The sequence below is a fragment of the Oncorhynchus masou genome, chromosome 19 (assembly GCF_036934945.1).
Source record: "Oncorhynchus masou masou isolate Uvic2021 chromosome 19, UVic_Omas_1.1, whole genome shotgun sequence".
Classification (NCBI taxonomy): Eukaryota; Metazoa; Chordata; class Actinopteri; order Salmoniformes; family Salmonidae; genus Oncorhynchus; species Oncorhynchus masou.
The window spans coordinates 5,225,090-5,280,925 of record NC_088230.1 but is presented as its reverse complement, the minus strand read 5'-3'; the positions used below and the strand labels follow the sequence as shown (position 1 = coordinate 5,280,925).

Genomic DNA, 55,836 nt, shown 5'->3' with positions numbered 1-55,836 from the left:
ATCGGCAGTTCCAGAGGCTACCGGAGACCTGGAACTCCACGTGGGTCGTGCGCGCTGGGACCACCAGATTAGGGTGGCCGCGGCCACGCGGTGTGGAGCGTTTGTATGGTCTGTGCAGAGAGGAGAGAACAGGGATAGATAGACACATAGTTGACAGGCTACAGAAGAGGCTACGCTAATGCAAAGGAGATTGGAATGACAAGTGGACTACACGTCTCGAATGTTCAGAAAGTTAAGCTTACGTAGCAAGAATCTTATTGACTAAAATGATTGAAATGATACAGCACCACCGCTCCGGTACCTATGGAGCTGTGAGGTGCTGTGCAAAGGGATACCGGAGGAGGGGCTTTCACGTGTACCATCTGTTGCCGCAGAGGTCACACTGCTGGTCGGTGCCGTGTTGGGTCCTCTAGGGTTCGAGGCAGCAGGCAGGGCACTCTGGTGTCACACCAGGTGAGAAAGCACCATTCTCACCCAGAGCCCTCTGTTGCACATGTTTTTGTTTGTTACTTTTCCTGAGTTTTCCCCACATTCCCAGCATAAGGCGCTCGTCGATTCAGGCGTGGTTGGGAGTTTCATTGACAGATCATTTGCCCATAGTTTAGGGATCCCCATCGTTCCCGTGGATGTGCCCTTCCCCGTTCACGCCTTAGATAGTCAACCATTTGGGTCAGTGTTGATAAGGGAGATCACTGCTCCTTTGGGCGTTCACGAGGAGAGAATTAGTCTCTTCCTCATTGACTCTCCTGCATTTCCCGTGGTGCTAAGCCTTCCCTGGTTAGCTCATCATGACCCCACCATTTCATGACAACAGAGGGCTCTAACGGGGTGGTCGCGAGAATGCTCAGGTAGGTGTTTAGGGGTTTCCGTTGATGCTGCTACGGTGGAAAGTCCAGACCAGGTGTCCACCATGCGCATTCCCCCCGAATATGCCGATTTGGCTCTCGCCTTCTCCAAAAAGAAGGCGAATCAATTACCACCCCGTTGACGGGGGGATTGTATGATAAATCTCCTGGTAGACGCTGCACTTCCCATGAGTCACGTGTATCCCCTGTCACAGGTGGAGATGGTGGCTATGGAAACATATGTCTCCGAATCCCTGCGTCAGGGGTACAATCGGTCCTCCACTTCACCCGCCTCCTTGAGTTTATTTTTTGTGAAGGAGGGAGGTCTGCACCCGTGTATTGACTACCGAGGCCTAAATCAAATCACGGTGAGGTACAGTTACCTGCTACCTCTTATCACCACTGCGATTGAGTCAATGCACGGGGCGTGCTTCTTCACCAAACAAGATCTCAGGAGCGCTTACAACCTGGTGTGTATCAGGGAGGGAGATGAGTGGAAGATGGCGTTAAGTACAACCTCAGTGCATTATGAGTACCTCGTCATGCCGTACGGGTTGATGAATGCTCCATCAGTCTTCCAAACCTTTGTAGATGAGATTTTCAGGGACCTGTACGGGCAGGGTGTAGTGTTTTATGTTGATGACATTCTGATATACTCCGGTATATGCGCATGAGCATGTGTCCGTGGTGCGCAGGGTACTTGGTCGACTGCTGGAGCATGACCTGCACATCAAGGCTGAGAAATGCCTGTTCTTCCGAATGTCCGTCTCCTTCCTAGGGTACCGCATTTCCACCTCGGGGGTGGAGATGGAGAGTGACCGCATTTCAGCCGTGCGTAATTGGTCGACTCCCACCACGGTCAAGGAGGTGCAGCGGTTTCTAGGTTTTGCCAATTACTACTGGGGTTTTGGTCAGGTAGCGGCTCCCATGACCTCACTGCTGAAGGGAGGACCGTTACGTTTGCAGTGGTCGGCTGAGGCGGACAGGCCTTTTCGGTCACCTGTTTACCTCCGCTCCCAGGCTGGCCCATCCGGATGGCCCATTGGCCCTTAGGTCGTACAGTGAACGTCCGGCGCCGACAGAGATAGCCGCCTCGCATCGCGTTCCTAGGAAACTATCCTGTTTTTGTTTTTTTTACGTGTTATTTCTTACATTGGTACCCCGGGTCATCTTAGGTTTCATTACATACAGTCGAGAAGAACTACTGAATATAAGAGCAGCGTCAACTCACCATCAGTACGACCAAGCAACGATTAAAACATTCCCAAACCAGAAACCGTGGATTGATGGCAGCATTCGCATGAAACTGAAAGCGCGAACCACTGCTTTTAATCAGGGCAAGGTGACCGGAAACATGACCGAATACAAACAGTGTAGCTATTCCCTCAGCATGGCAATCAAACAAGCTAAGCGTCAGTATAGAGACAAAGTAGAATTGCAATTCAACGGCTCAGACACAAGAGGTATGTGGCAGGGTCTACAGTCAATCACGGATTACAAAAAGAAAACCAGCTCAGTCACGGACCAGAATGTCTTGCTCCCAGGCAGACTAAATAACTTTTTTTGACCGCTTTGAGGACAATACAGTGCCACTGACACGGCCCGCAACCAAAACATGCGGACTCTCATTCACTGCAGCCAAGGTGAGTAAAAACATTTAAACGTGTTAACCCTCGCAAGGCTGCAGGCCCAGACGGCATCCCCAGCCGCGCCCTCAGAGCATGCGCAGACCAGCTGGCTGGTGTGTTTACGGACATATTCAATCAATCCTTATCCCAGTCTGCTGTTCCCACATGCTTCAAGAGGGCCACCATTGTTCCTGTTCCCAAGAAAGCTAAGGTAACTGAGCTAAACGACTACCGCCCCGTAGCACTCACTTCCGTCATAATGAAGTGCTTTGAGAGACTAGTCAAGGACCATATCACCTCCACCCTACCTGACACCCTAGACCCACTCCCTAGACCCACTACCGCCCAAATAGGTCCACAGACGATGCAATCTCAACCACAATGCGCACTGACCTAACCCATCTGGACAAGAGGAATACCTATGTGTGAATGCTGTTCATCTACTACAGCTCAGCATTTAACATCATAGTACCCTCCAAACTCGTCATCAAGCTCGAGACCCTGGGTCTCGACCCCGCCCTGTGTAACTGGGTACTGGACTTCCTGACTGGCCGCCCCCAGGTGGTGAGGGTAGGTAACAACATCTCCACCCTGCTGATCCCCAACACTGGGGCCCCACAAGGGTGCGTTCTGAGCCCTCTCCTGTACTCCCTGTTCACCCACGACTGCGTGGCCACGCACGCCTCCAACTCAATCATCAAGTTTGCGGACGACACAACAGTGGTAGACTTGATTACCAACAACGACGAGATGGCCTACAGGGAGGAGGTGAGGGCCCTCGGAGTGTGGTGTCAGGAAAATAACCTCACACTCAACGTCAACAAAACTAAGGAGATGATTGTGGACTTCAGGAAACAGCAGAGGGAACACCCCCTATCCACATCGATGGGACAGTAGTGGAGAGGGTAGTACGTTTTAAGTTTTTTGGCATACACATCAGTCAAACTGAATTGGTCCACCCACACAGACAGCCTCGTGAAGAAGGTGCAGCAGCGCCTCTTCAACCTCAGGAGGCTGAAGAAATTTGGCTTGTCACCAAAAGCACTCACAAACTTCTACAGATGCACAATCGAGAGCATCCTGTCGGGCTGTATCACCGCCTGGTACGGTAACTGCTCCGCCCACAACCGTAAGGCTCTCCAGAGGGTAGTGAGGTCTGCACAACGCATCACCGGGGGCAAACTACCTTCCCTCCAGGACACCTACACCACCCGATGTCACAGGAAGGCCATAAAGATCATCAAGGACAACAACCACCCGAGCCACTGCCTGTTCACCCCGCTATCATCTAGAAGGCGAGGTCAGTACAGGTGCATCAAAGCTGGGACCGAGAGACTGAAAAACAGCTTCTATCTCAAGGCCATCAGACTGTTAAACAGCCACCACTAACATTGAGTGGCTGCTGCCAACACACTGACTCAACTCCAGCCACTTTAATAATGGGAATTTATGTAAAATATATCACTAGCCACTTTAAACAATGCTACTTAATATAATGTTTACATACCCTACATAATTCATGCTCATATGTATACGTATATACTGTACTCTATATCATCTACTGCATCTTTATGTAATACATGTATCACTAGCTACTTTAAACTATGCCACTTTGTTTACATACTCATCTCATATGTATATACTGTACTCGATATCATCTGCTGCATCTTGCCTATGCCGCTCTGTACCATCACTCATTCATATATCTCTATGGACATATTCTTTATCGCTTTACACTTGTGTGTATAAGGTAGTAGTTTTGGAATTTTTAGTTAGATTACTGCATTGTCGGAACTAGAAGCACAAGCATTTCCCTACACTCGCATTAACATCTGCGAACCATCTGTATGTGACAAATAAATTTGATTTGATTTTGATTTGGCGTTCATAATGAAGCTGGATGCGTCCGAGGCTGGGATAGGAGCCGTTCTCTCTCAGCGCTCACGTACGCCACCGAAGCTCCGCCCCTGTGGCTTTTTCTCAAGGAAGCTCTAGCCGTCTGCGCGAACCTATGACGTGGGGGACCGGGAGCTGTTGCCTGTCGTCAAGGCTCTGAAGGCGTGGAGACATTGGCTTGAGGGTCAAACACCTTTTTCTCATCTGGACTGACCACTGCAATCTGGAGTACATCCGGGCGGCGTGGAGACTGAACCCTCGCCAGGCAATTTGGTCCATGTTTTTCACCCGTTTTGTTTTCACACTTTCGTACAGACCAGGTTCCCAGAATGTGAAGGCAGACGCACTGTCCCGGCTGTTTGACACAGGAGCGGCCCATGGATCCCACCCCCATACTCCCGGCCACCTGCCTGATGGCACCAGTAGTGTGGGAGCTGGACGAGGAAATTGAGCAGGCGTTACGTGCAGAGCCTGCTCCCCTCCAGTGTCCCGTTGGGTGTCTGTACATTCCGTCTGCTGTCCGTGATCGGCTGATCTATTGGGCCCACACGTCCCCTTCTTCTGGTCATCCAGGCATCGATCGGACAGTGCGTTGTCTGAGTGGGATGTACTGGTGGCCCACTTTAGCCATGAACATGAGGGTTTATGTTTCCTCTTGCTAGGTGTGCGCTCAGTTTAAGGCTCCTAGACACCTGCCCAGAGGTAAGCTACACCCCTTACCTGTTCCACAACGGCCATAGTCGCAATTGTTGATCGATTTCCTGACCGATCTCCCCATCACAGGGAAACACCATGATCCTGGTTGTTGTGGATTGTTTCACTAAGTCCTGTCGTCTCATTTCTCTGCCCGGTCTCCCTACGGCCCTACACACTGTGGAGACCTTGTTTACGCACGTCTTCCGGCACTACGGGGTGCCTGAGGATATCATGTTTGATCGGGGTCCCCAGTTCACTTCGAGGTCAGGAGGGTGTTCATGGAACGTCTGGTGGTCCCAATCAGCCTTACCTTGGGTTTTTACCCCGAGAGTAACCGGCATGTGGAGAGAGTTAACCAGGATGTGGGTATGTTTCTGAGGTCTTATTGCCAGGACCAGCCGGGGGAGTGAGCAGCATTTGTGCCCTGGGTAGAGATGGCCCAGAACTCGCTCTGCCACTCCTCCACTAACCTCTCCCCCTTCCAGTGTGTACTGGGGTATCAGCCGGTTCTGGCTCCTTGGCATCAGAGTCAGACCGAGGCCCCTGCGGAGGAGACATGGGTCGCCACTCATGTTCACCTTAAGCGCGCCGTGCTGTGCCAGAAAGCCAGCGCATACAGTCACCGCAGTGAGGCCGGGTCTGGCTCTCGACCCGAAACCTGCCCCTCCGCCTGCCCTGTCGGACGCTGGGTCCGCGGTTTGTGGGGCATTTAAAGTCCTGAGGAGATTGAACGAGGTGAGTTATAGGTTACAGATTACTCCCGATTACCGTATTAACCCCTCGTTCCATGTGACTCTCCTCATGCCGGAGGTGGCTGGCCCGCTCCAGGAGTCTGAGGTGCGGGAGGTTCCTCCGCCCCCTCTGGACATTGAGGGTGCCCCGGCGTACTCCGTTCGATCCATACTGGATTCGAGGCGTCAGGCAAGGGGCCTTCAATACCTCGAGGACTGGGAGGGGTACGGTCCGGAGGAGAGATGCTGGGTTCCGGTGGACCTGTTGGACACTTCAATGCTGTGGAAGTTCCACTGTCTCCGTCTGGATTGCCCTGCACATCGCCCTCTGGGTCATCCTCGAGGCCGGTGTCGGCGCACTGCTGGAGCCACGCGTCAAGGGTGGAGTACTGTCACGACTTCCATTGAAGTCAGTTCCTCTCCTTGTTCGGGCAGGGTGGTCGGCGTCACTGGTCTTCTAGCCATCGTCGATCCACTTTTCATTTTCCATTTGTTTTGTCTTGTTTTCCTACTCACCTGGTTCTCATTTCCCTCATTAAGTGTTGTGTTTTTAACCCTCTGTTCCCCTCATGTCTTTGTGTGGAATTGTTTGTTGTAAGTGCTTGTGCACATGTTTACTGGTGCGTGTCGGGTTTTGTACCCATGTAGGTTATTTCTTTATGTCGTTGGTTTTGAAATTAAACTGCTCCGGCTATTACCTAGTTCTGCTCTCCTGCGTCTGACTTCACTGCCACCAGCCGATATGACGGCTTGGTAGACAAAGGAAAGGGGTTGTGACTGAGAAGCAGTGGGAAAGATAAAATGGATTCACTACACACAGTTGATAATTGTATAATGCTTTGCACATCCTTTGTACATTCTTAATCCTTTGCAGATGAATGGCCTTTCTTTCGAGAATAATTGCAATGTATATATAAGTGCCCGCATGTCGTTGTTGTCGTCTCTGTTGGAATCGCCTGTACGTCTGCTGGAGATTCAGTTCATCAGAGAGACTCTGGTTAACTTCCCCAGAAGTCACAATGTCCTTTGTGGTTGTAGCTTTCTCCGCAGCTCTGGAAAGTGTCTGTTGTAATGGATGCATCAGGCCTGAAGATGGTCGTTGCATAGAATAGGTGTTTCCGCGGTTGTTGGTATTCTAGTACTAGACTTACGTAATTTCTAGCTGCAAACTAGTAATTATACGTCTCAGATTTGATCTTATTCTGTAGTGGTCGACAGTCTCAGAGTTTAACCCTTTCCAGCCGTGTAGCCAAAACTACAGCTGTATGGTCTCCATGGCCTATAGAATTGTAGCCATTCCAACGTGGGGACTCTGTCCCGGCGTTCTCTGACTTAATGTATATTTTGTAGGAAGTGAGTGTTATACTCTGCGGAAGAAGGGGCGGTTCTATGATGCCTAATGTGATGTCTTTGCTCACGGGGGTGGGGCCACTGACTAGTTAATCTTTATATGAAAATCCATACTCTCATTTAGAAGGTTAACATTACTTCTTTAATCACACATGTTTCACAATATTTAGACATCAATCTGACAGCTGGGAAATGTACACTGTAAGAGATACAGTTGTGTTTTTCCTGTCCTTCATGAGATCAACAAATGAAACATTCATCATGACTGTCTGTTAAGTGTCCACAAACCATTCCCACATTCTCAAAAGTAGGAACATTGTTTAATTATTCAAATGTTTGATGTCCAAGGGTCTCTCTGTGTTCCACAGTTTATATTCTAATCTCGACACAACAGAGAATAGGGGCAGCGTATTTTATGACCGACCATAAAACATGTGACTTCCCGCTCTCCCCCTCTATGAGAGAGAGAGCATGGTGTAGAGCGGACCCCCCTGTAATCTGAGAGTTATGACACCACCTGACACCACTGACTGACCACTATACCAGCTGCACAGCAATGGTAATAACATTTAACATTTAACATTTAAGTCATTTAGCAGACGCTCTTATCCAGAGCGATTTACAAATTGGTGAATTCACCTTCTGACATCCAGTGGAACAGCCACTTTACAATAGTGCATCTAAATCATTAAGGGGGGGTGAGAAGGATTACTTATCCTATCCTAGGTATTCCTTGAAGAGGTGGGGTTTCAGGTGTCTCCGGAAGGTGGTGATTGACTCCGCTGTCCTGGCGTCGTGAGGGAGTTTGTTCCACCATTGGGGGGCCAGAGCAGCGAACAGTTTTGACTGGGCTGAGCGGGAACTGTACTTCCTCAGTGGTAGGGAGGCGAGCAGGCCAGAGGTGGATGAACGCAGTGCCCTTGTTTGGGTGTAGGGCCTGATCAGAGCCTGGAGGTACTGCGGTGCCGTTCCCCTCACAGCTCCGTAGGCAAGCACCATGGTCTTGTAGCGGATGCGAGCTTCAACTGGAAGCCAGTGGAGAGAGCGGAGGAGCGGGGTGACGTGAGAGAACTTGGGAAGGTTGAACACCAGCCGGGCTGCGGCGTTCTGGATGAGTTGTAGGGGTTTAATGGCACAGGCAGGGAGCCCAGCCAACAGCGAGTTGCAGTAATCCAGACGGGAGATGACAAGTGCCTGGATTAGGACCTGCGCCGCTTCCTGTGTGAGGCAGGGTCGTACTCTGCGGATGTTGTAGAGCATGAACCTACAGGAACGGGCCACCGCCATGATGTTGGTTGAGAACGACAGGGTGTTGTCCAGGATCACGCCAAGGTTCTTAGCGCTCTGGGAGGAGGACACAATGGAGTTGTCAACCGTGATGGCGAGATCATGGAACGGGCAGTCCTTCCCCGGGAGGAAGAGCAGCTCCGTCTTGCCGAGGTTCAGCTTGAGGTGGTGATCCGTCATCCACACTGATATGTCTGCCAGACATGCAGAGATGCGATTCGCCACCTGGTCATCAGAAGGGGGAAAGGAGAAGATTAATTGTGTGTCGTCTGCATAGCAATGATAGGAGAGACCATGTGAGGTTATGACAGAGCCAAGTGACTTGGTGTATAGCGAGAATAGGAGAGGGCCTAGAACAGAGCCCTGGGGGACACCAGTGGTGAGAGCGCATGGCGAGGAGACAGATTCTCGCCACGCCACCTGGTAGGAGCGACCTGTCAGGTAGGACACAATCCAAGCGTGGGCCGCGCCGGAGATGCCCAACTCGGAGAGGGTGGAGAGGAGGATCTGATGGTTCACAGTATCGAAGGCAGCCGATAGGTCTAGAAGGATGAGAGCAGAGGAGAGAGAGTTAGCTTTAGCAGTGCGGAGCGCCTCCGTGATACAGAGAAGAGCAGTCTCAGTTGAATGACTAGTCTTGAAACCTGACTGATTTGGATCAAGAAGGTCATTCTGAGAGAGATAGCGGGAGAGCTGGCCAAGGACGGCACGTTCAAGAGTTTTGGAGCGAAAAGAAAGAAGGGATACTGGTCTGTAGTTGTTGACATCGGAGGGATCGAGTGTAGGTTTTTTCAGAAGGGGTGCAACTCTCGCTCTCTTGAAGACGGAAGGGACGTAGCCAGCGGTCAGGGATGAGTTGATGAGCGAGGTGAGGTAAGGGAAAGGTCTCCGGAAATGGTCTGGAGAAGAGAGGAGGGGATGGGGTCAAGCGGGCAGGTTGTTGGGCGGCCGGCCGTCACAAGAAGCGAGATTTCATCTGGAGAGAGAGGGGAGAAAGAGGTCAGAGCACAGGGTAGGGCAGTGTGAGCAGAACCAGCGGTGTCATTTGACTTAGCAAACGAGGATCGGATGTCGTCGACCTTCTTTTCAAAATGGTTGACGAAGTCATCTGCAGAGAGGGAGGAGGGGGGGGAGGGGAGGAGGATTCAGGAGGGAGGAGAAGGTGGCAAAGAGCTTCCTAGGGTTAGAGGCAGATGCTTGGAATTTAGAGTGGTAGAAAGTGGCTTTAGCAGCAGAGACAGAGGAGGAAAATGTAGAGAGGAGGGAGTGAAAGGATGCCAGGTCCGCAGGGAGGCGAGTTTTCCTCCATTTCCGCTCGGCTGCCCGGAGCTCTGTTCTGTGAGCTCGCAATGAGTCGTCGAGCCACGGAGCGGGAGGGGAGGACCGAGCCGGCCTGGAGGATAGGGGACATAGAGAGTCAAAGGATGCAGAAATAACAATCTAAAGTAATTTAGACCTTCCATTGTCCATTTCTATCTGTTACCATGACTGTAATTAAGACATTGAAATTGTATTCCTCAATATAAAAAAACCTAAGTAACAATGTAAAATAGTTGATAAAGTTGTCTGTCAATATTCTGTTTTTCAGTTTATAACTTATCACTGCTGTGTTTACCACAAGTAAGAGCACATCCATTTTCTGGGATTGTTTTATTATATCACTGTGTTTGTTGGTGTCTCAGTGGTAAAACAGTACTGCTTGTCATTTAGTGCTCCAGGTCTAAACCTCTTTCATCTGGTTGTTAATGTCGTTGGGGTATTGATTAACAGAAACGGTATCAATAATTAACTGAAGACAATAAAAATCCCACGTCCTCTGTCACAATGCGAACCATTCAGCCTCATTTACATTCCTTAAAGGATGCTGGGCTGGAAAAGATCCAATGATTTCACTGTGGCTTTCTGTGGAAAAACTGCACATGATAAAGTAGCAGCAGCTTGTTCCACCTTGTTTTAACCTCAGCGTATATGAGTTTATTGTACGATTAATGCTAGTTTCCGCTGGTAAACCAGTGGTTGAATGTCTCTGGTGATTGTGTTTTGCAAGGTGCTATTTACCTTTGACTCTCACTTTTCTTTCACTCCTATCTTTTGAACCTGCTCTGGCACAATTTAGTGCTAATACAATGTGGGTCTGTATTGATCTTTGTTTTTACCGCTTTCTCTCTTCCCCTGTGTCAAAAGGACTGTGTATTCATAGATGTTTTGTTTCTTACAAATGGAGATCAAATAAGAGTACGAGGAGTATTCCATTTCCCTCTCACTCATTCTTCATTCCCCTTCCACGCTCCTCTGCCCTCCCCTTAATTTCCCCCCTCCATCTCTTCTTTTTTTCCTAGCCCCTTCTACTTCAACCTCCCTGAGTTCCTTCACTTTTCCCCCTCCCTCCTTCCCACCCACCCATCCCTCCTACTCAGTTCTACCCTGTCTTCCTCTACCTGGTGTGATAGGAGGTGCCTCTGGGGTCTGGTTAATGATCCAAAATTGGAGCTGCTGAGCAGACAGACAGATAAGGAGAGACAGGGGAGTGGAAGAAAGGGAGAGAGGGAGAAGTAAGAGCACGAGGCATGGGGGGAGCCAGGTGAGATCAGAGAGAGGAGAGTGAGGGAGAAGAAAGATAAAGGATTAGGTGATAGTAGTCAGCGTGTTAGTGCCTGTACAGGTGAGTGGACTCTGAATAGGATTTCCCTTCAAGCTACAGGTGGACAAAGCCTGATACAGGACCAACACAACACTTATCCTTAGCTGGATTTACAGAGTGCTGGAGGAAGGTCTTGAACCTCATTTGAAGATCCATGTGGTCACCCTAGCAGCTACACAGACTCACCCTCCGTCCTACCCTTCCTCTCTTCACAGACTACAGGTGAGTCTAACTTTAGTCTTTTCCCCTGTAGCATCAATGTATTTGTGCCAAAATGAGACCTGTTGGAGCAACATCAGAACCCAGTTTCTACTAAATGCATCTAGTTTTAATGAGCTCAGGTTGTGACTGTAGTGACTGGCTTGGGGGCCAGTATACTTTTTAAACATGACTGACATACACTTCACACCAATGAATTCATATTTTCCATTTAAAAATTAAATAGTTTTGTCTATAATTACAGAGTGGAAAATGTAGTCTCTTTATCTACTTTATTATGGTTAGTTGTTTGCTGGGTGACTTTACAATCACTGTAATACCATGTCTAATCTCTGCCCTGTCCAATGTTCAGGGTGAAGTAAAGGTAATTGGGGTCACGTGAAGAGCGGGCGCTAGGCAGTGCGAGATGGCATCGGAGGAGATGGCTGCCATTTCACGGGCTCTGAACCAATTGTGCTATTCTGTGTGCTTTGTCGCATTATTTGTAACTTATTTTGTACATAATGTTTCTGCTACCGTCTCCTTTGACCGAAAAGAGCTCCTGGATATCAGTACAGCGATTACTCACCTCGTACTGGACGAAGATTGTTTCTTTAATGAGTCGGATGGAAAGGATTTACTCAGACACCCGATAAGGCCCAAATCACCTTCATTCGCATGAGACCGATATATTGGGGATGTAAGTTGGGGTGCCTTGTAAGGATCCGACAGCAAGTGGGTAATCCGCCTCCACCGTCAGTCCTATTTGCCAATGTGCAACCATTGGATAATAAGTGGATGAGCTCCGATCAAGACTATCCTACCAACGGGACATTAAAAAACTGTAATATCTTATGTTTCACTGAGTCATGGCTGAACAATGACATGGATAACATACAGCTGGCTGGGTTTTCGGTGCATCGGGCAAGATAGAACAGCTGCCTCTGGGAAGACAAGGAGTGGAGGTCTGTCTTTGTCAATAACAGCTGGTGCACAAAATCTAATATTAATTAAGGAAGTCTCAAGGTTTTGCTCGCCTGAGGGAACGAATCTTTTAATCCGTTTTAACTCAAGTGTATGAGCATATTACGTGCGCAAGGAAAAATAACTCTAGACCACTAACTCCACACAAGATCTCCCTCGCCCTCCATTTGGCAAATCTGTCAATAACTTTATCCTCCTGATTCCTGCTTACAATCAAAAACTAAATCAAATTGTATTTGTCACACGCGCTGAATACAACAGGTGCAGACCTTACAGTGAAATGCTTACTTACAAGCCCTTAACCAACAATGCAGAAAATACCTAAAAAATGAAGAGATAAGAGTAATAAATTATTAAAGAGCAGCACTAAATAACAATAGCAGTGCTATATACAGGGGGTACCGGTACAGAGTCAATGTGCGGGGGCACCGGTGTTGAGGTAATATGTACATGTAGGGAGAGTTATTAAAGTGACTATCCATAGATAACAGCAAAGAGTAGCACCAGTGTTCCAGAGGGGGCTGGGAGCTGTCTCATCGTTGTCAGTGATCAGGCCTACCACTGTTGTGTCATAAGCAAACGTAATGATGGTGTTGGAGTTCTGCCTGGCCGTGCAGTCATAAGTGAACAGGGAGTACATGAGGGGACTGAGCTTGCACCCCTGAGGGGCTCCCGTGTTGAGGGTCAGTGTGTCAGATGTGTTGTTACCTAGTTTTACCACATGGGGGCGACCCGTCAGGAAATCCAGGATCCAGTTGCAGAGGGAGGTGTTTTGTCCCAGGGTCCTTAGCTTAGTGATGAGCTGTATAGGCACTATGGTGTTGAAATATGAGCTATAGTCAATGAATAGCATTCTCACGTGTTCCTTTCTTCCAGGTGTGAAAATGCAGTGTAGAGTGCAATAGAGATTGCATCATCTGTGGATCTGTTGGTGCAGTACGCACATTGGAGTGGGTCTAGGGTTTCTTTGATAATGGTGTTTGATATGAACCATGTAGAGGAAAAATAAATGCACACCTATTTACGTGAGGTGCTTGCTAGCAGAGTGGAAAACTTGAAAAAAAAGGAGAGGCCTTGGATCTGTTGGGACGGTATGTGGGTCTAGGGTGTCCAAGAGGATGCTGTTGATGTGAGCCATGACCAGCCTTTCAAAGCATTTCATTGCTACAGACGTGAGTGCTACGGGTCGGTAGTCATTTAAGCATGTTTCCTTAGTGTTCTTGAGCACAGGGACTATGGTGGTCTGCTTGAAACATGTTGGTATTACAGACTCAGACAGGGAGAGGTTGAAAATGTCAGTAAAGACACTTGCCAGTTGGTCAGCGCATGCATGGAGCGTACGTCCTGGTAGTCAGTCTGGCTGCAGAGAGCGAGATCCTACAGCCTTCCTAAACAGCTGATGCTCTCATGCATGTTTCAGTGTTACTTGCCTCGAAGCAAGCATAGAAGTAATTTAGCTCATCTAGTAGGCTCGTGTCACTGGGCAGCTTATGGCTGTGCTTCCCTTTGTAGTCTGTTATAGTTTGCAACCCCTGCCACATCCGACTAGCATCGGAGCCGGTGTAGTAAGATTCGACCTTAGTCCTGTATTGGCACTTTGGGGAATGTACGTACAGTCACTGTGGGGGCAACATCCTTGATGCGCTTATTGATAAAGCCAGTGACTGATGTGATGTACTCCTCAAGGCCATCGGAAGAATCCCGGAACATATTCCACTCTGTGCTAGCAAAACAGTCCTATGGTTTAGCATCTGCTTCATCTGACTACTTTCTTATAGACCGAGTCACTGGTGCTTCCTGCTTTAATTTATTCTTGTAAGCAGGAATCAGGAGGATAGAATTATGGTCAGATTTGCCAAATGGAGGGTGAGCGAGAGCTTTGTGTGGAGTAAAGGTGGTCTAGAATTGGTTGTACATTTGGTTTAAATGTACAACCCCCGGTTGTACATTTAACATGCTGAAAGAAATTAGGTCAAATTGATTTAAAGTGCATTAAAGTCCCAGGCCACTAGGATCACCGCCTCTGGATGAACGTTTGCCTGTTTGCTTATGGCGGTATACAGCTCATTGAGTGTGCCAGCATCGGTCTGTGATGGTATGTCCACGGTGACGAAAAATACAGATGAAAACTCTCAAGGAAGATAGTGTGGTCTCCAGCTTATCATAAGATACTCTAACTCAGGCGAGCAAAACCTCAAGACTTAGATACCTTAGATATCGTGCACCAGCTGTTGTTTAAATGCATTGGCCTCCGCCCCATGTCTTACCAGAGGCTGCTGTTCTGTCCTGCCTTAGAGTGTATTACCCTCCAGCTGTATGTTATTTATGTCGTCGTTCAGCCACGACTCTGAAACATAAGATATTACAGTTTGTAATGTTCCGTTGGTAGGATAAATGTGCTTTCAGTTCATCCCATTTATTTGCAAGCGATTGAACATTAGCTAACAGGACGGAAGGTAAGGGCAGATTAGCCACTCGTTACCTTATCCTCACAAGGCACCCTGATCTCTTTCGTGAAATTTCCATTTCCTTCTCCATTGAATAACGGGGATCTGGGCCTGGTCGGATATCTGCATTATTTCCCTCCTGTCCAACTCATTAAAGAACTACTCTTTGTCCAGTTTGAGGTGAGCAATCGCAGTTCTGATGTCCAGAAGCTCTTTTCGGTCATAAGAGACGGTAGCAACAACATTATGTATAAAACAAGTTATGAACAAAGCAAAAAACCCATCAAAGTAGGTTGGTTAAGAGCCGAAAAGACGGCAGCCTTCCCCTCCAGTGCCACCATCAAACAAGAAGTAACCAGTGACTTGCTCAATACGGAAGTGGTCAGTTGACACAGATGCTAAGCTACAGGTCTATTTTGCTAGCACAGACCGGAAAATGTTCCGGGAATCTTCTGATGGCATTGACAAGTACACAACATCTGTCACTGGCTTCATCAATAAGTGCATCGATGATGTCGTCCCCACAGTTACCGTATGTACATAGCACAACCAGACAACATAACATCCGCACTGAGCTAAAAGGTAGAGCTGCCGTTTTTAAGGAGCGGGACTCTAACCCAAATGCTTATAAGAATTCCCACTATGCTCTTCACTATGTCCTCCGACTGCCCTTAAATAGGCAAAGCGCCAATACAGGACTAAGATTGAATCGTACAACACTGGCTCTGATGCTCGTTGGATTTGGTAGGGCTTGCAAGGACTACAATGGGAAGCACAGCCATAAGCTGTGCCATGAGCCTACCAGGCGAGCACAATTACTTCTATGCTCGCTTCGAGGCAAGTAACACTGAAGCCTGCATGAGAACATCAGCTGTTTAGGACGACTGTGTGATCTCGCTCTCCATAGCCGATGGGAGTAAGAGCTTTAAACAGGTCAACATACACAAGGCCGCAGGGCCAGATGGATTAACGGGACATGTACTCCAAGCATGCTCTGACCAACTGGCAATTGTCTTCGCTGACATTTTCAACCTCTCCCTGAACGAGTCTGTAAAAGCCACGTTTCAAGCAGACCACCATAGTTCCTCTGCTCAAGAACACTAAGGTAACCTGCCTAAATTACTACCAACCCGTAGCACTCACGTCTGTAGCATGCTTTGAAAGGCTGGTCATGGCTCAGCGTTCAACATCATAGTGCCCTCAAAGCTCATCACTAAACTAAGGACCCTTGGACTAAACAACACCCTCTGATACTGGATCAGGGTTGTGTGCTTAGTCCCCCCCCTATACTCTCTGTTCACCCATGGCCAAGCACGACTTCAACACCATCATTATTAAGTTTGACAACGATGAGACAGCCTATAGAGAGGAGGTCAGAGACCTGGCCGTGTGGTGCCAGGACAACAACCTCTCCTTCAACGTGATCAAGATAAAGATGATTGTGGACTACAGGAAAAGGATGACCGAGGGTTGTAGTGGAGCAGGTTGAGAGCTTCAAGTTCCTTGGTGTCCACATCACCAAAAACTATCATTGTTCAAACATACCAAGACAGTCGTAAAGACCGCATGACAACGCCTAATACCCATCAGAAGACTGAAAAGATTTGGCAAGGGTCCTCAGATCCTCAAAAGGTTCTACAGCTGCACCATTGACAGCATCCTGACTGGTTACAATACCACTTGGTATGGCAACTGCTCGGCCTCCGTCCGCAAAGCACTACAGAGGGTAGTCCATACGGCTCAGTACATCACTGGGGCCAAGCTTCCTGCCATCCAAGACCTCTACACCAGGCATGTCAGAGGAAAGCCCATAAATTTGTCAGAGACTCTGCTTTTCTCTGCTACCCAACATTAAGTGGTACCGGAGTGCCAAGTCTTGGACCAAAAGGCTCCTCAACAGCTGCTACCCCCAAGCCATAAGACTCCTGAACAGCTGATCAAATGGCTCCCCGGACTATTTTACGCTGCTGCTCATCACTGTTTATTATCTATGCATAGTCACTTTACCTACATGTACATATTACCTCAATTACCTCGACTAACGTGTGCCCCCGCTCATTGACTCTGTACTGGTACCCCCTGTATATAGCCTCGCTACTGTTATTTTATTGTTTCTCTTGAATTATTTGTTATTTTTCTATTTTCATCTTTATATTTAACTTAAAGTAAATACTTTCTTCACACTTATTTTTCTAAAACTGTATTGTTGGTTAAGGGCTTGTAAGTAAGTATTTCACTATAAGGTCTAGACCAGCGGAGATGGGTGAATTGAAACATTGAGGAGGATGGGAGACAACAAAGTGTGTTTCAAAAATCGTCAAAGACCAAGTATTTTAACCTAAAGCATTTAATAAAGACATTTATAGTACAATATTATGGGGAATAGGAATGAGAGGGCTACTTACACAGTGTTGGACAGAGATCACAGCAGGGATTTAATGAGGGTATGATGCATGAATTGAGGTGTTCAGAGGCTTGACCAGTACAGGACAGGATTTGACTGGGAAAACCAAAAACAATAACACACTACAGAGTTAGACAAAAGTCCAAGCAAGGAGTAAAATCATTGATGTTTAATAATGTGATTGTTTTTGTGTATGTGATTGACTCTACATACGATAATGAGCTAAAATTGATAAGGCTACTCAAAGTGCTTGGAGAGGAAACATTCAATGTGCCAGTGGATGACCTGGCACGTGAGACATGGTTTAAATTCAGGTAATCAGAGCATTGACAATGGTAGTGGAGTGGTCATCGCCTCTTATTCAAGGAACTGGAAGGGACTTGGCTGTTAATGAAATAGCGGATACATTCCATTATCGCTATGCCATCATAGGTTTGGACAACAAATTTCTCTATGAAGTCATACACAGCCTGAGCATCTCACCCACTTCAAAGTAGGCCAAGAAACGTTCCTGTATAAAGCCCTGATTATCCACATACCTGACGATAACAGACAACTGCAAGCAGACTGGTGGCACCATAGGTCCCAGAGTGGTGGGGCAATTTTTACCCCCTAGGTCCTGGAGTTGTTCCTTATAAGTTAACCTAACTAGGAAAACACTGAACCCTTTAAGGTATGACAGTGATTAATCAGTTGTAAAAAGGTTTCATATGGGCTGTGATGGGACCAGTTTTTCCTAATCAGGTCACATGGTTTTAAAAAACTCCTGACCTTGGGGCGATGAAAGCCCTGTCAAACTGCAGCTTCCTTATATTTGTTCATATAAATTATATTTCGACCGGATTAGGAGGGGGATTTCCTCTACCCAGACACATAGACAACAGAACTCACAGGGCTGACAGGGCTCACAGGGCTTGCTTAATGCAGAACTCACAGGGCTTGCTTAATGCATGTTTGCATCATGCAGGCCTATGCAACTGTTGGCCTTATAAAACATTTACTCTCATCTGTCATCACGATTATGTTGACTGATTAATTTTCGATTGAAAACATATAGGCAGCCTAGCCACATTTGATCACATTCACATTTTCTCCTGACACAGAAATGGACTATAAATGCTTAACGTTACCAATTAGTTTACCCTGACCTGATGGAACGTTATGCAGATGCTCTTATTAGTAGCCTACTGTTGATCAGACTGAAAAATAGTCTAAATTTCATCCCATACAGCATGTCAGATTTCTGATGTTGAGGTGTAGAGTTTTTGCTTGGGTCTGTCCGGAGTGATTGTGTTATCTTAGCTAAATAAATACTGGAGGAAAGTGGAAAGCCTATTTAATAAGCAAACGTGAAAATATGCGCTGTGTCAACCTCTCGCTTTAATCCACATTTTCATGCATGATGCGATGGACGCTATCAAATCATTCGGAAAAGACAGTCACAAGTTCAATATGTGGGCATTCATACGCTCCCTGCTTTTGTTTTGCCATTTAGCTGAACAAACGATGTTCTTCAGATCACTGTACACACACCTTCCGACCAAGGCTCAGACTTTCCAAAAAGCAGACAAGGCCAGCAATACAGGTGGCTTGATGAAAGGCTCCCTGGTAACCAGCTTTACTGTTGATACCAGTTGATATTGAACACCTTTTCATCCTTCTTCATGAAACTGACATCAGACAGAGGTCTACCCTCCAGTGTTGCCAACTCATTTTCAGGGTAAGTTGCTAGAGGCAGGTTGATTTGTTGCTAAAATACATTGTGATGTCATTGCATGATAACATAAAACTGCGTCATTACATAGAATACACAATAATGTTACTCAAATTGACTGGCCATCTCAGCAAAAAATATGATTTGACATTTGTTCAGGTACAGACTCCCACTCTTTTCTGTACTTCTGGCTGTACACTTTTGATTGAGACATGTTGATTGATGTTGTAAGTTCTGTTCAAGATCAAACATTTGTGACCAACTATATTTATTGGGTTTGGCTCGTCAAACCCATACTACTGCTGCTGCAGTCAGCCAACAATGATTTGCAATTTGCAAAAATTGCTTGCTGCCTGTCGCTGCCTATGCACGAGCTGAGCACCTGCTGCTGTCACTCACAATGCACTTTTGCAGCCAGGCACGTGTGTTGTGACTGAGTGCGTGACAGAAAAAATAGTTTGTGTCATTTAGAGGGAAAATACGTGCGTTTTATTGTTTGAGTCACATTTCAAAAGTTACTAAAAGTTCTAAATAAATTTTTAAAAGTCACTACATTTCTTGCCAGGTGCTGTTTGAAAAAGAAGTTGCCAGGGTAGTTTGAAAAGTTGCTAAATCGGCATCACTGCGGCCCTCACTTTTAATTCGCCCCTTTTCTGTGTAACCCAGAGAATGAAAGTGGTTCTTCAAGCTGTCCTCCGGCTACACCATGATGCTACCCCACATAGTGCTGTTGAAGTTACTGTAGACTTTCAATGCAAAACTGTGTATTTTACTCAATTATTTGGTGACATATGAATATATTTAGTATAGTTGTATCTAAAAATTATAACTTTAATCTTTAATCTTTTTTTTACAAAAAAAAAAAAAAATCTTTCTAATGTTTATATATTTAGGAAATTTCACTGAGGAGAATGGTCCTCCCCTTCTTCCTCTGTGGATTCTCCACTGGTCTACATCTGTTGTATTCGGCGCATGTGACAGATAAAACTAGATTTGATTTGATGGGGATGTATGTGCTAGGCTGATTTGTTTGTTTGCATGGATGCTAAATGTATGCTCTGTCAACAGAGACCAAAGCAGTTCTTTTATTGACTACTAAATTATCCCCCGCAATCAGTGCAATTGTGAACTGATCAGTGTATTTGGGTAGGATTTTTTTTCACAGCTGTGTGTGTCCCTGCTAGCGTGTGCATACATACTCATGCACATGAATGGCCCAGGGAGATGTACTGTATATGCACAGACACATTCAAGAAAACACAAACAATTAGTGCTCCCATGAGTGTGGGTTTGTGTTTAAGACATGCACCAGCCAATTATTCCTACACACACCAAAGGGTTGCTTTGATTTCGTAAACAATTGTCTGATTTATGAGACTGCCAAAAGGTACACAAATATTAGAGTCACAAGTGTTTAAGTGAATATAAACACAACATGACCATATAATTAGGACAGGTCTTTACCTTAGTGATAACAGTGTCTGTATGCGTTGTCTTCCCAGGGTGTGATGGTATTTACAGTACCTCCTGTTGGTAGCCCATCAGTTGTGTGCATTATTCATGATGACAGTGTAGAGACCTCTTGCTGAATGCTGGCTGTGTGCCAGTCTAATGACAGATGAGGCAGTGGTGTGTGTGCGTGCGCATGTGTGGGTGGGTGCATGTTTTATGCAACTTGTATGAGTACATGGGGCGGCAGGGTAGTCTAGTGGTTAGAGTGTTGGACTAGTAACCGGAAGGTTGCAAGTTCAAACCCCCGAGCTGACAAGGTACAAATCTGTCGTTTTGCCCCTGAACAGGCAGTTAACCCACTGTTCCCCAGCCGTCATTGAAAATAAGAGTTTGTTCTTAATTAACTGACTAGTTAAAAAATAATTTTTTTTGCATAAGCACTCACATTTTGTGTGTCAGCCTCCACGTTGATTTGTTTTCCCATCCTGTGACTCCTCACACATCCTCTACCCCTCCCCTCAGCCATGGAGTGCCAGGTGGAGGAGCTGAGGCAGCAGCTGGAGAAACAGACCCTAGTCAACCAGGAGCTGCAGAACCACAACAAGGACCTGGGTACAACCACAATCACGACCCTGACCATGATTATGATCATAACCAAGACTACAGCCATAAAATAAACTATGATCTAAACCACAACTATCACAACCAATGGTCTCCTTTCACCTCTAGAAAGAAGACTGCAGGAGACGGAGAAGTTGCTGCAGGAGCTTCAGAGTCATTACCATGACCTGGGTAAAGGGCTAAATGTGACTATGGCAACCCCCTGTGTGACGAACGGCAGCCATTTGTGTCAGATCACTAACCAAAGTGCAGCATGTATATTAACCCCATGTCCTGTGTGTGGTGTGTATCTATTCCAGACTTCCCTGATCAGAGGATCAGTAATGAAGGGGGACTTGTGGTCAGGAAGAGCAGAGTGGCTGTCATGGCCCCTGAGCCAATCCCAGAGGATCAGCAGGAGATCATAAAGACTAAAGTCAAGAAGAGCGTCAGGTGATTGGCTAGCGCTATGCATGCAGCATCATGATATGTACAGTATCATGTGTTATGTGACGTCAGTAGAGTATGCTGGTGTGAATATATACAGAATGTCTCTTTCCACAGTGAGACGAGTCTGATCATCAAGGCAATCCAGAAGAATGACTTCCTGAGTCGCCTTGACGATGAGCAGATAACCATGATGGTGGAGCTCCTGGTGGCCATCGACTTCAAACCAGGAAATGATGTAATCAAGGAGGGCACTGAGGGAGACAGCATGTACATCGTAGCAGGTATGTGTGAATTTCTCAACCATATACAGAGAAACACAATGAACATTTCACAAATAAGGGTTGCTATGTCTGCTTACTATTTCCAATAAAATGATAACCCTCACCTCTCAATGTCCCCCCTCTATCTCTCCCTTTAGCGGGTGAGCTCCTTGTCAGTCAAGCAGATTGTAACCTTCGAACCCTGACCTGTGGGGATGTTTTTGGAGAGTTGGCTATTCTGTATAACTGCAAACGCACAGCCACAGTCAAAGGTGAGATGCTATAAAATGTGGATATTGAGAAGTACACAATATGGTAACTGTGTACCTTCCTACATTCTGTATTATGCATGTGCTGTACCGAATATTGCTTGTTGTTATGAATGAATTGTCCCCCTCACTCCCATCGTCGTAGCCAAGACAGTGGTGCGTCTGTGGTTTATGGAGAGACAGATGTATAGAACCATTATGACCAACAAGTCCAAGAAGAAACGTGAACAGCTAATGGGCTTCCTAAAAACGTGAGTTAACACACTTAACCTTACAACTTGCACTCTCTTGGTCACACGCACATGCACCCACCCACCCGCACACTCTGCTAATTCTGCTCTGATATGCTTACGTGTCAGGTCTCGGACTCTGAAGGCCCTAAATGACAGTCAGCTCTCTAAGATAATTGACTCCATGGAGGAGGTTTGTACTCAGCCATTTGACACACCTCCCCATACTCAATACATTTTCCAGAGCATTAACATCCAAATCCATATGAAATCTGTTCCTTCTTGTAGGTGAAGTACCAGAACAATGATGTCATTGTGCGTGAGGGGGCGGAGGGCAACACGTTCTACATCATTCTCAAAGGAGAGGTACGTGGGACATGTTTGGTGGTTACAGTGATCCAAAACTAGGACAGTTATGACACATACATGGGCTGCTACACAGTCACTATGGGAGCTCTTTCTAGAGCACCCAGTTAAATTGTGCTGAAGAATTTATTTTAAATCTCTTAATAGTTAAACTAGTGGGAAAGTTTTCTTCATTTACTGTCATCCTAAATTAAGATATTATATTAATTTATATTAAGTTACTTTCCATGATGTGGAAAGTATTTGTTACTACATTACAAAAGCTGACCCCATCGAATTGGGGGGGAATTACACATCCTTTTTACCTCAGATTGGGGATGTGAAAAAAGTATAGTATAGTTTTATTTTATTTTATTTCACTTTATTTAACCAGGTAGGCTAGTTGAGAACAAGTTCTCATTTGCAACTGCGACTTGGCCAAGATTAAGCAAAGCAGTTCGACACATACTGTACAACAACCAGAGTTACACCTGGAATAAACAAATGTACAATCAATAATACAGTAGGAAAGTCTATATACAGGGAGTGCAAATGAGGCAGGCTAAGGGAGGCAAGGCAATAAATAGGCCATGGTGGCGAAGTAACTACAATATAGCAATTAAACACTAGAATGGTAGAATGTGCAGAAGATGAATGTGCAAGTAGAGATACTGGGATGCAAAGGAGCTAAATAAATACAGTATGGAGATGAGGTAGTTGGATGGGCAATTTACAGATGGGCTATGTAGAAACATAATAACAAAATATCAATTGTTTCAAACATCTTCAATTTTGTGCTGTTGATTTTGTCACAAGCGCTGGGGTCGCAGGACTGACATGCTGACCATAACGCTTGCGTTGCCAGGCACTAAAATAGAGTGTCTGCATTGCCAGGCGCTAAAATAGAAGTTGCTTATATTTGCGGCTCAGAATGTGCTGCAATTCCTGCCTCTCCCATCTCCTCATTGATTTATGATAGCAGATACCCACATGCCATCTCCTCATTGGTTATTCTCAAGTGGGTGATTGAAAGACGAACTGAGGTCAGTCATCGTCATGGTAACTATGAAAGTTAAATGCCAATCGCCATATAAATTCCAAAGAAGAAAATGTCTGGAAGCAGGAGAGATGACTAGAAACGATTCGGTTGACTGTTTTATGTGTGGATTAACTGTCGGAGTAGAGGACCTTGTGCATTTCAGGTAAAATAACAACTCAATGTTCATATCTCAAAACAAATTAGCTAGCAAGAGCAAGCTAGCTAAATATGACACATTAGCTAGCAACTGCAAGCTAGCTTGCTAAATTGCCATAAATGTTTAATGCTTTCGACCTTTTTTGCATTTTTCCTATTTTGTTGCCTTACAACCTGGAATTAAAATATATTATTGGGGGGTTTGTATCATTTGATTTACAAAACATGCCTACCACTTTGAAGATGCAAAATATGTTTTATTGTGAAACAAACAAGAAATAAGAGAAAAAAAACACAAAACTTGAGTGTGCATAACACTCCTAAAGCCAATACTTTATAGAGCCAGCAACTACAGCTGCAAGTATCTTGGGGTATGTCTCTATAAGCTTGGCACATCTAGCCACTGGGATTTTTGCCTATTTTTCAAGGCAAAACTGCTCTCACTCCTTCAAGTTGGATGGGTTCCGCTGGTGTACAGCAATCTTTAAGTCAAACCACAGATTCTCAATTGGATTGATGTCTGGGCTTTGACCATTCCAAGACATTTAAATGTTTCCCCTTAAACCACTCGAGTGTTGCTTTAGCCGTATGCTGCTGGAAGTTGAACCTCTGTCCCAGTCTCAAATCTCTGGAAGATTGAAACAGGTTTCCCTCAAATTTCCCTGTATTTAACGCCATCGTTTTCCTTGTTGGTCAAAAAGATCAATTTTAGTCTCATCTGACAAGAGTACCTTCTTCCATTAGTGCTGTGGTGGTGTTATCGGGGTGATGCAAGGTGTTGGGTTTGTGCCAGAGAGTGTTTTTCTAGATGCCAAAAAGTTACATTTTAGTCTCATCTGACCAGAGTAATTTCTTCCATATGTTTGGAGAGTCTCCCTCATGCCTTTTGTTGAACACCAAATGGGTTTGCTTATTTATTTCTTTAAGCAATGGCATTTTTATGGCCACTTCCGTAAAGTCCAGCTCTGTGGAGTGTACGGCTTAGTGGTCCTATGGACAGATACTCCGATCTCCGCTGTGGAGCTTTGCAGCTCCTTTAGGGTTACCTTTGGTCTCTTTGTTGCCTCAGATTAATGCCCTCCTTGCCTGGACTGTGAGTTTTGGTGGGTGGCCCTCTCTTGGCAGGTTTGTTGTGGTGCCATATTCTTTCCATTTTTTAATAATGGATTTAATGGTGCTCTGCGGATGTTCAACGTTTCAGATTTTTTTTATAACCCAAACCTGATTTGTACTTCTCCACAACTTTGTTCCTGACCTGTTTGGAGAGCTCCTTGGTCTTCATGGTGCCGCTTGCTTGATGCTGCCGCTTGCTTTGTGGTGTTGCAGACTCTGGGGCCTTTCAAAACAGGTGTGTGTGTATTTTTGTTTTAGAATTATTTTGAAACATGTTTTTTTTCCATTTCACTTCACCAATTTGGGCTATTTTGTCAATTACAAGAAATCCAATTCAAATTATAGGTTGTAATGCAATAAAATAGGAAAAACTCCAAGGGGATGAATACTTTTGCAAGGCATTATAGATATTCCATGAAAAATCAGCCGTTTCCAGCTACAATAATAATGTCTACACTGTATTTTTGATCAATTTGATGTTATCGTAATAAACCAAAAATTGCTTTTCTTTCAAAAACAAGGATATTTCTAAGTGACCCCAAACTTTTGAACGTTAGTGTTTATCTGACTAAACTATCAAAACAAGAATTGTAGTTTGAATTCCATAGTGAGTGTGGAAGAAGTGCATTTTTTTGCAAGCATAAAACGCTGACACTTACACATCAAAGTATATCTGACCAAATTATGAAAGGCTAACATTGAATTTTTGTTTGTTGTTGTCTATCAACAATGACAAGCCACAACGGTCTGACAACGTAGATGGAAATTTACAGAGGATAATAGAGGATGATATTGCCACTTCCATTTGCCACATCTTCAATTTAAGCCTACTAGAAAGTGTGTACACTCAGGCCTGTAGGGAAGCAAAAGCCATTCCGCTACCTCTCCCTAGGAATAGTAAAGCCCCCTTTACTGGCTCAAATAGCCAACCAATCAGCCTGTTAACAATCCTTAGTAAAGTTTTTGAAAAAATTGTGTCTGACCAGATACAATGCTATTTTACAGTAAAGAAATTGACAACAGACTTTCAGGATGCTTATAGGGAAGGATATTCAACAAACACAGCACTTACAGAAATGACTGATGGTTGATATTGATGATAAAATGATTGTGGGGGCTGTTTCGTTAGACTTCAGTGTGGCTTTTGACATTATCGATCATAGTCTGCTGCTGGAAAAATGCATGTGATTTAGCTTACACAATACAAATGTATTAATCAATACAAATGTATTATAATTATCCACTTAAATGTTTTCCTCAACAACATTAAAAATTGATGCGAACTGGGCTCGAACCTGAGATTAAAAAACACTATCAATTATAAGTCAATCGCTTTAGCAGTATGTGGCACCGAGAAGTGATACTGATAGCTCTAGCCTACATAACTGTTGTTTGAAAAATCCATAAGGCTCTTTGTTTTTTCAAACAATGGACAACAAACTTTCTAAGGACCTCATTTATATTTTTTCTAAAAGAGCACACGGGGGTGTTTGAAACAGATACACAAACATGTGGATTTTGTCATATATGCAAACATTTTTAAATGTTGCCCAATGTTAGTGGTAGCTATTTGTATAGTCAAGGATTCACCAGTGCAATATTCCACGTCACATTTTGTTACAGACCAACAGAACAAGTAAACCTTGAGTTTGTAAATTTAAAAAATCTCTCTGGTGGCTAAGGATGACCTATTTCTTGAAAATCTAAGATCTTTGATGGGCTGGAAGCAGAAGTTGTACCAGGATGTAATCACTGCCACCTGGTGAGGTTAGCATAGAGCTAACTTGTACCGTATCATGTTTTCTGATGGGAACAGCTTCAATATAACGTTTGGTCACATGCAAGTACATCAACTATATTAATTGGGTTATACACATGTCCAGCGTGAGAAGCTGTTTAACTTTAACTGTGTGCTTACACCCTTTGTTTGATGATCATAGTGAACAACGACTTACTACACTAGTGGAGGATTGGAAACTACAATACTCCTACCTGTGCTTACCAACCCATGTGTTTACTAATGACAAAAGTGTATGTGTGCGTGCCTAATAATGCCTGCCTATGTGTGTGTGCGGATGTGTGTACGTGCATGGGGGCACGTGTGTGTGTCTGCCCTCAGGTCAAGGTGACTAAGAAGTTGAATGGGCAGGAGAAACAGATTCGCAAGATGGGCAAAGGGGAGCATTTCGGGGAATTGGCCCTGATACGGTAACCATGGATACAGTAGTAGCTAAGGCTATAAATAAACTTCATGTTGTTCATTAAAATGACCCCGGTGTGCAGTAGCCATTAGTTAATGTGGCTGCTCATAAGTGTGGATGTAACCCGCAGTGAAATCCTGAGGACTGCAACATGTACTGCTGTTGGCCCTGTGACCTGCTTCTCCATCGATAAGGAGTGAGTCTGAACAAGTAACATTACATTTCTTAATCGATTGGTTGAATGACTAATGGTCTGTCACATTACACTTCCAGGGTGTTTGAGGAGACGATCCCCATTGAACACCTGGAGCTCCATGATGAGTGAGTACAAAGACACACTTGCCCCTTTTATCAGTGCCCTTCTCCTCCTAGTTCTATGTTCACCACTTTAGTCTAGTCAAGCTGTGTAACTGTTGTCTGTGTCCCAGCATCAGCTCTATGGCTTTGGAGGAGCCAGATGCTCCAGAGAAGACCAGTCCTAGTTCCTATCTGAGACTGAAGGACCTGATTCCCGTACTGTACCAGGAGGGGCGTTACCAGGGAGAACCTGTCACTCTCGGAGTGGGAGGGTTTGGTCGCGTTGAACTGGTATGTGTGTGAGTTTGGTGTTGTAGTTGTGTTTGGCAAGTTAGAGGCTGAAACCAACTGATTAAGTGTTTAATATTTATTAGGATCCCCAATTTGCTGCTACCAATGCAGTGGCTACTCTTCCTGGGGTCCAAACAGGAAACAACACAAGATTAAATACATAATATATATAAATACATAGCACTACATTTTACATTTCAATGTAGCCATTCATCAGACACTCCCATCCAGAGCGACCCACATCTAGTTAATTCATCTTAAGATAGTCGATACATAATAGAATACAACATGCATACAAATGTCTGTGTCTCTTCACAGTCCCTGTCGTGCAGTAAGGTGTTCTTCTATCTGGTTTTATTGCTAGCATGAGTTACCTGGGGTGGCAGAGTTACATATAGTCATGGCTCTATTTAATAATGTGTGTTTCCCAGCCTCTATTCTGGACCTAGGGACTGTTAATAGACCTCTGGTTGCATGTCTTGTGTGATATCGATGAGTGTCCAAGCTGTGTGTCAACTCCTTGAACAGACTCCTTGAACAGTATAAGCGGTCATACAGTACAATACGTTTTGTAGGTGATTCTTGTGTTGATGATGTAAAGAATATTTGGTGGTCTGCACCCATTAAGAAAATGACTGTAAAAGCAGGTAAATCCATATGGATTGATGAGTGGGGGGGGGGAATTGTATGGTTGTGGGGGATGAGGCAAAAGGTATGGCAAATATATTTGGCACCACAACCAATTAGCAAACGTACTGCAAATTGAGCAATCATGTGAATAAAAAAACAAGAAACTATAATATTAAAGCAAAGATAAATGATATAAAGAATGATAGTAAAAAGCTTTGGAGCAACTTAAATAACATTTTGGTCAAAAAGGCAAACTCAGTTCCATCATTCATGGAATCAGATGGCTTGTTCATCACAAAACCCACTACCTAAGACGAGTAAAGCCCCCTTTACTGGACTATGGGACCTGTCTGGTTGACTGAGATATCAAGAAATCCGAGCAACACCTGATCACGGACAGACCTCTTCCCATTTTAGTGACATTGAGTTTATATGTTTTGACCATGATGGCTTGCTATCTAGGGTGACACCCAGCAGTTTAGTTTCTTCAACTTGCTCAATAGCCACATTATTCAATAATAGATCCAGATGAGATGTAGGGTTATTTCTCCCAAATATTATGCTTTTAGGTTTGGAGATATTCAAAGCGCCTTCAGAAAGTTTTCACACCTTTTTTTCAACATTTTGTTGCCTGAACTTAAAATTGATAAAATTGCGAAATTTGTCACTGGCCTACACACAATATCCCATAATGTCCAAGTGGAATTAAGTTTTCTGAATTTTTACTAAGTAATAAAAATGAAAAGCTGAAATGTCTTGAGTAAATAAGTATTCATCCTCTTTCTTATGGCAAGCCTAACTAAGTTAATTACACTTGAATTGTGAATAAATTGTTCCGTATACGTCAGGAAGCAGGGCTGCTGGTTAGTAGATTGGGTATGACGTGCCCTGGAGAAGGGGAGTGGGAGTAGGCTGACATTAATACACCCAGTCAATACAAAGATACAGGAGTCCTTGCTAACTCAATTGCAAGAGAATAAGGAAAATGCTCAGGGATTTCACCATGAGGCCAGTGCTGACTTTAAAACAGATACAGAGTTGAATGGCTATTACTCCACAATACTAACCTAATTGACAGAGTGAAAGGAAGAAAGCCTGTACAGAATAAAAATGTTCAAAGAAATGCACCCTGTTTGCAGCAAGGCACTAAAGCAAAAGAAAATGTGGCAAAGCAATTCACTTTTTCTACCGAATACAAAGTCTTACGTTTAGGGCAAATCCAATACAACACATTACTGAGTACCACTCTCTATTTTACAAGCATAGTGATGGCGGCGTCATGTTATGGTATGCTAGTTATCGTTAAGGACTGAGGAGTTTTTGACGATAAAAAAAATAAACAGAATGGATCTACTAAGCACAGGCAAAATCCTAGAAGAAACCCTGGTTCAGTCTGCTTTCCACCAGACAATGGGAGATGAATTAAACTTTCAGCAAGACAATAACCTAAAACACAAGGCTAAATCCATACTGGAATTGCTACAGTTCTGACTTAATTACATCTGCTTGAAATGTATGGCAAGATTTAGAAATGGCTGTCTAGCAATGATCAGCAACCAATTTGACAGAGCTTGAATAATTTTGAAAATAATAATGGGCAAAGATTGTACAATACAGGTGTGCAAATCTCTTAGAGACTGACCCAGAAAGATTCACAGCTGCTGTTGCTGCCAAATGTGATTCTAACATGTACTCACGCAGAGTTGTGAATACTTACAGTACCAGTCAAAAGTTTGGACACAGCTACTCATTCCAGGGTTTGTCTTTATTTTTACTATTTTCTACATTGTAGCATAATAGTGAAGACATCAAAACTATGAAATAGCACATATGGAATAATGTAGTAACCAAAAACATGTTAACCTGTTGATGCTCTGGGGGCGCCTTTTCATTTTTGGATGAAAAACGTTCCCGTTTAAAAACAAGATATTTTGTCACAAAAAGATGCTCGACTATGCATATAATTGATAGCTTTCGAAAGTAAACACTCTGACGTGTCCAGAACTACCAAGATATTTTCTGTGCGTGCCCTAGAACGTGAGCTTCAGGCAAAACCAAGATGAGACGGCATCCAGGAAATGAGCAGGATTTTTGAGGCTCTGTTTTCCATTGTCTCCTTATATGGCTGTGAATGCGAGAGGAATGAGCCTGCCCTTTCTGTCGTTTCCCCAAGGTGTCTGCAGCATTGTGACGTATTTGTAGGCAGATCATTGGAAGATTGACCATAAGAGACCACATTTACCAGGTGTCCGCCCGGTGTCCTGCTCCGAAATTGGTGCGCAAAAGCCAGCTGCCAGTATTTTTCCATGGGATACAGAGAGGAAAGCAAGCTTCCACGAACTGCATATCAATGAAGAGATATGTGAAAAAACACCTTGAGGATTGATTCCAAACAACGTTTGCCATGTTTCGGTCGATATTATGTAGTTAATTCGGAAAAGTTTTACGTTGTAGGTGACTGAATTTTCGGTTCGTTTCGGTAGCCAGACGCAATGTAGAAAACGGAACGATTTCTCCTACACACAGACGCTTTCAGGAAAAACTGCGCATTTGGTATGTAACTGAGAGTCTCCTCATTGAAAACATCAGAAGCTCTTCAAAGGTAAATTATTTTATTTATTTGGTTATCTGGTTTTTGTGAAAATGTTGCGTGCTAAATGCTACTCAAAATGCTATGCTAGCTTTGCATACTCTTACACAAATTAGTCCATTTCTATGGTTCAAAAGCATATTTTGAAAATCTGAGATGACAGTGTTGTTAAGAAAAGGCTAAGCTTGAGAGCAGACGCATTATTTTCATTTTATTTGCGATTTTCATAAATCGTTAACGTTGCGTTATGCTAATGAGTCTGAGGCTTTAGTCACGATCCCGGATCCGGGATGGGGAGTTTCAAGAAGTTAAACAAATTCTTTAAACAGATTCGTCAAAGTAGCCACCCTTTGCCTTGATGACAGCTTTGCACACTCTTGGCATTCTCTGAACCAGCTTCATGAGGAATGCTTTTCCAAAAGTCTTGAAGGAGTTCCCACATATACTGAGCACTTGTTGGCTGATTTATCTTCACTCTGCGGTCCAAATCATCGCAAACCATCTCAATTGGGTTGAGTTTAGGGCTGTTGCGGTGACCAGAGTGATTTGCGCTCATAAAAATAGGAGGATCCCATCAGCTTTCTATAGTCTAGGCCTACCACATTTATTTCTCAACTTTCCTCATTTCAAGCACATGAAAATTTTAAGCACATGAAAATAAACCACAGGGAAAAGTGTACTCCTGTCGCTATTTAATTTCATAGATGACATCTATTCTTTCCTGCTGACCCTGTTTCAATACAGGTGCATGATAATGGTCCATTCTAAATCAAAACAAATGTCACCATATTATTGAGTATATGTAAAGACAAGATTAAGTCAAGAATAGTCTGATGGGTGACAATATTAACCTACCACTTGTGAATTATATATTATCACTTGTGAATGATGCCCAGCATAAGAAACAATGCCTTTTCAATCATAGTCACACACCTCATGTAGCCTAGCCCATAGGCCTATATGTTTTAATAAGGTTTTTATCACAACAAAAGTGTCCAAATAATTTAAAATTAAGCACATTAATCCGCTTTACAAGGGGTGTAGAGTCTAACTGGCATATATTCGTAGCGTGTGAGTTTCAAGTATGGAGAAGATAAATGTTTTCATTTTATTTCTCACACTGAATAGTATAGGTTTGCACTATTGTAGATTGACATAAGATAGTGCTTTTTCTGTTCGTTAGGCATACTCTTCTTGTTGGCTGACAAAGTAAATGTGAAAGTTTCTTCCAATATCTTCAATATGCAGCTCGTAAATGGATAAGGACACATGCAGGTGCATCCCCGATGTGTCTGTCTTAACTTGTAGCCTGTGAGAAAGACCCGTGACAGAGAGCCGTGTGAGTGAGAGACGCTTCATATTGCAACGCACACTCAGGGAGAAGGGCACCACGCAGCACTCTGGGCTGTAAAAGGCATGGATTATTTTAGGGTGCATTACTGCCACAAAGGGTATGCCGCTGTGAAATTTGAGGCATTTTCTATTTCTATCGAGAGACTATTGGAGTGTGTAAAGCCAGCGCAAAAAAACAAACAAATCGGAGCTCATGCTTTTTCAAGCGACTTTTTTCAAATCCTCATTAGTCTGATGCAGGACAAAGTATTTGTCACACCCTTGATCTGTTTCACTTGTGTTCGTACTTGTCTCCATCCCCCACCAGGTGTCTCCAATCTCCCCTCATTGTCCCCTGTGTATTTATTCCTGCATTTTCTGTTTGTCTGTTGCCAGTTCATCTTGTCCCATCAAGTACCACCAGCGTGTTCCTGTGTTTCCTGTGCTCTAGTTTGAGTTTTTCCTAGTCTTCCCAGGTCTGACCTTTCTGCCTATCCTGACCCTGATCCTGCCTGCCGTCCTGTACCTGCCTGAATCTGATTTGGACTCTTTGCCTGCCTTGACTTACCTTTTGCCTGTCCCTTGTACTATAATAAACTCTGAGACTCGTCCTATCCGCCTCCTGTGTCTGCAGCTGGGTCTTAGCCTGAGCTGTGATAGTACGAACTGGCCATGACTGACCCAGCAGACTCGGACCAGCTCCGCAATGCCGTCTCCTCCCAAGGAGCCACCATTGGAAGACATGAGGAGTTACTGCAAAGCCTTATGGAGGGCAGAATGACATGACCATGCATGCAATACATTCCTGGAGCAATTCTGCGGATTCCTTACTAGGCAGCAAGTCACAACAGTAAGCCCCCAGACTCTCAGCAACCCTGCCACCAGCAACGCTTCTTCCAAGCCTACCTCGGTGTCCCGAGAACCTCACTTACCTCCTCTGGATTGCTACGCTGAAGATACTGGATCCTGCCTGGCTTTTCTCTTCCAATGGTCCCTCATCTTCGAGCTGCAGCCTTTTTTGTTCCCCTCGAACCGCTCAAAAATAGCATACCTCATAACGTTGATGTCTGGGATGGCACTCACCTGGGCTACGGTGGTTTGGGAGCAACAGTATACTGTTTGCCTCAGTCTGGAGGAGTTTGTGGCGGAGGTACGAAAAGTGTTAGATTCTCCATTGTCCAGGAGAGAGGCTGCTCGTACACTGCTCCAACTACATCAAGACTCACACATAGTGTGGCAGACTACGCGGTGGATGATCGCACGTTGGCGGCTGGAAGACAGCCTTTAACACGGCTGGCGGGCACTATGAGTACTTGGTTATGCCTTTCGCGACTGACCAACACTCCCGCTATGTTCCAGGCCCTGGTCAACGATGTGCTTCAGGACATGCTGAACCTTGTTTTGGTTGTCTACCTCGACGACATCATTGTCTTTTCCCATTAAGCTCAAGAGCACGTCCAACAGATCCTTCAGCGACACCTGGAGAAGCAGCTCTTCATTAAAGCGGAGAAGTGTGAATTCCATCGCTTCATCAACTCTTTCCTAGGATACGTCTTCACTGTAGGACATATACAGATGGATCCAGACAAGGTGAGAGCTGTGGTCGATTGGACTCAACACACATCCAGAATGCAACTGAAACGTTTCCTTGGATTTGCTCACTTCTACTGCTACTTCATCTGGGGTTACATCACCCTAGCTTTCCCCCTCTCAGCACTCACTTCTCCCAAGTTTCCGTTCATGTGGTCTCAAGCTGCTGACCAGGCGTTCTGACCTCAAACATCGATTCACAACAGCCTCCATCTTAATTCATCCAGACCCCTCCCGTCAGTTTGTGGTGGAGGTCGAAGCCTGGGATGTTGAAGTGGGGGCTGTCCTGTGCCAGTGTTCTACCCAGGATCAAAAGCTGCACCCCAGCACTTTTCTCTCCAATAGTCTTACACCTGCTGAAAGGAACTATGATGTGGGGAATAGAGAACTGCTCACTGTCAAGGTGACGTTGGAGGAGTGGAGGCACTGGTTGGAGGGGGCGGAACATCCATTCTTACTGTGGACTGACCATAACAACCTGGAATATCTCCGCACCGCCATTCTCCTCAACCCTAGGCAGGCTCGTTGGGCCCTGAGTTTCCCAGTCCCTGCCGATGGAAAAACATCCCCACAGTGAAGCATGGTGGTGGCAGCATCATGCTGTGGTGGTGTTATCGGGGTGATGTGAGGTGTTGGGTTTGCGCCAGATAGTGTTTTCCTAGATGGCCAAAAAGTTCAATTTTAGTCTTATCTGACCAGAGTACTTTCTTCCATATGTTTGGAGAGTCTCCCTCATGCCTTTTGGCAAACACCAAATGGGTTTGCTTATTTTTTTTCTTTAAGAAATAGCTTTTTTTCTGGCCTCTCTTCCGTAAAGCCCAGCTCTGTGGAGTGTACGGATTAAAGTGGTCCCATGGACAGATACTCCAATCTCCGCTGTGGAGTTTTGCAGCTCCTTCAGGGTTATCTTTGGTCTCTTTGTTGCCTCTCAGATTAATGCCCTCCTTGCCTGGTCTGTGAGTTTTGGTGGGCGGCCCTCTCTTGGCAGGTTTGTTGTGGTGCCATATTCTTTCCAATTTTTAATAATGGATTTAATAGTGCTCTGTGGGATGCTCAATGTTTCTGATATTTTGTTTATAACTCAACCCTGATCTGTTCTTCTCAACAACTTTGTCCCTGACCTGTTTGGAGAACTCCTTGGTCTTCATGGTGCCCCTTGCTTAGCGGTGTTGCAGACTCTGGGGCCTTTCAGAACAGGTGTATGTATATATATATACTGAGATCATGTGACACTTAGATTGTACATAGGTGCACTTTATTTAACTAATTATGTGACTTCTGAAGGTAATTAGTTGCACCAGATCTTATTTAAGAGCTTCATAGCAAAGGGGGTGAATACATATGCACAGACCACTTCTCATTTTTGAATTTTTTTGAAACAAGTAATTTTTTTCATTTAAATTCACAATTTTTGAATATTTTATGTATGTCTATTACATGAAATGCAAATATAAATCAATTTCAATTACATGTTGTAATGCAACAAAATAGTAAAAACACCAAGGGGATGAATACTTTTGCAAGGCACTGTATATTACATGGATGTACATTACTTTTAAAATTGCTTGTAGGCTATGTATGGAAACCAGGAGATGCTAAATGTGTTTATGTTAATTACCGATCAATTATTGTGAAACCGACAGTTATTTTCTTGACAATCACCGGCTGACAACATTTTGTGACCGCCACAGCCCTAGTTGAGGTCGGGTGGTCGTGGAGGCCAGGTCATCTGATTCAGCACTCCATCACTCTCCATGGTCAAATAGCCCTTGAACAACAAATGACAGGCTCAAATCAGACGGGATGGCGTATCACTGTAGAATGCTGTGGTAGCCATGCTGGTTAAGTGTGCCTTGAATTCTAAATAAATCACTGACAGTCACCATAACTCCCACACCTTCTCCCCCATGCGTCACGGTGGGAACCACACATATAAACATTATTTTGATTTGTTTAACACTTTTTTGGTTACTACATGATTCCATATGTGTTATTTCATAGTTTGGATGTCTTCACTATTATTCTACAATGTAGAACATAGTCAAACTAAAGAAAACCCTTGAATGAGTAGTTGTGTGTTTGGAAGAATGTGTTTTTATGATTATATGACTGATCTTGTGTTTTTTTTCAATTGTGTTGTATTTTTTGCTTCCTTGTATTGTGTATGTAACTAGGCCTATGTTTTTTTTTTTTTACTTTCCTTAGGTCGCAGAAAATTGTGAATTAATTGCCCCCCATCTATCTTCAGAGTTCGTACTGTTAAGTGACCTAACGTGGAATATGCTTAACACCCCGACCGTCCTACAATCTAAGCTAGATGCCCTCAATCTCACACAAATTATCAAGGAATCTACCAGGTACAACCCCAAATCCGTAAACACAGGCACGCTCATAGATATCATCCTGACCAACCTGCCCTCTAAATACACCTCTGCTGTCTTCAACCAGGATCTCAGTGATCACTGCCTCATTGACTGCGTCCGTAATGGGTCCGCGGTCAAACGACCAACCCTCATCACTGTCAAACGCTCCCTAAAACACTTCAGCGAGCAGACCTTTATAATCTACCTGGCCCCGGTATCCTGGAAGGATGCCTGGTTAGTCTTTAAAAGTGCTTTCCTCACCATCTCAAATAAGCATGCCACATTCAAAAAATGTAGAACTAAGAACAGATATAGCCCTTGGTTCACTTCAGACTTGACTGCCCTTGACCAGCACAAAAACATCCTGTGGCCTATTGAATTAGCAACGAATAGCCCCTGCGATATGCAACTATTCAGGGAAGTTAGGAACCAATAGACACAGTAAGTTAGAAAAGCAAAGGCTAGCTTTTTCAAACAGAAATTTGCGTCCTGTGGCACAAATTCCAAAAGTTTTGGGACACTGTAAAGTCCATGAGGAATAAGAGTACCTCCTCACAGCTGCCAACTGCACTGAGGCTAGGAAACACTGTCACCAACGATAACTCCACGATCATCGATAATTTCAACAAGCATTTTTCTATGACTGGCCATGCTTTCCACCTGGCTACCCTTGTCCCGGCCAACAGCTCTGCACCCCCCGCAGCATCGCTTCTCCTTCACCCAAATCCAGATAGCTGATGTTCTGAAAGAGTTGCAAAATCTGGACCCCCACAAATCAGCTGGGCTAGACAATCTGGACCATCTCTTTCTAAACTTATCCGCCACAATTGTTGCAACCCCTATTACTAGCCTGTTCAACCTCTTTCGTGTCGTCTGAGATCCCTAAAGATTGGAAAGCTGCCACGGTCATCCCCTTCTTCAAAGGGGGAGACACTCTAGACCCAAACTGTTATAGAACTACATCCACCTGCCCTGCCTTTTGAGCACCAAGTGAACAAACAGATCACAGACCATTTCGAATCCCAACGTACCTTTTCCGCTGTGCAATCTGGTTTCTGAGCTGGTCATGGGTGCACCTCAGCCACGCTCAAGGTCCTAAACGATATCATAACAATGGACAATAAAATACAGTACTGTGCAGCCGTCTTCATCGACCTGGCCAAGGCTTTCAACTCTGTCAATCTCCGCATTCTTATCGTAGACTCAACACCCTTGGTTTCTCAAATGATTGCCTCACCTGGTTCACCAACTACTTCTCAGATAGGGTTCAGTGAGTCAATGGGGGTGCCACAGCCCAACTCTTTTCTATATATATATATTTCTCAATGAAGTTGCTCTTGTGGCTGGTGATTCTCTGATACCATTCTGTACACTTACAGCCCTTCTTTGGACACTGTGTTAACACTGGAATGATAGATGTGCAGAGGATGATGTGCAAGTAGAGATACTGGGGTGCAAAAGAGCAAAAATAAATAACAATATTGGGATGTGGTAGTTGGGTGGGCAATTTACAGATGGGCTGTGTACATGTGCAGTGATCGGTAAGCTGCTCTGACAGCTGATGCTTAACGTTAGTGAGGGAGATATAAGTCTCCAGCTTCAGTAATTTTTGCAATTCGTTCCAGTCATTGGCAGCAGAGAACTGGAAGGGAAGGCAGCCCAAGCAGGAGTCAGCTTTGGGGATGACCAGTGAAATATACCTGTTGGAGCGCGCGCTATGGGTGGGTGTTGCTATGGTGACCAGTGAGCTGAGATAAGGCGGGGCTTTACCTAGTAAAGTGTAACAGTGTCTGGGTTCGTTGTCTGAGTCAGGCGCAGGACTAAGGTTTTAGGAAAAACACAAAAGTCTTTACTAAAAATATTAATACAAAAACGGAATATCTCCAACAAGGAAACATCACGTCATGAGAAAACCCTCCAACACACACGGTAACACAAAACAATCATGGACAAAACAGAAAGGTAGACGAGAGGTTAAATAAGGAACATAATAAGGGAATAGAAATCAGGCGTGCGTAATCAAGACAAAACAAAAGGAAAAAGGAAACATGGATCGGTGATGACTAGAAAGCCGGTGACGCCGAACACCATCCGAACAAGGAGCGGAACCGACCTCAGCCGAAGTCGTGACACAAAGACTTATAGATGACCTGGAGCCAGTGGGTTTGGCGATGAATATGAAGAGGTTGGGAGGGTAGTCAACGAGAGCATAAAGGTCGCAGTGGTGGGTATTACAGTGCCTTGCGAAAGTATTCGGCCCCCTTGAACTTTGCGACCTTTTGCCACATTTCAGGCTTCAAACATAAAGATATAAAACTGTATTTTTTGTGAAGAATCAGCATCAAGTGGGACACAATCATGAAGTGGAACGACATTTGTTGGATATTTCAAACTTTTTTAACAAATCAAAAACTGAAAAATTGGGCGTATGCAAAATTAGAATGTATTCTCAGTCAACTCACATGATTCCATAAAAATTAAATATACTATATATTGGAATCGCGGATGTTGATTTTGGGAGGCTGCCAATACAGAAAAGGGAACAAACCACTTTTTCTGTTACTTAACTTCAATGAATCAAGATCCACCATAGCATGTCAACAATGTCAACGGTTGGCTACGGTTTAAGTGATAGTTTGACGTTGAAATCTGTGCATTGGTGTGTGGCCAGCGACTTTTATAGAGAGACCGCAACTAATTATTCATGCCATTTGAGAAAGAAATGTATAGCGTTCTAAGTCCTGCGACTTAGAACTTATGACAAAATTAACAGTACAAAACCGGAGGTATTGATCTGTTTTAATCAATTGATCTTGTCATCATGTTTACTATAAACTTTTCACATTCTCAATCTCAGTTAAAAAGGATGTGTAATTCCCTCCAATTTGATGGGGTCAGCTTTTGCAATGTAGTAGCACGTACTGTCCACATCATGGAACGTAGCATAATATAAATTAATTAGATATAGAAAATTAATATAATATCTTAATTTAGGATGACCTTAAATGTAGTAAACTCAGATTTCTCCAATAATAACATATATTTCTTACTAGTTTAACCATTATGAAATTTTAAATAAATTCTTAAGCACAATTTAACTGGGTGCTCTAGAAAGAGCTCCCATTGTGACTTTGTAGCAGCCATTTGTTTGTCGCAACTTTCCTAGTTTTGGATCATTGTAACCACCAAACATGTCCCCTGTACCTCTCCTTTGAGAATGAAAAAAATATGTTTCAAGGGATATGTATACTTTTGGAAGGCACTGTAGCACCAGGTTATTGCTAGTTACTCATTCTAATACCGACTGAACCTCCATGTTAACCCTCCTGCTGTGTTCCGGTCATATTGGACCAATTTACAAGTATTTTTTTCTCTGAAATATGTATTTCATTTAATCTGATTGTCATAAGGTTCCATGATTTTGTCCATACAGGGCATTTGAACACACAAAATACATTTTGATCATTTTCATTACATTTTGGGTGTTTTAACTTTTGTACACCTGTGGTGTTCCTGGTCAAAAATGACTGGTCATTGGAAATGAATGGGTGAGGCGACAATTAGCGTTTAAAATTGAGTTCAGGCACATTCATCAGATGGACACACTTCCTCCCCCAGACCCCCACATGCATGTGTGTTTGAACACACACACACACACACACACACACACACACACACACACACACACACACACACACACACACACACACACACACACACACACACACACACACACACACACACACCTCACTCCCCTTCTTGGCTTCCATAGCAACCTTTCCCCAATAGAATCTTTCCCCCACCGGAACCACACCTGTTGGCATACTTACAAACAATCGCATCATTGTTTCAATAATACATAGGACTTTTCTCGCAGTTCTGGTATGTAAAAGCTTTTTTGAGGTTTTGCTCACAATTCATCCTCTGGCAGCAGAATAACCAAACAATATACTGTACGTGAGGCTCTTGATCATGACACTGGTGAGGAGAGAGGCCAGGAAACTGACAGTGAAGATTCATTAGAGTAGGAAGTGTCAGAAGTTGAAGACAACACAGAATATGATCTAGACCAAGAGACAACCGATGTGGAACAATCCATTGATGAGGAAGAGGGCCCTGCTGAGGTTGTTGTTACATTCCGGTCAAAGAATGGGAATTTGTCCTGGTTGCCATCCCCACCTGAGAGGAGAGGTCGGCTGTCGGCTGAAAATGCTATAAGGATGACCCCAGGGCCAAGGAGATAATTCTTTATTTATTAAATGAACACTGAAAAAACACCAAAACGAAACTTAACGTCTAGTAGGGATAAACAGCACAGTACCAAAAACAGGATCCCACAAACTACAGGTGGAAAAAGGCTGTCAGTGGAAAAAGTATGATCCCCAATCATCCCCAACCATACCCGGTCAACAAAGAAATAGAAAACATAGATTGCTCACCCTAGTCACACCCTGACCTACCCAAATAGAGAATTAACTTTGTGATGCACCCATCACGTTAGCGCGATCATTTTCGTCAACATCCGCTGAATTGCAGAGCTCCAAATTCCAATTAAATTATTAAAAATATTAAATTTTCATGAAATCACAAGTGCAATACAGCAAAACACAGTTTAGCTTGTTGTTAATCCACCTGGCGTGTCAGATTAAAAAAAAAACTTTTCAGCGAAAGCATACTGAGCGTTTATGTAAGGACATTACTCTCAGCAGACAAAACATTACAAACAGCTAGCAGCCAAGTAGATTGGTCACAAAAGTCAGAAAAGCAATAAAATGAATCGCTTACGTTTGATGATCTTTGGATGTTTGCGCTCACGAGACTCCCAGTTACACAATAAATGTTCCTTTTGTTTGATAAAGATTATTTTTATATCCATTTTTATACCTCAATTTGGTTGGGGCGTTATGTTCAGAAATCAACAGGCTCGAGCGATCACGACCGGGCAGACGAAAATTCCAAATAGTATCCCGTAAAGTTCGAAGAAACATGTAAAATATTTTTTTATGATCAATCCTCAGGTTGTTTTAACAATAAATAATCAATAATATTTAAACTGGACTGTGGCTTCTTCAATAGGAGAGAGAGAGAAAATGTCTGCTCCAAGCTGTTGCGCATGCAAAATGCTGCTGGCACCCAGCCATCCAAGGACGCGATGTGATCTTTCTCGCCCATTTTTCAAAATAAAAGCCTGAAAATATGTCTAAAGACTTTTCACACCATGCGTAAGCCATAGGGAAATGAATCTGGTTGATATCCCTTTAAATGGAGGGAAGGCATGCAATGGAACAGGGAGCTTTCAAAATAAGAGGCAATTCCTAGTTGGATTTCCTCAGGTTTTTGCCTGCAATATCAGTTCTGTTACACTCACAGACAATATTTTGACAGTTTTGGAAAATATAGAGTTTTCTATCCTAATCTGACAATTATATGCATATTCTAGATTCTGGGCTTGAGAAATAGGCAGTTTCATTTGGGTACGTTTTTTCCATCCAAACCCCATACACTCAACAGGTTAAAAGGACCTCTACGGTCAGGGCGTGGCAGTACCCCCCCCCCCAAAAGGTGCGAACACCGGTTGTAAACCTGTACCTATTAGGGAAGGTCCGGGTGGGCATCTACCCTCAGTGGCGGCTCCAGTGCAGGACGCAGACCCCGCTCCGCTCGTGGCTCTGCCAACTTTGGTGGCGCCTCTGGTGCGGGGATCGTCACCGGAAGCTCCGGGCCTTGAATCATCACCGGTGGAATCGAACCGTGGATCATCGCCGGGGACTCCGGACCGTAGATCGTTGCCGGGGTCTCCGGACCGTTGATCGTCGCCGTTGGAATCGAACCGTAGATCGTCGTCAGTGGAATCGAACCGTTGATCGTAGCTGGGGACTCCGGACCGTAGATCGTCGCAGAAGGCTCCGGACCGGGTAACCCCGCTGCAGGCTCCGGACCGGGTACCCCCGCTGCAGGCTCCGGACCGGGTACCCCCGCTGCAGGCTCCGGACCGGGTACCCCCGCTGGAGGCTCCGGACCGGGTACCCCCGCTGGGGGCTCCGGACCGGGTACCCCCGCTGGGGGCTCCGGACCGGGGAACCCCGCTGGAGGCTCCGGACCGGGGAACCCCGCTGGAGGCTCCGGACCGGGAACCCCCGCTGGAGGCTCCGGACCGGGAACCCCCGCTGGAGGCTCCGGACCGGGAACCCCCGCTGGAGGCTCCGTGCCGGGAACCCCCGCAGGAGGCTCCGGACCGGGAACCCCCGCTGGAGGCTCCGGACCGCCGACCGTCGCTGGAGGCTCCAGACCTTGGATCGTCGCTGGAGACCTTGGGCCATTGATCATCACTGGAGGCTCCCACAAACTACAAACTACAGGTGGAAAAAGGCTGCCTAAGTATGATACCCAATCAGAGACAACGATAGACAGCTGCCTCTGATTGGTTTGGAACCATACCTGGCCAACAAAGAAACAGAAAACATAGATTGCCCACCCTAGTCACACTCTGACCTAACCAAATAGAGAATTGAAAAGATCTCTACGGTCAGGGCGTGACAGGTATGTTCAAGCAACAACTCAAGACACCAGTCAGGAAGTTAAAGCTTGGTCGCAAATGGATCTTCGAAATGGACAATGACTCCAAGCATACTTCCAAAGTTGTGGCAAAATGGCTTAAAATGTCTTATGGCTTGAATCCCGCTAACGGGATCGATATGATAACAGCCAGTGAAAGTGCAGTGCTCCAAATTCAAAACAACGGAAATCTCCTAATTAAAATTCCTTAAACATAGAAGTATTTTACACCATTTTTGAGATAAACTTGTTGTTAATCCCACCACAGTGTCCGATTTCAAAAAAGCTTTATGACAAAAGCACAGCAAACGATTATGTTAGGACTGCACCGAGTCACAGAAAAACACAGCCATTCTTCGACCCAAAGAGAGGAGTCACAAAAAGCAGAAATAGAGATAAAATTAATCACTAACCTTTGATGATCTTCATCAGATGACACTCATAGCACTTCATGTTACACAATACATGTGTGTTTTGTAAATCTTAGTTTACATTGGCGCATTATGTTTAGTAGTTCCAAAACATCCGGTGATTTTGCAGAAAGCCACATCAATTTACAGAAATACTCAAAATAAACATTGATAAAAGATATAACTATTATGCATGGAATTACAGATACACTTCTCCTTAATGCAACTGCTGTGTCAGATTTTGAAAAAGCACACCATGCAATAATCTGAGTACAGCGCTCAGACAACAAATCAAGCCATACGCCATACAGATATCCGCCATGTTGTGGAGTCAACAGAAGTCAGAAATAACGTGATAAATATTCACTTACCTTTGATGATCTTCATCAGAATGCACTCCCAGGAATTCCAGGTCCAAAATAAATGTTTGATTTGTTCGATAAAGTCCATTTATGTCCAAATACCTCATTTTAGTTTGCGTGTTTAGCCCAGTTATCCAAATTCATGACACGCAAGCCAAACGAAAAGTCAAAAAGTTCCGTTACAGTCCATAGAAACATGTCAAACGAAGTATAGAATCAATCTTTAGGATGTTCTTAACGTAAATCTTCAATAATGTTCCAACTGGAGAATTCCTTTGTCTTCAGAAATGCAATGGAGCGCAAGCTAACTCTCACGTGAACATGGGTGACCAGCTCATACCACTCTGCCATACCACTGACTCATTCAGCTCCCATTCCCCCCTCCTTCACAGCAGAAGCATAAAACAAGGTTCTAAAGACTGTTGACATCTAGTGGAAGCCTTAGGAAGTGCAATTTGACCCCATAGACATATATATTCAATAGGCAAAGTGATTAAAAAACTACAAACCTCAGATTTCCCACTTCCTGGTTGGATTGTTTTCTCAGGTTTTTGCCTGCCATATGAGTTATGTTATACTTACAGACATCATTCAAACAGTTTTAGAAACTTCAGAGTATTTTCTATCCAAATATACTACTAATATGCATATATTAGCAACTGGGCCTGAGTAGCAGGCAGTTTACTCTGGGCACCTTATTCATCCAAGCTACCCATTACTGCCCCCAACCATATTAAGGACAACAAAGTCAAGGTATTGGAGTGACCATCACAAAGCCATGACCTCAATCCTATAGAAAATTTGTGGGCAGAACTGAAAAAGTGTTTGCGAGCAAGGAGGCCTACAAACCTGACTCAGTTACACCAGCTCTGTCAGGAGAAATTGGCCAAAGTTTACCCAACTTATTGTGGGAAGCTTGTGAAGGCTACCCGAAACGTTCGACCCAAGCAATGCTTACACTTCTGATGCACTGGGAAAGTGATGAAAGAAATAATAGCTGAAATAAATCCTTCTCTCTACCATTATTCTGACATTTCACATTCTTAAAATAAAGGGGTGATCCTAACTAACCTAAGACATGGCATTTTTCTAGGATTAAATGCCATAAATTGTGAAAAACTGAGTTGAAATGAATTTGGCTAAGGTGTATGTAAACTTCCGAATTCAACTATAAAATCCTGCCACTATTTCAAAATTTGAAAGCACAAGTTCAGGCACAATATGTTTCGTCTGAGTATGCTATAGTCAAAAACGAGTTGTATGAGCTCAGGTCAATCAGGCCATAAATAGCAAATAGAAGTTGAAAACTTGTAATGTTCACATGAACTTAAGTTGATAAAAAAGATCTAACACAACATTAGATGATAATATATGTATTATTATAGATTTGTAATTAGCTATAATGTAATTTTGGACCGGGAACAAACCGGGAACAATTAATTAACATGAAACGAACACAACAAGAGGGTTAAGAGTGTCAGTTATTTGTTTTACTGATGCAGCTGGCATGTATACTGTTGAGTCGTCAGCGTACGGACACACAGGCTTTATTCAAGGTCAGTATAAAGTCATTAGTAAACACAGAAAACTATAATAGTCCAAGCAGGCTGCCCTGCGGTACACCACACTTTTTGCATTAGAGATGTTTCCTTTAAAGATTAATACGTTTTTTTCAGCAATATGTTATGATCCATTGATCATAACATATTTCTGGAAAAACATGGATCTTTAATGGTGGCAGTAAAGGCTGCACTGAAGTCTAATAAAACAGATCTTTGTATTATCAACTGATGAAAGCTTACTGTTCCCTTTAATGTGCTAGAAAGCTAAATTCAATGGTAAATGGCTCTTTTTAGATCAAAAGTTTATAACTTTTGTTTGTTGTTGTTATTGTTGTTTTCCGCAGGTGACCACTCTGCATCATGGAAAGTACTTTGCCATGAAGCGGGTCAGTAAGAAACACATTGTTGCCAAGCGACAGGAGGAGCACGTCCTGTTTGAAAAGAGGATCCTCAAAGCCATCAAGAGTGACTTCATTGTCAGGTGATTGTGGGGTGCTAGGTGACCGCTGACCTCTAACCTTTAATTAACATCCAAGCATCATTATTTAAGCTCACACTTAAATCCTCATTCTTCCCTTGTCAATCGATGGCTTTCATTGGTCACTTAAAGTACTATGAAATATAAAGAAAAATCAGCAGACACTGCTGTAGCCCTCAAAGCTCCAGGAGGACTGAGGATACTGTACCAACTTTAACCGTGTTTTCTCTCTCTTGATGTTCAGGCTCCATTCTGCCTTCAAAGACACTCGCTACATCTACATGATTATGGAGTTCTGTGTAGGAGGGGAGATCTGGACCAAGCTCAAAGAAGTGTGAGGAAACATGGCTGACTAAGGGAGTTTTCACACATAGTTTTGAGCTATAGAATCAGAGTTTGACTATTTTGTTACATTGTATTTTTTTTCATTTGATTCCATTGGTTTCACATTGCCAAATGTTAAATGAACAAAAATGTCTAAACAAAACCACATGTAAATGCAAGTAATTTGCTATTTGACAAACATTCTCACATTTCTCCATTTATGATTATAATGAAGTGTCACTTCTGTGTCCCAATCTTCATATTACTTTTGCTTTGGTGTTCCAATAAATTGCGGGAGCATTGGATACACTCATGCGTTGCTACTCACAGAATGTTTCAGAGATCTGAAGTTATGATGCTGTGTGCATTTCATAAGATGCTAGGAGTTCAACAACCAATAATAATGTGCGACTCTGGTTCTTTTCCTGTGTTTGGTCCGAACCACACCATGGTACGAATTAAATCGGACCAAGACCAACGTTTTTGAATGAACCATGATGCACTGTTTAGTGCACTCCCAAGTGCCGAACTAAGGGGGTAAATGCACCAGAGTTTGGAAAAAAAACAACCAAACTATTTGAGTGAAATCCCCCTAAGTCTTCCCATTCAGATAAACACAACTGAGGTTGTAGATTTTTCAAGACATTTAATTAAGATCAAAATGGTATTGTCTGCATTGTCTCTGTTTTTTTACAGTGGACGATTTGATGAGCCCATTGCTGTATTCTGCGCTGCCTGTGTAGTGGAGGCCTACGCCTACCTCCATAAAAAGGGCATCATGTACAGAGACCTCAAGCCTGAGAATCTGATGCTGGATGCCAAGGGCTACGTTAAACTGGTAGTTGCTACATTACGCTTTCCCTCTTTCACTGCTTCAATCTCTTGTACTTTTTATCTCTTGTCACATGTTTCTGTGTACGTGCCTTCTAATCTCGGCATCCAGAAGTAAATCTTGCTTGCATGTGAACTGTCCAGCTATGAACGTTAATGTATATCACAAGACACTATGTACTTGCGACACCAAATAGTTAATGAATTCATAACTCTGTGTTTGGATATGTGTGGGGGTTTGAATGTGTATGTTTTTACACCTAGGTGGACTTTGGCTTTGCTAAGGAGTTAGTGCAAGGAAATAAGACCTACTCATTCTGTGGTACTCCGGAATACATGGCCCCAGAAATCATCCAGAACCAGGGACATGACTTTGCTGCTGACTTCTGGTCCCTGGGCATCCTAGTCTATGAGCTGCTGGTGGGGAGGTACTGTACACATCCGCACAGAAAGATTTAAAGCAGCTAGATGTTTCAGTTAACAATTCTTCATTTTTGTAAAGTATTATCTAAAATAGTGTTTTACCCTCAGACTGGTTTACCTTTCAGCCCTCCATTCTCCAGTTCTGAGCCCGCGAAGATCTACCCTAAAATTTTGGACGGGGTGCTCAAGTTCCCACCTTACTTGGGCGAGGGGGCCAAGTCCCTCATCAGTAAACTGTGCAGGTGAGAGATGGGCTACCCTATGTTCTGGGGTGTTAGGTGCTGTTCTAACTGTCTCAGTTAAGTGTAAGTGTTTTGATTGGTTGTTGATGTTGTGTTATGGCCCATAGGCCACGACCGGGTCAGAGGCTGGGAAACACCAAGAATGGGATTAAAGATGTACGCCACCACAGGTAACAATGATGACCCAACCGTCCACTGTGTATGACCCATTATTTGGTCTCTCTCTCTCTGAGGACTCTCACCCGCTCCCCATTTCCTGTGTTCCACTCTAGGTGGTTCAGCAGTATGAACTGGCACAAGCTGCGTGTGGGCCAGGTGGAGGCTCCTACAATCAGACTCATACGTAAGGTCAGTCTAGCCACAGCAGGTAACTTTAAAGGTGTCCTTCGAAGGATTTATAAATGGGTGTGAATACTTTATCATTTTTAGGGACATTAGTTTGTACACTATGGTCTATAAAGGCTATTCCCAAACTGGGGTATGTGTACCCCCAGGTGTAAGCACAATCTGCCGGGGTATGCCAAATAAAAATGTGGTTGATATTTTCAAATAGTCAATTCAGATTTGTTTTTCTCGCCTGAGTAGCCTCGTTTCACTGCCCAAAAAAATACAAAGTAAACCACCTCGGTCAAATATGTAGCCTCGTCAAGTAATTAACATCCAATCACATTGTGGCAGGGTAGCCTAGTGGTTAGATCATTGGACTAGTTACCGAAAGGTTGCAAGTTCAAATCCCCAAGCTGACAAGGTAAAAATATGTTGTTCAGCCCCTGAACAAGGCAGTTAACCCACTGTTCCTAGGCTGTCATTGAAAATAAGAATTGCTTGCCTAGTTAAATAAAGGTTAAAAAATTAACTGTTACTGTCTCGTGGGTCTGTATGTAGCCAAACTTAGATGCTGCTCATTCTGGATAAATGGTCCAAAAAAGTAAGGCATGCCTATATGGAGAAAGATACCAGATCTACTGGTAGTACTAGTACTACACCTGCACCTGTTGAGTTGTTCTGCTTCCACGAGCACATCAAATGTGAGCATCAGTAACTCTACATGTGTCGCTAGCACAGCTAGCATGGACACTGACAGTTGTGAATCTGATGCACCTAGAGAGCTACTCCCCTCTTACCTGGGAAAGCATCGAACAACAAACAGGGACGTTGGACAATAGAAGAGGCATTGATGAGAACTACATTGATTTGGGAGAAGTGCCTTTCCTCAGCCACGGTGTGTTATATGTGCAATGTTTTTTGGAGCGAGAATTAAGACAATTTTCGAGTAGTAATGTCATGAACATCGTCCGGGAAATGACCGGACCAAGGTGCAGCGTGATGAGCGTACATTTATTTTTATTTTGAATGTCGCCAACAAAAACAAGAAACAACAAACACGAACGTGAAGCTTACTAGGGCTATACAGGCCACTAACAAAGTAATCTACCCACAACTAAGGTGGAAAAACAGGCTTAGACAGCTGTCCCTGATTGAGAACCATACCCGGCCAAAACATAGAAACAGAAAACATAGAAATAAAGAAACTAGAATGCCCACCTTGGCCTAACCAAAATAGAGAATAAAAGCCTCTATGGCCAGGGCGTGACTGTACCCACCCCCCAAAGGTGCGGACTCCGGCCGCAAAACCTGACTCTATAGGGGATGGTCCAGGTGGGCATCTACTTCGGTGGCGGCTCCGTTGCAGGATGCAGACCCCGCTCCACCTCTGGCTCCCCCCACGTTGGTGGCGCCTCTGGACTGGGGGCCGTCGCTGCAGGCCCCGGACTGGGGACCCTCGCTGGTGGCTCCGGACGGGAGGCCGTCGTTGGAGGCAGGATATCCTAGGCCACAGAGACGCACTGGCGGCCAGATGTGCTGTGCCACACCAGCCATCCTGGCTGGATGCCCACTCTAGCCTTGCCGATGCGGCAAGCTGGAATGTAGCGCAACGGGCTGTGAACGCGCACTGGAGACACCGTGCGCCCCACCGCATAACATGGTGACTGACCAGTACCACGCTCCTTATGGAAAGCACGAGAAGTTGGCTCAGGTCTCCAACCTGACTTAGCCAATCTCCTTGTGTCCCCCCCCAATTTTTGTTGGGAGGGGGGTTGACTCTCATGCCTGCTCCGCTGTGCCAACTCCTCGTATTGTCGCCACTCTGCTTTCGCCGCCTCTATCTCCTCCCTTGGACACCGATACTCTCCAACCTATGCCCAGGGTCCCTTACTTTCCAAGATCTCCTCCCATGTCCATTCCTCCAGAAAATGCTGCTCCTCCTAGCCATGCCATGTGGTCCATTTGTGGTGGGTAGTTCTGTCACGAACGTCGTCAGGGAAATGACCGGACCAAGGTGCAGCGCTGTGAGCGTACATTTATTTTAATTTTGAATGTCGCCAACAAAAACAAAAAAGAACAAAAACTAACGTGAAGCTTACTAGGGCTAAACAGGCCACTAACAAAGTCAACTACCCACTATTAAGGTGGAAAACAGGCTGCCTAAGTATGATTCCCAATCAGAGAAAACGATAGACAGCTGTCCCTGATTGAGAACCATACCCGGCCAAAACATAGAAACAGAAAACATAGAAATAAAGAAACTAGAATTCCCACCCTAGTCACACCCTGGCCTAACCAAAATAGAGAATAAAAGCCTCTCTATGGCCAGGGCGTGACAAGTAAGACTTATATAAAAGCAACAGATACCATTAATATGAAGGGGCTAGAAGAATCTTCCATTTTTATTTATTTATATATATATATATATATATATATATATATATATATATTTAAATTTAACCATTATTTTACTTGGCAAGTCAGTTAAGAAAACATTCTTATGGCTTACAACGGCCAACATTGGGCCTATTGTGCACCGCCCTATGGGACTCCCAATCACGGCCGGTTGTGATACAGGCTGGATTCGAACCAGGAGTTTTTGCCCCTCTAACACAGCCATCCACCACCGCAAGAAAGGTATTGATGCAGCGAAATATGAACACCACAGCGGACTCTTACCCCTACGGTTTCCCAAAGGCCGCGAGTCAACCCAAATTTATTTTCAACAGCTGTTGTCTTTTTAGTGAACACATTTTTCCAGCAATAGGTTTTCACACTTTATAAAGATCAAGTGACATTCATGTTACAGATTGAGTGGTAAGGGGCAGTCAGAAATGTACTGGTGGGGGTGGGGACCACTAATACAAATTACTGCAGCGACCCTGTGTTTATAAATGTGGATATTGACTTTGCCACAGCATGCTTTTGTGGCACAGTTGATGCCATGCAGGGCTACGGGCCAGAAGGTTGAGGGGTCGCCGACCACCACGGACAGGCTCACTCTCCTGCCTGTTTCTTTACACTACGATCAAAGCTGGCAGCAGACAATGATTCTGATGCCATGTTTATAATTATATAAAATTTATGCAATGAATTTTTCACCAACAGATTTCTGTGCCAATGCACAAACAATAAACTAAGCATACCGTCTTCGAGCACTTTAATATTGGTTTGTGTTTTCAACACCACAAATTCGAGCAAGGGTTGCCTTCCATAGAGATATCAGAGATTGTAACATTCTCTGCTTCACGGAAAAATGGCTCTCTCGGGATATGTTGTCGGAATCGGCTCCACCACTGTACTTTTCCATCGAGCTGTACGCTGACTCGGTGAGTGCTTTTATAAGGAAGTGCATTGGAGATGTACCCACTGTGACTAAAACCTACCCTAACCAGAAACCATGGATGGATGGCAGCATTCGCACAAAACTGAAAGTGCGATCCACCACTTTTAACCATGGAAAGAGGTCTGGAAATATGACTAAATATAAACAGTATAGTTATTCCCTCCACAAGGCAATCAAACAAGCGAACAATAAAAGGCCATTCCACCTACCACTATTGTCACTATGTATCACGTTTCAGGAGAAGACGCAGATGCAGACAGTGTCGAAGTAACACAAGTTTATTAATAGAACAGGGGGCTGGCAAAACGACAGGTCAAGGGCAGGAATAGATCAGTAATTCAGATCAGAGTCCAAAAGGTACAGAATGGCAGGCAGGCTCAGGGTCAGGGCAGGCAGAATGGTCAAAACCGTGAAAACTAGAAAAAGACAGGAGCAAGGGGAAAACTGCTGGTAGGCTTGACGAACAAAACCAACTGGCAACAGACAGAGAGCACAGGTATAAATACACTGGGGATAATGGGGAAGATAGGTGACACTTGGAGGGGTTGGAGACAAGCACAAAGACAGTTGGAACAGATCAGGGTGTGACACTGCGAATGGTGGATAGAGGGCAGGATAGACAGACTGGTTGACAATATTATGGTATAGTAAAAGTTAGCGTGTGTAAAAGCATAGTGCACATTAATATATGGGAGGTGTATGCAAGCAGATGAGGAAATTTAGCTAGGATGGAAGAAAGTATATAAGAAATCCACAAAAGAGCTAATGTAAACCAGGGAAAAGACACACACTCCCCTGTGTCCAATAAAAAAACACACAAACCTCCCCAAAGCAAAAAAAAAATGTTTGATTATCCTCCCCTATTTTTGACCTCAGTAAATGTGTTTTCCCCTTAAGTAGCTGCCATTTATTAACTGTCATATCCAGTGTGACTGTCATTCCCAGGCAGCCAATGATATGAGCTCCCCTTCTCCCCCTCTTGTCCTCCAGGGTCCGTGCTACATCAACTTTGATCGCTTCCCCTTCGACCAGGCTCTGGCTGATGAGGAGTTCTCCGGCTGGGACAAAAACCTCTGACCTGAACCAGAACCTGAACCAGTCCAAGTGAGTCAGAGTTCAAAGGTCACTGGTTCACTGATAGATTTACCTAGAGCAGACTACTTCTTGGTGATATTGGTTTACCCCTTACCTTTAAGACTCTGAACGCAATGTAGGGTTAGGGACACGTGTGCTCATTGAAAGCTGTATGTGTGTGTTGTGCCCAAAAGAAAGATAAATTAATTTAAAAAAAAGTTTGGATGTAATGTCTCATGCTGGACAAAGATATGGTTTTACCGTTGACCCTCATTGTACTTTGTAATTTAGGATGGCATTATTGTTAGTCTCTGTTGCATGTAACATATACTGTCTGTATAGAATACTCAATGTATGTGTTTCACATTAAAATACATGTATATGTCACCAAGACCCTTAAATGTATACATAGAGGAGAAAAGGTGCTTCAGTACATGTCAATACTGCTGGGTGGAGGCTGAACAGGAATGCAGTCTGTTCAAAATGGAATCCTATCCTTGAACATCATTACACACTTCCTCAGTGTCTGTTCGCTTGACTTAAGCTATTTTACTTGACTGTGGTGAATCAATCAAGTAATCAGACCTCTAAGGACAAACAACTCTTATCAGGAGGGAATAACAAACAACAAATCAATATGCCTAATCTGTGATGGTGGTCTGAAGTACATCTGATTTATATTGGATTAAAAAGGACCTGGATGATTGATCAACATGTTTGGTACAAGGGGAGTACAAATTGCCATTGACAATACTACTATTATGATTAATAATATTTTGTATATGCTGCCAAGGACAGCTTCCAGTGTTTGTTACTACTGTTTTTCATTTGTGTAAATCTTCCAGGCCATCTTTGTATATTGAACAAAATATAAATGAAACGGTGTTGGTTTCGTGTTTCATGAACTGAAATAAAAGATCCCAGACATTTTCAATACACACATTTGTTTACATCCCTACTAGTGAGTATTTCTCCTTTGCCAAGAAAATCCATCCACCTGACAAGTGAGGCACATCAAGAAGCTAATTAAACAGCATGATAATTACAAAGATGCACCTTGTGAGCAATAAACAATAAAAGGCCATTCTAAAATGTGCAGTTTTGTCACAGAACACAATGCCAAAGATGTCTCAAGTTTTGAGGGAGAGTGCAATTGGCATGCTGACTGCAGGAATTCTACCAGAGCTGTTGCCAGAGAACTGAATGTTAATTTGTATACCATAAACTGCCTCCAATGTTGGTTTAGCGAATTTGGCAGTATGTCCAACCGGCCTCACAACCGCAGACAATGTGTATTGGGTCGTGTGGGCGAGCGGTTTGCTGATGGCAATTTGAATGCACAGAGATACCGTGATGAGATCCTGAGGCCCATTGTCTAGCCATTCATCCGCCTCAATCACCTCATGTTTCAGCATGATAATTCACAGCCCCATGTCGCAAGGATCTTTACACAATTCCTGAAACCTGAAAGTGTCCCAGTTCTTCCATGGCCTGCATACTCACAAGACATGTCACCCATTGAGCATGTTTGGGATGCTCTGGATCGACGTGTATGGCAGCGTGTTCCAGTTCCCACCAATATTCAGCAACTTCGCATAGCTGTTGAAGAAGAGTGGGACGACATTCCACAGGCCACAATCAATAGCCTGATCAATTCTATGCAAAGGAGATGTGTCACACTGCATGAGGGAAATGTTGGTCACACCAGATACTGACGTGTTTTCTGATCCACGTCCCTACCTTTTTATTATGTATCTGTGACCAACAGATTCATATCTGTATTGTCACATGAAATCCATAGATTAGGGCCTAATTTATTTATTTCAATTGACTGATTTCCTTATATGAACTGTAACTCAGTAAAACCTTTGAAATTGTTGCATGTTGCATTTATATTTTTATTTAGTATAAATAACAATTTGTTCTTAAGACTCACCTGGTTCAATCAAATCAAATTAAAGTTTATTTGTCACGTGCGCTGAATACAACAGACCCTACAGTGAAATGCTTACTTACAGGCTCTAACCAATAGTGCAAAAAAGGTGTTAGGTGAACAATGGGTAAGTAAAGAAATAAAGCAACAGTAAAAAGACAGCCAATATACAGTAGCGAGGCTATAAAACTAGCGAGGCTACGTACAGACACCGGTTAGTCAGGCTGATTGAGGTAGTATGTACATGTAGATATGGTTAAAGTGTCTATGCATATATAAATAAAGGTTAAATAAATAAATACAGTGTCTTCAGAATATTCATACCACTTGACTTAATTCCACATTTTGTTGTGTTACAGCCTGCATTCAAAGTTGATTAAATAGATTTTTTTCTCTCTCACCTGTCTACACACAATACCCTATAATGACAAAGTGAAACATGTTTGCACATTTTTGGAAAATGAAATACAGAAATATCTAATTTACATAATTATTTACACGCCTTTGTCAATACTTTTAGAAGCACCTTTGGCGCTGATTACAGCTTTGAGTCATTTTAGGTATGTCTGTATGAGCTTTGCACATCTGGATTTGGGGATTTTCTCCAATTACTCCTTGCAGATTTTTTCTTTTGTGGAAAGACTTGAAGATTGCTGTGAACCATCACTCCCGATCTACCTTAACGTTAAATCGGGAGCGGTGGTGAACAGCAATCTTCAAGTCTTTCCACAGATTTTCAAAAGGATTCAAATCTGTGCTTTTGCTGGGCGACTCACATTCTTGTTCTCAAGACATTCCAGGGCTGCGTTTCAAACTTTAAAAAAAACACACCCTCCTCCTCTTACCCTCACCATATGCCCGAGGGAGAATCCCCGCGGCCATCTTTGTCATTGGTCCAAATGATTAGCCAAGCAAAGGAAGTTGGCAATGTAAGCCTCTCAGCCCCCATTTTTGATTGAAATTGCGAGAGTACAATTATGTTCACTCCGGAGCCTGCAATACCCCATAATTCAATTCGCAATGATAGTACAACCACTAAGAAAACTCCAAAAATTAAAACCAACATTAATATTGAGAAGAAAACAAGTTATACAGGTGTAAGTAAAAACAAATGTAGGTAAGTTAGAAATGATGCTACTAATGCACATGACGTCTCAAAACGTATCATAAAAGTGATTATGTTTTTGTGTGGTTAGCTTTTGGAAACATTAGCTTGTGCACATAGCTTTCCCTGACATCACACTTATACATTGTCATTTTCAATTTACTTGATATAGTAGGATGTAAGGCACACACAACAGTTCCATGATGACTGAAAACACAACCGTGGGATTAGTGACACATTTCCGGGCAAGAGCGGTCAATTTAAAATGTATTCATTCTTCCCTTGCCCTGCAAGTGTCAACTTGTCAAACATCATGATACGTCATCAGAAATGTCCACTTAATTTGAGAGCTGAGGGGAAAGGGTGTGGCTTCTAAGTGTTTGGAATGTAGCCCAGTTTGGGCTTTGGCTATATGCTTGAGGTCATTGTCCTGTTGGAACATAAATCTTCCCCCGAGTCTAAGGTCAAAGCAGGTTCTCATCAAGGAGTTTTTATTTATTTGACACCATTCAGTGTTCCCTCTATCCTTAACAGTCTCCCAGCGAAGAGCATCCCCATAGCATGAAACTGCCACCACCATGCACCACGGTAAGGATGGTGTTAGATGGGTGATGAGCTGTGCCTGATTTTCTCCAGACATAGTGCTTTGCATTCAGGACAAATTTTTGTCTCATCAGACCACATAATATTTTGCCCTATGATCTCAGAGTCTTTCACATGCCTTTTTTGCAAACTCCGGCCATTCAGTCAAAAGCCTGTTTGTCAGCAGAGGTTTCGGAGAGGCTACTCTCCCATAAAGCCCAGATCTGTGAAGCACTCTAGAGACTGTTGTCTG

At 43.9% G+C, this 55,836-nt stretch overlaps 1 protein-coding gene across 7 annotated transcripts; it reads left to right on the top strand.

The window, feature by feature from the left end:
- The first annotated feature begins 10,966 nt into the window (after positions 1-10,966).
- Positions 10,967-52,901, top strand: prkg3 (protein kinase cGMP-dependent 3). Of its 7 annotated transcripts, none has more exons than XM_064924822.1 (22): positions 10,967-11,296; positions 18,625-18,827; positions 20,796-20,885; positions 21,003-21,065; positions 21,194-21,326; positions 21,438-21,604; positions 21,742-21,855; positions 21,998-22,103; positions 22,212-22,275; positions 22,371-22,448; positions 26,855-26,943; positions 27,067-27,132; positions 27,210-27,257; positions 27,365-27,524; positions 45,263-45,399; positions 45,641-45,730; positions 46,417-46,558; positions 46,816-46,979; positions 47,100-47,216; positions 47,324-47,386; positions 47,489-47,564; positions 51,880-52,901. In XM_064924822.1, exons 3-22 carry the CDS (start codon positions 20,798-20,800, stop codon positions 51,964-51,966), a joined length of 2,052 nt encoding a protein of 683 aa, XP_064780894.1. In that variant the 5' UTR covers positions 10,967-11,296; positions 18,625-18,827; positions 20,796-20,797; the 3' UTR covers positions 51,967-52,901. The 7 variants fall into 7 exon arrangements, with proteins under 7 accessions (XP_064780894.1, XP_064780893.1, XP_064780890.1 ...); XM_064924821.1 differs by having other exon boundaries at positions 18,603-18,827; XM_064924818.1 differs by lacking the exon at positions 18,625-18,827.
- The last annotated feature ends 2,935 nt before the right edge of the window (positions 52,902-55,836 follow it).

What these genes read in the sequence shown, in the direction of transcription:
- prkg3 (XM_064924817.1), top strand. Translation starts at nt 12,153, where the DNA reads ATGACATGGATAACATACAGCTGGCTGGGTTTTCGGTGCATCGGGCAA. An exon ending in TGGGAAGACAAGGAGTGGAG is followed by an intron (nt 12,238 to 20,795) that starts GTCTGTCTTTGT and finishes CCCTCCCCTCAG; the next exon opens with CCATGGAGTGCCAGGTGGAG. An exon ending in CTCATCAGTAAACTGTGCAG is followed by an intron (nt 47,217 to 47,323) that starts GTGAGAGATGGG and finishes TATGGCCCATAG; the next exon opens with GCCACGACCGGGTCAGAGGC.